This window comes from Phocoena sinus, chromosome 19 (assembly GCF_008692025.1).
Source record: "Phocoena sinus isolate mPhoSin1 chromosome 19, mPhoSin1.pri, whole genome shotgun sequence".
NCBI lineage: Eukaryota > Metazoa > Chordata > Mammalia > Artiodactyla > Phocoenidae > Phocoena > Phocoena sinus.
In genome coordinates, this window is record NC_045781.1 from 9030244 (window position 1) to 9091554 (window position 61311).

At 50.6% G+C, this 61311-nt stretch overlaps 2 protein-coding genes across 2 annotated transcripts; both read left to right on the top strand.

The window, feature by feature from the left end:
* The first annotated feature begins 288 nt into the window (after positions 1-288).
* On the top strand, positions 289-26599 carry NOVA2 (NOVA alternative splicing regulator 2). Its single transcript, XM_032614718.1, has 4 exons — positions 289-1001; positions 9748-9891; positions 15087-15253; positions 25159-26599. Exons 1-4 carry the CDS (start codon positions 725-727, stop codon positions 26239-26241), a joined length of 1671 nt encoding a protein of 556 aa, XP_032470609.1. The 5' UTR covers positions 289-724; the 3' UTR covers positions 26242-26599.
* A 31193-nt stretch (positions 26600-57792) lies between these two features.
* On the top strand, positions 57793-58565 carry NANOS2 (nanos C2HC-type zinc finger 2). The gene has a single exon (XM_032614720.1). The coding sequence runs from the start codon at positions 58095-58097 to the stop codon at positions 58509-58511; it is 417 nt and encodes a 138-aa protein (XP_032470611.1). The 5' UTR covers positions 57793-58094; the 3' UTR covers positions 58512-58565.
* Positions 58566-61311: the final 2746 nt, after the last annotated feature.

Genomic DNA, 61311 nt, shown 5'->3' on the forward strand with positions numbered 1-61311 from the left:
TGCTTACTTAGAACCGGACCTGGCACATGGTAAGTACTTGTTCAATAAGCGCTCATTACAGGCGAGGGGTGGGGAAACTGTGGAGGAGCCCAGGGTCCTTATTGCAGCCTGGGAGAGCCTGGTCCCTCGCGTAGCTGCGGGGAGGGGCGTAGTCAATTCTGGGGGCGTGGTCCAGGATTCAAGGACAGGCCAATGGGGCGTCGAAGGGCGTGGCCCTGACCTGCATGGGCGTGACCTTGCGCGGGTGGGAGGGGCCAGGCCGCTGTGGGAGCCTCCGGGAAGAAGATGCTCGGGCCAGCAGCCACCGCCAGCCCAGCCACCGCTGCCGCCCGCGCTCGCCACCCCCCGGGTCCCCACTAGCGGCCGCCTCCGCCTCCCATCTCCGGCCCCCCGCCCCGGGCAGGGTCTGGGGGGCTAGGCCCTCTGCCCCGGGGAGCAAAGAAGGGGGTCCCGTCCCCCACAGTGGCGCGGCCAGTCCCCCGGCCTCCGTAATCTTGAGAGAGACCCCACCCCTCAGTTCTCTCTGGGCCCTATCCGAGACCCCTTTTTCCTTCCCGTCCCGCTCACATCCGCTCTCCAGGCTCTGTCAGCCCCCCAGAAGCAGCTCCCTCCCTCCTCCTCTCTCCGGGGTTCCCCCTCCCCCATCCCTCCGCCACCGCCCCCTCCCCCTCCCACATCCCCTTCCCTCCCCCTCCCTCTCCCCCGTCCCCCCGCCCCCCCCACCATGAGGATGATGGCCGCCGGCGCGGTGCACGGCCTCTTCACGGCCTCCGCGGCCCCGCAGCCGCCGCCGCCCCCGCCGCCGCCGCCGCCGCAACCCCAGCCTCCCCAGCAGCCGTCGCCGCCGCCACAGCAGCCGCCGCCGCCGCCGCCGCAGCCGCCGCAGCAGCAGCAGCCGCCGCCCCAGGCCCCCCCCATGGAGCCCGAGGCCCCGGATTCCCGCAAAAGGCCCCTCGAAACGCCCCCCGAGGTGGTCTGCACCAAGCGCAGCAACACGGGAGGTGAGAAAGGGCTGCGGCTCCGGGTGGGGGAGCGGGCAGGGGGCCGCGCCTTTCTCCAGCCTCCTCCCCCCCAAATGGCAGGTGCAAGGGCTCTGGGGAGGGGAAGGGCGCCCCTCCCTAGACTGGGGAACGGAGAGGGGAATTGGGGAGGGAACCGGACCCCTTCCCCCTCTCGCCGCGGCCCTGGGCTGGGAGCTTTGTCTGCGTTGAGAGGACTTGTGGGGGAGGGGGTGGTAAGTGTCCTTGGGGGCGCGCAAAGGATGGGGGGCGTGGGTGCCTCCGATCGGGTGTCTCTGTGTCCTTGAGGGGTGTGTGATGTGACCCTTTCGGGGCAGGGGTGTTCCCGGGCTGGCGTGTCCTGGCGGGGAGAGGGGAAGGAGCTGAGGAGGCCTGTGGACCCGGAGCTTCCCAGCCTCCCTCCCTGGGGATGTCCTGAGCAAGGGTTGTCCCGGAGGGAGGCATGTGTGGGCCATGGGCGGGATTTTGCGTGGGGACAAGCTAGGTGGGTGTGTTGGGTGACATGGAGGAAAGGGTGGGTGTGTAAAGCTCAGTGAGAGAATGTGTGGCTGGGACAGGTGTGTGTGTGTGTTCGTGTGTGCGTGTGAGCCCTGTAAGGCCTGGATGTGTGACATTAGGGATCATGGATATGACAGGAAGGAGGGTGTGTGTGTGTGTGTGTGTGTGTGTGTGTGTGTAAGAGATGAGAGGGTGAGAGGGGCTGGGCTCCGTGTTTGAGACCCCCTTAGGGGTATATGTGACAAGTGCGTGCATGTCACTCCAGAGGGGACTGTGGCAGAGTGTGACACATGAGTGAGAGGGTGTGTGTGACATGCAAGGAGGTGTGTGTGGGCTGCCGAATGGGCCGGCTCTGGGTGTGAGCCATGAGAGGCTGTGTGGATCAGAGGATGGCAGTTCAGTGTGTGTGACACAGGCGTGTCCCGGGTGGGGTGGGACCAGGAGAAGCTGGTGTGGGTATATGACAAGAAAAGAGTGTGGGCGTGACTCCAGAGAGGCTGTGGCTGGGTGTGACACACGGAGGTGTGCAATGGTGACATCAGAGGGGGTGTGTGCAACAAGGGAAGGTGGGTGTATAACAGGGGAGAGACTGGGGCTCTGTGGTGAAATTCATGAGGGTGTGTAACAAGGAAAGGGAAGGATGGGGACCCATGTGACAGGGTGCAGGAACGTGTGCATGTGACACCCAGGGGGTGGGAAAAGGGAAGGTGTGTGTGTGACACCCAAGTGTGTGTATATGTGTAACAAGGGGCTGTGTGTGAAATGGTTGGTGTGGGGATGATTCTGTGTGTGTGTGTGTGTGTTTGTGTGATGGCTGCATGTTTGACAACACAGAAGGGGTGTGTGTGTAAGAAAAGAGGGACCCTCACTGTGTGTGTGTGAAGAGGTATGTGTACCAGAGAATAAAAGCCAAGCTGGGAACTCTAGGTGTATGTCTACCCGTGAGGTAGGGTTTGTCAGGGGACTCAGAGCCCAGCCCATTAGCTCCCTGGAAGGAGGGAGACCCCAGAACAGACAAGCCCTTCCCAGCGGTCACCTTGGCCAAAATCTCCGCTTCCTCTGGCCTTTTCCTCCGGATGGGAAAGGGATGGCCTCGGGCATTGTAGTGGGTGGGGTGGGGACCTCCCACCTCCTCTCCTTGGATGAACAGGAGCCATCTCTTCCTCCCGTCCCAGCCCCCTGCCACCCCTGGCCAGGTGCGATAGGAAATGGGGAACCCCTGGCTGCCTGTGAGGGTGTCCAGCAGAAATTGGAGGAAAGGGAAGTTGGGGGAGGGGTGGGAGGGAGTTTCCTGTCCTTCTTCCTGCTCCCCCACCCCCAGCACACACATGAATGTGTCCCTGCCACATCCTTGCCTCCTTCCTGCCTCACTGCCATTCCCAGCCCTAGGAAGGGTCGGGTACCCAGGCGGTCCCTGAACCCAGCCTGGAGGTCCAGCCCCACCCCTGCTGGGGGGGAGGGGAGGAGGGCTCATCCTCTTAAAGTGGCTGAGATGCTCAAAATCTGAGCACTCAGAGCACAGCAGCACCACCTAACTGTGATGCTGCCAGGAGGGTCAGGTCCAAGTGTTTGGCACCTACTACGAGTCAGGCTCTGAGATACGGGTTAATTTCCCAGTACAACCCTGGGGGAGATGATTTGAGCTGCTTTTTCAGATGAGGAAAACTGAGGCTTAGCGAAATGAAGCCACTAGCCCGAACTCACACAGCTCATAGTGGGGAAGCTGGGATCTCTCCAGCCCTGGGCTGCCTGGCTCCAGAGCTCGTGTGCTCAGCCATTGTGCATCCTGCCTCCTTCAGCTGTGGGGAAACTAGGGTGAGCCCTTAGGGACCCTCTCCTCCAGACTCTTCCCAGGGGAAACTGAGGCCCAGAGATGTGAAAGGACAGTCCTCCATTTGCAGAAACCCTCAGGGCCAGGGCTGGGCAACTGTCCAGGACTTTCATCCCAAAACTGACGGCTCCTTCCAATAATATTTTCATGTCTGTGGGACACTGGGTCAACCTCACGCCTTTTCTGAGCTTCAGCGTCACCATCTGCCAAATGGGGAAATAACAATAGTTACAGATGACAGCAGCTACCAGTATTCTTGCTTACTGCCTTACGTGCAATATTTCATTTAATTCTCCCAACATTCTATGATGTGATACTAATAATAATAAATAAATAATAATAATAAATTATAACAGTGGCTGACAGTTATGGTGCCACAGTGCACCAAAAGTATTAGGGAAAACACTGGGCACAGACCAATCGTTTAATAATCCTTACAATCTGATTATGTTACCCATCTTACAGGTGACACACTGAGGCACAGAGAGGTTAATTAACTTGCCCAAGGTCAGTCAGCTAATAAGAGGCACTCAGGAGGCTGGCTCCATAGCATGGGTAGACTCTATAGCGAACCCCATTTTCAGGCAAGCAAACCAAGGCTCAGAGGGGTAAGGGACTTCCTAGGGTGTCACAGCAAGTCGTGCCAGCCTCGGCAGATTGGCTCCTACCCATGGGGCCAGCCTAGGGGCTGATAGAGGAGATGGTGGCTGTTAAAACTGGCTTCTGGGCACTGTAACGGGCAGGCAGACACCGTTGGGAAGGAGACGAGGCACTAAGGACAGGAGGGCTTGAATGAAGAGGTTGGATGGAAACTCCAGTTGGGAACTTAGTGGAGAAACAAATAATCCCAGTCTGGTGGCACTGTAACAGAGTGTCTCCCTTGAGTACAGATGATACCTCTTTTTCTTTCTTTGGCCACACTGTGTGGCTTGCGGGATCTTAGTTCCCTGACCAGTGAAAGCGCTCAGACCTAACCACTGGACCGCCAGGGAATTCCTACAGATGATAACTCTTAAGGTGCTACTAGAATGGCCCCCATACTCCTGACTGTATTCCCACCTCTGTCAGCCCCATATATACAGAAACAGCAACTCCCCACTGCACACACACACACCTCACACCCCAAATGTAGCTTACAGCAGCCAGGCCTTGCTCCCAAGATCCTCTATCGTTAACACAAAGTCAGTATCACCAAGGTTAAGAGCCCTAGAATGAGAGCTTCCAGGGTTCATCTCATCACTGTCATGTGCTTGGTGTGGGACCCTCGGTTGAGTTCTTTCACTGCTCTGAACCTCAGTGTTTTCATCTGGAAAATGGGTACTGTAAGATGCACCTCTACCTCTCCAGGCTGTTGGGTGGGTTCAGTGAGATTGTATGTGAAGCACACGGCATCAGGCCTGGCAGATAGTCAGCACTCAATAAACAATAGCTATTATTATTATTATCATCATCATTATTATTGCTACTGAGAATGTCACATTCCTGATTTACCATCCAGTGGTGATTCGCCCCAAGGAAATCATACCCCATCCACCTCTCTCTCACTTGGAGATAATGTCACAACTCAAAGACAGTTGTGTTACATTTCTCACATGGACAGGCAACACCGTCATTCACAGAAAGGTGTCACCCAGCCAACATCCCATCCCTCCACAGGGGTCCCACTCCCAACCACACCCCTGCCATCTTGCCTTTCGCCAGCGACATCCTCACGCACATCCCACCCCAGCCTCCTCATACCTCCACAGGACACACCGATGCTTCCACCCCCGACCCCCAGACAAGAGCAGGAACCACGAGTACAACACCCCAACTTTGGTTCCCCCTGAAATACACTGTCACCAAAACAACACCTCTGCCGCATCCAATTCTGCCCTGTCTCCCAGATCGGAGCCACCTTTCGGGATCAACTCTCTGTATAAAGTGCCACTCTTCCCATAGCACCCCAAATCTTCTGGGTAGGTTAACATTATTTGTGGAGGTAGGGGAATATTGGTTACTTTTTGGAAACTTTTATAAGCATTCCTGAGGAGGGTGGGCACAAAAGGGAAGGGGGGACCAGAGACTCAGAATGACTAGAAAGTGGAAAGGCAGCTTGATCCCAAGGTGGAAATATTGAAATCACAGCAGAGGGGAACCCGGAGCACTGAAGTTGGCATCTTCATTTGCTGTCCTGTGTAGAGGGAGCTGCCTGGACCCCAAAGGAAAAGTGAAGGGAAGGGTGGGTGGGTGGAAAGTTCTGGCATCTAGATTTTGCTTTGGTAGAAGGAAGTACTTTTTCACAGGCAGAGCCTTGGTTTTTCAAACAGGGTGGGATGTGTGAGGTCTGGGGACTCCGGGTTTAGCTGAGGTGAGGTCACGTGTCTGCCCTTTGCTACAAGGCAGGCTGGCAGATAAAGGCCTGGCTTCTTCCTGGGGGAGGTGGGCTTCCCACGGTGGGAGATGCAAAAGATTCTGAAGAAAACCAGAGCAGACTGTGGGCTACTATGGGGACTCCTGGGACTTAGAATCCTGAGCTTCTACAGGCGACAGGAGGACTCTGGCCTCTGAGGAGGGGCCTCCAAACTTCCACTAGTCTGATATAAGGACTGCCAAACGCCCACAAGGTGGTTTAAGGGGGTCCACGGACAAACTTTTTTGGAGGATCATTTTTAGTTTATATCAGTGTGCTTTGGGAGAAAAAAATATAACCAGCCCTTCAAACTCGGACTATTAGCAATGATTTTTTAAATGTCCTCTTTAAATAGATGCATTTACATTTTAAGAGGGAGTGGACTTAAAGGGCATGGACTGTCTGTCTTGTTCCCTGCTATGTCCCCAGGATCTAAAACAAGGCCTGGCACGTAGCAGATGCTCAGGAAGGATTTGTTGGAACGAGGGAGGGAAGAGGGAGAGAAGAAGCAAGGAAATAATAGTACAGAGGGATACAACAAGGGCCAAATTCGGGAAGAGAGTTACAGAGATGCTGGGAGGGTGAGTGGAAGCAGAGCCTCGTTTCTATCAGTGAGAAGACATTCCTCCTCCAAAAAGCAGGGAGAAGCCTGGGGAAAGGTGATGAAGGAAGTGGGGTCTCCCCTCCTCCTATTTCCTAACAAAACCCCAAACCTTGGAGGCTCATTTCCCCATTTACCAGTAAGTCTCTCTGGCATAGAGCACTTACTGTGTACCAGACACTGTGATAAGAATTTTACCTGTGTTCGTGAAAATAGGTAATATTAATAACGATGATGATGATATCTGACATTTCTCAAGTGGTCTGTGTGCCTGAGACCCTCCTAAGTACTTTACAGTTTAGCATTTCATTAATGATAATAACTCCAGGAACTAGCGCTCTTCTGTCCCCATTTTACAGATGAGAAAACAGAGGCCCAAAGAGGTGAGGAGACTCGCCCAAGGCCACACAACCCATCAGTGACAAAAGTTGCACTCAGTCTAGGGCTGTTTCTGCCATTTCATTCGGAGATTCTCAGACAAAACCTGAGGAAATGTGAAGGAGGGGAGTGGGGGGCGTCCCCAGTTTTCTTCAGAGCAGACGATTACCTTCCATCTTCAAGAGGGAAGCTGGGGAAGTGGCTCTGGCTGGAGAAAAGATGGGGAATGAAATCAAAGAAGGAAAGAGGATGGAGTTCTAGTGAGAACACCTTCCCATCTTTCTGAACTTTGCAAAGGTGGAGAACTAGCCCCCCAACTCTGTCAGGTTGAGGGGCAGGGCTGGCAAGGGGCCACCTCTGTGAGCCCAAGGAAGGAAGTAATTTGGGGGGGGAGGGTGTCAGGATGATTGATGGAAGGGCACCCTGGGGGGCTAATTACCTAATAGGCTTAGTGGTCTGCTTAGGCAAGTTTAAGAGGATTGCCTTGGGCTAAAGGAAACCCCTTAATTCTGGATCCCTCCCCATGCCTGCAAAGCCACATCCCGCCCTCATACCTCCATCTTCACACATCAGGGAACCCAGAACTTTCAATCTTAAGGGACCAGGTGGAGATGGGCATGACTCCCAGACCCCCAGTCCTGCCCCCACTTTTATTTTAAATTTTAAAATTTTTGGCCGCACGGTGTGGCATGCGGGATCTTAGTTCCCCCACCAGGGATCAAACCCGCGGCCCCTGCAGTGGAAGTGCAGAGTCTTAGCCACTGGACCGCCAGGGAAGTCCCACCCTGCCCCCACTTTCAACAGAGCAGTTTCTCTTTTATCTGCTCTAGATGTTGGAGTTTCACGGGAGACATTGAAAATAGGTTTCCTTTGCTTAAAAAAAAAAGTTGAAAAACCAGTGGGGGATGATGGCCTAAGACCTTAAGCTTTGGAAGCAAAATGGCCTGGCTCGTCCCTTCCTTTTCCCAGTGTTTATTGCATGCCTACCAAGCACTGGGCGCTGCATGAGTCCATGGACACAAGGGCGAGCTTCAGTGATGTGGCCCACACTGGCTGACTGTGGTACATCGTTCCGAAGGCATGAGACAGAGGGATCCTTCCCCTCCTCAGGGTTCCAGTCCAAGAAGGGACATTTGAGGGGGGACCTGAAGGACAAGAGGGATTCACTGAGGGAGGGGAGTTCCAGGCAAAGAGAATGTGCAAAGGCCCTGAGGTGGGAAGGAGGAGGGAAGTTTGAGGAACAAAAAGGAAAATGTGTCTAGTGCACCTGGAGGAAGATGAGGGTTTGCAGCTGGAAATGTGGACGGGGGCCAAATCACAAAGTAACTTAGACTCAGAAAGTTCCCGAATGGGGGCGACAGTTTGGTTAGAAGGTGGGAAAGGTTAGGCACTTGCCTTGAGACTGCTTTAACAAAGGGCTTTACACGTGACCAAGAAAACTGGGCCATAACAAAGAATGACCAAAGCCCCATAAAGGGTCCTGGTGCCACTTCACCACCTCTAGGTCTTTGAGTCTGTCCTGGAGCACATTGGTCTTTAGCCAACAGCAGGGGAAAGTGTTAAGCATGGGTGGGCGAAAAATGAATCAGAGTTGCATTTGAATCTCAGCCCAGCAACTGTCTTGGTGCCCTTGGGCCGGTACCTTCACTGCTCTGTGCCGCTTTGTGCCTCAGTTTCTCCTTATGTAAAAATGGAGCTCATTCTACCCACCTCAGTGGACAGTTGTGAGGAATGGATGAGATCAAGCTGGCAAAGCACTCAGCAGAGCACTGGCTCAGTAGTGAGTGTTAGAACCTCTCCGGAGTCCAGCCCTCCTCTCCCCCCCCCTTCGCTGCTTCCACCAGTCAGACCACCGTCACTTCCTGCCTGGACCATTGCAGTTGCCTCGTGCTCTTCCACCCATGCTTGTCGCAGTCTGCTCACCTCATGAGCATCAGAGGGACCTTCTTTTTTTTTTTTTTTTTTTTTTTTTTTAGAGGGACCTTCTTAAAATCTAAGACAGATCACATCCCTCCTCTGCTCAGAGCCTTCCCGTAGCTCTCATCTCACTTGGAATAAAAACCACCTTGGTCCGCAAGCCTGAACACTCCACCGCTACCTCCAACCCTCTCGGCCCTCATTTCTTCTAACTCTCCTCCTCTCTCACTCAGCCCCAGCAACACTGGCCACGTCTCTCTCACTCAAACAACGCAGGCATAACCCCATCCCAGGGCGTTTGCACTTGCTCTTCCTCCACATAGCCCCATAGTTCTGTTTCCTCCTCGACTGTCTGGAAACAGTGTATCATAATGGTTCAGAGCATGGACTCTGGAGCCAGGTGGGGTTCAGATCTCAGCCCTGCCACCTACTAGCTATGTGAACGGGAGCAATTTCTTCACCTTTGTTTACTTATCTGGAGAATGGGGTTTTTTTTTAAGTACCTCCCTCAGCCTCAATGTGAAAATGAAAAAATCTCGTATTTGTAAATTACTTGGAACAGAGTCTAGCGCATACTGGGTGCTATAGAAATGTTTGATGAACAAAGAATGCCGCATTCTTGGGGAAGGCTTTCCTGGCCATCGGATCTGACAGTGTAGCACCTAGACTCCCCTTCCTCTTTCCTGCCTCTTTTTGTTTTCTTAGTACTTACCACCATCCGACAACGTAAAACATACTGTCTCTCTCCCCCCTCTAGAAGAGTGTAGCTGTGTGAGCTCTTGGCTGAATCACCAAAACTCTTTTGGCCTTATTTGCCTTATTTGCGAAATCAGGGAGCTTTGTCTGTTTTCTTCATGGCTGTTTCACTAGAACGGTGCCAAGCACGTAGCAGGTGCTCAGGAATTATTTGCGGAATGAATGAATAAATGAGCGAATGAAGATCATGGCGTGTTTTATTTTCCTACTGCTATTCTCTTGGTCATTGCTTCTCTGTGTTACCGTGATCCCAGTGGTTTCCTAGCCCAGCCCATGCCAGTGCCTCCCTGGAGGTACCGTCCAAAGGTGAAGAGCCTTCTCCCCTGACTCCCGTCCCCTCTGTGTGCCCCTGCAGAGGAAGGCGAATACTTCCTGAAGGTGCTGATCCCCAGCTACGCGGCGGGCTCCATCATTGGCAAGGGCGGGCAGACCATCGTGCAGCTGCAGAAGGAGACGGGAGCTACCATCAAGCTCTCCAAGTCCAAAGACTTCTATCCGGGTGAGCCCCAGCCCAGCCCTCTTCCTCCGGCCTCCCATCCCTCCCACCTGGGCCCTCTAGGAGGGGGAAGGGCTGCCCTAGGGGCAGTGAGAGTGGTAGGGGGCCTCCCCTCCCCCTAAGGGGACAGAGCTGCCCTCGGCCCCAGGGGCCAGGCCTGAGCAGATGGGGGTGGGGGCAGGGCAAGACAATGGGGCTGCTGCATATTCATGAGCTCATTTGCATGATGTGCTGGCAGATGTGCCCCTTCCCACACACCTGCCCCTTTGGGTCAGTTGGAGGAGCTGGTGGTGGGGGCCAAGGAGGCAGGTGTTAGGGTGTCCCTCAGGGCTTGGGGGGCCAGCCATGCATGTTACATAGACTCTTTCCCTTTGGATTTCTCTGTCACCCCATCTTGCCCCAATCTGAGTCGCTCTGGTTTTCCATCTGTGTCATTCTTTATGTGTCTCTCATTCTGTTTCTGACTTTCCCATCTCTTGTTCCCTTAGGCTCCGTTCCCATCGGCTTCTCTCTGTCTCCTCCTGCTCTGCTTTCTGCTCTGTCTCTCTGGTTCCGTTTGGACATCCCCCATCTCTGTTCTCTTAGCCTCCCAGCCAGTCTGTCTGTCTTGGCTTTTTCCTCTTCCTCCCCTCTTCTTCCCTCCCCTTTCTGTCTTCCCATCTCTCTCCGCATATTTTCCTTTTCCCCCACTTCTCTTATTCTCACATTTTTCTCTGTCTTCCTCTCCCAACTCTCTCTGTTCAGTCACCCATTCACCCAGTAGTTGGTAGCGCCTCTCAATGGGGTCATTCTTTGCCGGCATTGCCCCTCATTTCTTTCTGCCCCTGCTTGCCCATCTCTCCCTTTATGTTTCTCTTTTTCTCCTAAGTCTCAGCTCCCTCGTGTTTTTTTTTCTTCCCCTCTCTCCAAGACCAGCCCCTTTTCTGCCTCTCCTCCAGCTCTATCTCCCTTCCTTCAATCATAAATTTTTCCAGGCCCCTCCACTCTCTATAATCTCCCTCAATATCTCTCACCCCTTCATATATCCCTCCCAAGACCTATGCCTGAGTTTTGACATCTAGGAATCCAGGGAAGGCCCCCTGAACTGCATCTCTGGTCCAGCACTGGTTCTAGTTCATCCTTAATCCCCTTGGATTTTTTAGGTCAAACACCAGAGCTGGAGCCGAGGGTCAGGACAAATTCATATTCTCTCTCTCTCTCTCTCTCTCTCTCTCTCTCTCTCTCTCTCTCTCTCTCTCTCTCTCTGTGTCTCTTTCTCTCTCTCTCCTCCCTCCACCCCCCTGCCTCCCATCTAACTAAGCAGCTTTGGCAAGAGGTTTAGAGAACAGTCCAGGGAACCTGGCACAACCCCCTTTTCTCTTCCTCCCTGGCCCAGTTTTCCTCCTCACTCCCCTAGCCCACAAGATACGGATGAGACCTCTGCTTGGGACTTTCATCCAAGGACACTTGGTTCCTTGCCCCTGGATCACATTCTGTGACATAACACATGTCATTCCCTCTCAACTCAGTGACACATCCCACTGGCCAGGCAGCCTAGAACCCCAGAGGATGGGACAGTCATTGCCTCTCTCCTGGGCCGAACACTGTTCAAACAAGCAACGTGAGCCAGCGTCTCTCCCCAGCCCCTGGATGTGCAGCCAGCCCCGCTCCCCACCCCCAAATTGGAACTTCCAGATCATACAGCATATACTAGCTCCTGGCTCAGAGATGCGGGACACAGCTCCCTACATCCTGGTCCTGTCCCTAGGACTTCCCAGGACCCACAGGAACGTAAAGAAATGGAGATGCTACTGCTCAAGCATGTGTTCCTCTGCTTCTGGCTGATACCTTTCATTCATTCATTCAACATATATTCTCTGAGCATCTTCTCTATGCCAGCACCATACCGGACCGAGATGGGGACACAAGCAGTGACTGAGGCACCCCAGCCTAGCCCTCCCGGATCTCACATCCCAGTGGGGGAGATAAACCGAACACCACTGATGACCTAGAGTGGTCAGAGCTGGGACAGGGAAACCCAGAGGATGGAGGGAGCCCAGACAGGGCACCCGACCCAGCCTGAGGAGATCAGGAAGGGCTTCCTGGAGGAGGAGGCCAGAATAATAAGAGTGAGCTAGGTAAGCAGCAGTGAAGGGTGCTCCAGGGAGATGAAAGAGCATGTTCAAAGGCTGGGGGTGGGGGTTAGTTTGTTCAGTGTGGCTGGTGAAAGGACAGGTAAAAACTGATAACAGAGAAATTGAAAGGGTCCTCTGGGCCTAGTTGGTTCTGTCTCTCTCTCTCACACACACACTGATGTGTCTACTCCATGAAACAAAAACCTACCTGGCCTTTACTCAAAGGGAGGGGTAGAACACACAAAGGGTGTCCCCTCCTTGATACAGAAACCCCAAGCCCCAGATTCAATCCTTCCCGGTCATACATGGAGAAACTTAGACCCAGAAGAGGCAGGTACCTGCCCAAAGCCACACAGTCTTCTGTGTAGCTCACCAGACATTCTAGTGATTCTAAAACTCCTCCTGATTTTGAGGAGCCGCCTGAAGCCCTGGACCCTAGCCCCAGAAGAAAAACGGACACATACACTTTTCAAATTTTTTTACTGATTTATAACATCTCTGCAGCCAAGTGCAAAATCTTAAGTGACTACTTAATAAATTCATACATATTCTTTTTTACCATCAAAAATACAAAAGTAGAATTGCAATCATTGTATGCCTCTCCCCACCACACACACACACACACACACACTCCACCCACCCCACATTTAGCACAGGATGGCTCAGTGGTTAAAAGCCCAGACTCTGAAGCCAGACACCTGGGTTCAAAACCCTGATCTTTCACTACTGGCTGAGTGAACTTGGACAAATCCCAGACCTCTGTGCCTTAGTGTCCTTAGCAGTAAATGAAGAATAATAATATTGCCTGCCTCATGTATTAAAGTGAACAAATACATATAAAGTGCTTAGAACGATGCCTGGTGATTGGTGTTATGTAAGCACCAGCTGTTACTAGTAGATATTCTTTCAGGGTTAAACTGAGTCCCCCAAAGCCCCTGTGGACCCTGGTTAAGAGCTACAAGTCTGTGAGATCACAGACTCCCTGAGCTGGAAGGAAGCCTCCCAGAGATGGAGAGCTGAGCCACTTCAGTCAGGCTCTCCCTGGGGCCACCCCACCCCCTAGTTCCCACCCTGACCCACACCCTTTCCTATTTACACCCAGACGGAGGCAGCCTGCACGCTGACTCACGCTTGGCTCAGACCAAGCCATTGTTCTGGGGTGGAGGGGAGTACGAGCGAGGAACAGCGACCCAGAGGAGATGGGGGATGTCAACTACCCCGGTGACCCAAGACAGTGACACTCAGACACATGGCGAGACTCGCTTGCCGGGCTGAGAGATGGCAAGCAAGGGGTCAGGGTGGTAACACTAGCATGCCACACTGGAATGCCCACAGGACACCAGACACTCACCCCCAAGTGTCCCAGACACACAGGCACACGGAGCCTGGAGCACACTCAGGACCTTTTACAGACCCAGGGAGTTAACTGGTCCAGCAGAGAGATTCCCACCCAGGAAGAGACAGACACACACCCCACACACCTAATACGTCCAAATCAGCCAGGCGCTCACAGCTTCACCACGGCCAGGCTTGGTGGAGTCGTCTTTGTCTGGCTGTAATTCAGACACTCAGACACACACACAAATACATCAGTCCTCCAAACAGTCTTACATACTGACCCCTGGGTCCTCCTGTTGGTCTCTTTCTCTTCCTCATGTTCACACACATCAGTCACAGAGTCTTGCCTGTTTCCTCTACATGCACCCTTACACATATATGTGCATTCCACATACCACTCATCCAAGTAGTCTTTTGAACACCTAGGGGTGTCTGGATATCTCTTTCCCTTACACACACACACACACACACACACACACACACAGAGTCATACAATCTCCAAGTGCTATACATTCATCGTACAGCCTCAATGCCACTTCCTGGGATTCTTTGTTTCTTACTCTCAAACCCTTGGGCACACCCAGCTCAAGTCTCACAAATAGTGTACATAACCTTGAACGTCACAGCGACACCCGAAGTCTTTCCCCCCACACAAGAGTACACACAAACGTCTTTACTGGAATCACTATGTCACAGAGTCTTTTTATATCTCTGTCTCTCCTGCTCTTTCTTTTACACACACACATGCACACACACACACGTAAAGATAATTGAGCCAGTCCTGTCCAAGTATACACATGCACACACACACCACTCACCCAAACAGCCTCACAGATGTACTCACACTGGTCAGTCAGTGTTACCCAGAGTCTCTCTCCCATACACATATATCCCAGCATCACCCAGAATTAGTGTCTCCTCTCCCTGATGCCCACCCCCAATACACATAGTAAGGATGCCCAGGTCAGAACCACAGCCAATATCTGGAGAATCGCCAGCAAAGGCACCCACCTCACCCTGCTTTCTCCATCCCCCTGTCTCCACTCTTCCATGAGTTGCCTTTGCCCCACTCTGCTCTCCCCTCTTCACAGCCTTGCCCTCCCCCACCCCTCAGCCCTCCATCTGGTGGGTCCAGGCAGGCACTCAGGCCTCTCTGCTGTCTCCCCCATCCCCCAGCCCTTCCCCATCCTCTCCAAAAGCCCAGAGGCCGTTGCTGCAGGCTTTCAGGGGTTGCCATGGCAACGGGGCCTCATCCCTAGTCCCCCTGGGGGTGGGCTGAGGACCCAGCCAGCCACACCGATAAGGGGGTTCCAGTTACTGTGGCAACCGTTGCAGGCCTGAGCTCTCGGCTTCTAGAAGGTGGGGAGGGGGGAGTGAGTGAATGGTTGCCAAAGCAACCGAGAGAGCCGGCAAGGACTGGGAAGAGGCAGCTGAGCCCCGTCTCCCTTGCCCAGGGCTGCTGTGGGCATAGCAAAGTACTTAAGCATCATTCTTCCATCCCCTGGGGTTGTTTTAAGGGAGGGAGAGGAAGTGCAGATAATAAAACAGGGATTCCTCTCATTCTCCCAGCTACCCATCATGGTCTGGGAGCCCATGCCAGCTTGTCCAGGCTTATCAAGTGACCTGGGGCCAGTGAGGTCCACTCTCTGGACCTCAGTGTTCTCCGTCCATTAAATGGGGCCTGCCTCTCAGGAATGCTCCCCTTCCTGTCTGATGAGTGTGCCCTCTCTCTTCTTTGCTCAACAGGAACCACAGAGCGAGTATGCCTGGTACAGGGCACAGCAGAGGCCTTGAATGCTGTGCACAGCTTTATTGCCGAGAAGGTCCGAGAAATCCCGCAAGCGATGACCAAGCCCGAGGTGGTCAATATCCTTCAACCCCAAACCACAATGAATCCTGACAGAGCCAAGCAGGTTAGCAGGGGCAGAGGCTGAGTCTCTGTAAAGCTGGTGGGGTTTGAGAGAAAACACTTCTTCCACGTCACTGGATTGCGATGGGGGTTCAATGGGATAATGGCTATAAAACATTTACCAGTCAGATAGGTGGTAGTGGTTAGTATTATTGTTAGAGAGTCAGCCTAAGGACTCCAGACCTCTTAGAGTGATTTGATTCAGAGAGAGAGTGAAGGTCTGGGAGAATCTGACCCAGACCCCCTTACTTATTCCTCCTTCCTAGGATTCTCCAGATCCTCTTCTCTCTTCCACATCTTCCCATTGTCTCTCAAAACCACCTGCTTCCCACTTCCTGTTCTCACCGGAAGTAACCTCAGCGACACCCCCATCCATAGGCAGAAAATTTTAGAAGCAGCCTCCGGTACTCCCTCTCTCCATTAATGACTGAATAGGAGTAGCCACCATTTTGGAGAGAAGATGTTCCACTGGGCGGGGGCGGATCCCTCTCCTACACAGCCCTCTCAAGGAGGGATGGAAGGAGAAGGGCAGAGCCTCTCTGTTGCCTCAGTTACCTGGAAGCCGTGGTGTAGGGGAGTGGCAAGGAGCTGACCGATCGTTTCCTGGGCCTCTCCCGTTGCCAAGACCACCATGCACACCGGGCAGGTGGGCTTGCTGCAAAGCCCCTGGCAGCACGGTCCTGACTGCATAGAGGGCCAAGGAGGAGGAGAGCACGGGGTTGGCTGCAGTAAACTCCCCGTTTTCTCTCCCCTTCTCCGCTCCCGTATACATGTGCACACGATGACCCGGGCAGGCGGACAGGCCACTTGTGAGGGTTCCTTAAAGTCTGCCTAAAAAGCAAAGACGAGAGAGGGCCTCGGTAAAAGGAAGCTGGAATTCCCGGGAATTCTTTTTGCCCTGAGGTGGGGGAGACCACGGGTCTAAGTTTCTCTGAGCTCATGGGGAAACAGTGGGCAGAAAGCTCTGGAAGAATGTTTCGGAGCGGAGCGTTCCCCGCAAAGACTGCGGGCTTGGGGCTTGGAACGCGGCTGCTGTCCTTGGTGCTGAAGCATCTCTGCTCCTCGCGCCCTGCCAGGCCTCTCCCAAATCCCTTTCCACCAGCAGGCCACAGCTTACCCACAGTTTACAGGGAGGCGAGGATATTACCTCTTCCCTCCGCCTTGGTCGTGGCCACTAGGGGCTCAGGGTTCATCAAGAGTTTGTACATGTTGCAGGGGAAATGGGGTCAGCACCATCTGTGCCTGAGCCTCCCTCTCCACCACCTAAGCCACGGGAAGTCTGAAATAGCGGAGTCGAAAGGTTACAGAACCAGGACTTCTTCTTCTGCCTTATTACTCCGGGGCTCCAAAGAATGAGAGAGATAATGGCTGAAGGCTCAGGCTCTGGAATCAGATGTTGAGTTGAATTTTCCTCTGATGCTTCTTACCTGTGTGACCTTGAGCAGGTGACTTGATTTCTCCATGTAAAATGAGATTTATTACGGTACCCACTTAAGGGTGGTGGCTAGTGTTCATTAACATTTGAAAAGCACTTATCATGCATGCCTAATGCATAGAAAGTTCTCAAAACATGTTCACCGTTGTCGTTATTATGGGATTTTTGAGTCAGGAGGCAGGTCTATTCCCTTTCTGCCTTGGACTTGCTGTGTTGCTCTGTGTCTTTTTCCCTTCTGTATGCCTCAGTTTCCCTTTCTTTACAGTGGGGAAGCTGGGCCGAGCCAGGGATTATAAATGGAAATGCCTCCAGGATTCGGAAAGGGAACATAAAGGATTGAGGACCTTGGACTCAACATAGAGATATCATGCCATCCCTAAAGGGGGCAGCTGCTATTCACCTTCACTTGATTCTTGCCATTTGGGAATGGGGACAGAGTATTACATCTTCCCCATTTTTCCAGAGAAGTCAAAAATATTTTAAATCAACTGATTTTTCAAGGTTGGCTCAGTTTTGAAAACACTGTGTGGCTGTGGGCCGGCTATGGGCTGAGCGTCACCAGTTTGCCACCTCTGGGCTAGACGGGCGATTCTCAGCCCTGGCTGGTATCTGAGTCATCTGGGTAGCTTAAAACACAGATTCCTGAGTCGTGGCCTGGAGCCGCTGAATCAGAGTTTCTGGGGAGAAGGCGTGGGGATCTGAACATGGACTCTGGCCTGGGATCAGATCCTGACTCTACTGGTCACTATCTGTGTGACCTTAGGCAAGTTACTTAACCTCTCTGTGCCTCCGTTTCCCAATCTATAAAGTGTGATAATAACAGTACCTACCTTGTAGGGTTGTTGCTAAAATTCAGTTAGTTACTATATGGAAGTATTTTAAAAAGTGCCTGGCACGTGGTAAGCACTGTTAGCGGCCGCTGCTGTTATTGTTGTTGTTATTTATTATTATTTTTAAATCTCCAGACTTGCAAACCTCTGAGGCAGATGGTCTCTGAGGTCTTTCTGGCTCTAAGACACCTACAATTCTATGGCTCTGTGATTCCAAGATTCTAGGCCTGTATTATTCTAACAGTCTACTGTTCTAACATCCAAGATTCCATAGAACTGCCTGTGCAGATCTAAGATGCTGTGGTCTTGCAATCTGGGCCTATCATGAAGGCAGCTACTGTTTTCTGAGGGCTTCCCATGTGCCAGGCACTAAGGGATCATTTTAGTCATTGAATATTCTCAATAATTGTATAGAGTAGCTGTGGTTATGTCAATGTCAGAGATGAGGAAACGGAAGCACAGAGAGGTGAAGGCATTTGCTTTCACCGTTTCTTGGCGAACACAGTTCCTTGGATGAAAAGGTTCCATCCTTACCCCATTGCTCTGAAATGCTGTATCACATACTACATACCTCTTTACCCTTAGGCCTGGTTTTGTACATTTTTCTGTTCTATCCCCTTGACTTGTCAGACTTCTTTTTCTCCAATGATTTCTTTAAAATAACAGCTGTATTGAGATATAATTCACATACTGTAAAGTTCACCATTTTACAGTGTGTAATTCAGTGGTTTCAGTATATTCACAAGTTTGTGCATTGATCACCGCTATGTAATTCTAAAACATTTTTACCACCCCAAAAAAAGCCCCATAGCCATTAACAGTGATTTTCCATTCCCCCAGTGCCTCTGCCCCAGCCCCTTCCCACCATTAAGCTACTTTTAGTGTCTATGGATTTCCCTATTCTGAATAGTTTATATAGATTGAATGATATTTCTGTGGCATTTTGAGTCTGGCTTCTTTCCCTTAGCATAATGTCTTCAAGATTCATCCATACTGGGAATTCCCTGGCGGTCCAATGGTTAGGACTCCACACTTTCACTGCCAAGGGCACGGGCTCAGTCCCTGGTCAGGGAACTTAGATCCCCACAAGCCGCATGATGTGGCCAAAAAAAAAATTAAAAAAAAGATTCATCCATACTGTAGCATATAACAAAACTTCATTCCTTTTTATGGCCAAATAATATTTCACTGTATGGATATACCACATTTTGTCTATTCATCAATTGATAGAAATTTGGGGTGTTTCTACTTTTTAGCTATTATGAATAATTTTGCTAATGAACATATGTGTGGATGTATGTTTTCAGTTCTCTTGGATATATACCTAGGGTGGAATTTGTAGGTCATATGATAAATCTACGTTTAACTTTTTGAAGAACCGCCAGACTGTTTTCCAAAGTGGCTGTACCACAGATGTGGGATTTAAATCCAGGTCCACCCACGGGGATAACAATGACAACAACCATTTCATGTGTACCTGCTATGGGCACATATTAATTGCCTGCTCTCATGGCATCCAGTGCTTGGCACATAGTAGGTGCTCAGCAAATGTTGCTTGTTTGAATGAATGGGTGATGACATGCCCATGGGGACCAAGCAGAAACATGACTGAGGGGAGGTAGTCTGGTGTAACCTGGCAGAAATAGGCACTATATGTCATCTGGAGGGCAGCCATACTCAGTTCTGGCTAATTGTGGCCATGCTTGAATTTCAAGCTCATCATTTCATGCATGATCTCTATTAGACCTCACAGTAATCCTATGGAAGAGGTGTGAATGTCCCCATTTTATGGAAGAGAAAACTGAGTTTCCAAAAGATTAGGTCCCTTGCCCAGAATCAGTGGTGGATCCAGGATCTGAACCCGAGCAGGTGCCTCCAGAGTCCAGGGCAGCTTTTCAGGGATTTGTGTGCAACGGGCTACAGACTGGTGGTCTGACTGCCACACAGTGGTTCTTAGACGTTTTGAAGTGGTTACCAACATTTAAAAACTAGGCCACTTCACATTTTACAAGTCAGAATTGCCAGTTAATCTGTAAAACTCATATCAGGCTGAATTTGAATATCACACACACACAGAGACCACCACCACCGCCAGGTGAGATGCACCTGGCTGCCTACACCCAGTCCCATTCCTGCTTGGTCCTTTGGGCATTTCATCATCCATTCTTTCATCCAGCCATTCATTCACCCACTCTTGGCTGAGTATGTGCCAGGCATTCCTCTAGGCACTGAGAACCCAGCAGTAAACAATACAGACACAAATCTCTACCCTTGTGGATCTTAAAATTCTTCCTGGAGAATCAGAAAATAAGTAAATAAATAAAATGTATAGGATGTCAGAGAGTGAAAAGTATTATGAAGAAAAGACAGAGAAAAAGGAAAGGAAGTATTGGGGCCTTTTTTTCTCTTAACTTTTTTTTTTTTTTTTTTTGCGGTACGCGGGCCTCTCACTGTTGTGGCTTCTCCCGCTGAGGAGCACAGGCTCCGGACGCGGAGGCTCAGCGGCCATGGCTCACGGGCCCAGCCGCTCCGCGGCATGTGGGATCTTCCCGAACCCGTGTCCCCTGCATCGGCAAGCAGACTCTTAACCACTGCGCCAGCAGGGAGGCCCCCTCTCTTAACTTTTTATTTGGAAAATGTTTAAAGAACGTTACAATGAACTCCCTATACACTGCACTTAGATTCACCAATTGTTAACACATGTTTTATCTCTACACACACACACACACACACACACACACACGTTGTTTTTTTGGGTTTTTTTTGTTGATCTATTTGAAAATAAGTTGTAGATCTCATGACTCTTCACCTCTAAATACTTCAGTGTATATCTCCCAAGAACAAGGACAGTCTCCTATGTTATTATATTACTATTATCACACCTATAAAAATTAACACTGAATTCATATTATTTAATAAAAAGTCCATATTCAGATTATCCCAAAATATCTTTTATATCTATAAAGTATTTTTATTAAAGATCCAGTTAATGTTCATGCGTTGCATTTGGTTGTTATACCTCCTTAATCTCTTTTAATCTAGCATAGCCTAGGATATAGTTTTGAAGGTAGAGCCAACAGAATTGCTGATTGGATGCTGAGTGTAAGGGAAAGAGAGGACTTCTAAGGGTTGGGACTGAGTAGTGGAAGGATGCATTTCCATGTGCTGAAATGAGGAACACCATGGCAGAAACACATTTGAGGAGGAAGATGAGATTTTAAGTCTGAGGTGTCCACTCAGCATCATGCTAGAGATGTGAGGTTAGCAGTTACGAGTCTGGAGGTATCCATGCTGGAGATGTAAAATAAACACAGACAAGCTTTGGTAATCAGGTGGTCAGGGAAGGCCCTTCTGGGGAGGTGCATTTGTGCAATGAATGAAGAGAGGGGCGAGCCGTCTTTTCTGGGGAAAAGCATTCCAGGTGAGGGAACAGCAGGTGCAAAGTCCCTGAGTCTGGGCAGAGCTTGGCAAGTTGGAGGAACAGCAGGGAGTCTGGTGTGTCTGCAGTGGACTCAGCAAGAGGGAGGGAAGAGTGAAGTCAGAGAGATCAACAGGGAACAGAGCATGTCAGAGCAGTGGTTCTCAGCCCTGTTTGCCTGTTTGAAGGGAGCCAATGTCCCCCTTCTCCTACAAATATTTTCCTATGCCCACTTTACTCTCTGAAATTATATATATAATATGTCTATTTGTATAAATAAAAAACATATCTGGGGCTTCCTTGGTGGCACAGTAGTTAAGAATCCGCCTGCCAGTGCAGGGGACACGGGTTTGATCCCTGGTCCGGGAAGATCCCACATGCCGTGGTGCAACTAAGCCCGTGTGCCACAACTACTGAGCCTACGCTCTAGAGCTCGTAAGCCACAACTGCTGAAGCCCGCGTACCACAACTACTGAAGCCCACGTGCCTAGAGCCTGTGCTCCACAACAAGAGAAGCCACCGCAATGAGAAGCCCGTGCATCGCAAGGAAGCGTAGAGAAAGCCCGCGTGCAGCAACGAAGACCCAACGCAGACATAAATAAATAAATAAAAATAATTTTTTTTTTTTTTTTTTTTTTTTTTGCGGTACGCGGGCCTCTCACTGTTGTGGCCTCTCCCATTGTGGAGCACAGGCTCCAGACGCGCAGGCTCAGCAGCCGTGGCTCACGAGCCCAGCTGCTCCGCGGCATGTGGGATCTTCCCGGACCGGGGCACGAACCCGTGTCCCCTGCATTGGCAGGCGGACTCTCAACCACTGCGCCACCAGGGAAGCCCAAAATAAACTTATTTTTTAAAAAATCTATAAGATTTTTAAAAATTTATTTACATTTATTTATTTATTTTTGGCTGCGTTGGGTCTTCGTTGCTGCGCAGGCTTTCTCTAGTTGCGGCGAGTGGGGGCTTCTCATTGGGGAGCACGGGCTCTAGGTGCATGGGCTTCAGTAGTTGTGGCACGCGGGCTCAGTAGTTGTGGCACACGGGCTCAGTAGTTGTGGCACGCAGGCTCAGTAGTTGTGGCTCACGGGCTCTAGAGCGTAAGCTCAGTAGTTGTGGCGCACGGGCTTAGTTGCTCCGTGGCATGTGGGATCGTCCCGGACCAGGGTTCGAACCTGTTGTCCCCTGCATTGGCAGGCGGATTCTTAACCCCTGCACCACCAGGGAAGCCCTATAAGATTTTTAACAGTTTTATTGAGATATAATTCACATAAATACATTTGACCCATTTAAAGTGTGCAGTTCAACGGCTTTATTATATTCAGAGTCCGGCATCCATCACCGCAATCAGTTTTAGAACATTTCATTTCCTCAAAAGGAAACTTTGATCCCCTTAGCTCTCACCCCTCAATCCTCCCAGCTCTCCCCACCCCAGCCCTCAGCCACCACTAATCTACTTTGTCTCTATAGATTTGACTATTCTGAACATTCACAGAAGTGGAATTATACAATGTGTGGTCTGTTGTGCCTTACTTGGTTCTTGCAGCATAATATTTTCTAGGCTCATCCATGTTGTAGCATGCCTCAGTCCTTCATTTCATTTAAATTCATTACCAGATAATATTCCATTGTACGGATGTACATTTTCTATAGCCCGTAAGACTTTCAAATAAAGGAGAGATGAAAGGAAGGTTATTTGTTATAAAATAAGGTGAATTTTAATATGTAAATACTCAGCCAGGGCCCCAGTAGAAATAAATAATGAAACAGCTGCTCACGCCTAACGTGGCCTGAGTGAGACAGAGCGTAGTATTGGAGACTTAAATGATACAGGCATTACTCCTATGTCATGGTTTTCTTTTTTTTAATTGAAGTATAGTTGATTTACAGTGTTGTGTTAATTTCTGCTGTACAGCAAAGTGATTCAGTCATACATATGTATACATTCCCTTTTATATTCTTTTCCATTATGGTTTATGACAGGATATTGAATATAGTTCCCTGTGCTCTACAGGAGGACCTTTTCGTTTATCCATTCTATATATAATAGCTTGCATGATGTCATGGTTTTCTAAAATGGTGAACGACTCTTGGTAAAATTCAGAACAAAATAAAGTACAATCTTCCCTTGATTTACCAATAGTTACATCCCTGGAAATTTCAGTAGATCTTAAAACCGTGCAAAAGAAAAAACTACTTGGTACTTAACATGTATCATGGGGCTCAGTTCTGGCTGCGAGATTTATAAACAGACTTCTCACCAACATGAATGTCCAGGGGGACATTCAAAAGTCGCACAGGACCTGGGACTGTTCTTCATTGTGAGGAACTGACTCACATTATGGGGTGCAAACATCCCTGACCCTGCCCACTGCATGCCCGCATCTGTCCCCAGTTATTGCAGACAACCAAAACCGCTCCCACAATTTTCCTAACACCCCCAGGATCTGGCTTGGGGGTGGAAAGGAGAGGCAGAGATGAAAGCTTCAGAGGGTAGAATCCACAGGTCTAAGGGGACGTGAGAAGGATTGAGAAGGAGGAATTTGTGTGTAAAAATGCACTTGGAGATGTGAAAGGAGATGTTTGGTTTTGAAATATCCCCACTGGACTCAGGATTGATACGGGGGCTTCCCTGGTGGCGCAGTGGTTAAGAATCCGCCTGCCAATGCAGGGGACATGGGTTCGAGCCCTGGTCCGGGAAGATCCCACATGCCACGGAACAGCTAAGCCCGTGAACCACAACTGCTGAGCCTGCACTCTACAGTCTGCATGCCACAACTACTGCGCCCACGTGCCACAACTACTGAAGCCCGCGCACCTAGAGCCCGTGCTCCGCAACAAGAGAAGTCACGGCAATGAGAAGCCCACGCACCGCAACGAAGAGTAGCCCCCGCTCACCGCAACTAAAAGAAAGCCCGCGCACAGCGACAAGGACCCAAAGCAGCCAAAAATAAAAAATAAATAAATTATTAAAAAATGATCCGATTTGTAGCTGCAAAGGATGGGCTGCTCTACAACTGAGAAGGGGGACCCTCATATGTAAGTGACCAATTTTCTCCATCTTCTCTGATGTAAGCTTTTTTTATCATCATTTTGCAGATAAGACAACTATATTAGATTGCTAGAGCTGTCAAAACAAAGTACCACGAACTGGGTGGCTTAAACAACAGAAACTCATTGTCTCACAATTCTGGAGGCTAGAAATCTGAACTCAAGGCATCGGCAGTGCTGGTTTCTTCTGAGGCCTCTGTCCTTGGCTTGTAGATAGCCATTGTCTCTCTGTCTTTTTTTTTGCGGGGCAGGGGGCCCGCGCCACACAGCTTGCAAGATCTCAGTTCCCTGACCAGCGATTGAACCTGGGCCACGGCAGTGAAAGCCTGGAATCCTAACCACTAGGCCACCAGGGAGCTCCCCCTCTCTGTCTTCACATGGTCCTCCCCCTGTGTGTGTCTGTGTCCTAATCTCCTCTTCTTATAAGGACACCAACCATATTGGATTAGGGTCCACCCTAATGACCTCACTTAACCTTAAATGCCTCTTTAAAGACCCTATCTCCATATACAATCATATTCTGAGGTATTAGGGGTTATGACTTCAACATGTGAATTGGGGTGGGAGGGGACAGCAATTCAGCTCATAACAACAATGAAGAGCTTAAGCAAAGTGACCATGTCATAGGGTGGAAAGCACAATGGAGCAGGAATCCACGAGGCTGGATTTCAGTTCCTTCGCTGTCTGGGTGACCTTGGGGCAAGTCCCTTCACCTCTTAGGCCTCAGGTGACTCATCTGCAAAGTGAGACTAATGATACCTTTTCTGGGGCTGGGAATCGGAGTGCTTAGTGACGTAGAAGGACATGGGCACCATTGCAAGATTGGAGAGAGGTCCTGGAGGGCTCCCACTGGGTTAGTCTTTCAGCTTCTAGGTGCCGGATGGAGGGGAGGTCCCAGATGGAAGGGAGGTCCCAGGGGTCCCAGGAACAGGGTGGCTGAGAGGCTACTAAGGAGAGATGGAGTACTAGCTCCTTTTTTTTTTACCAATGAATATGGAAATATTTCAATATTTCTGACCAGTAGAATCATACTGGTGCATATCAAGGGGGCGTGCTGGGCCTGATTTTGGACATCTGAGAGCAGGGGTGGGAAATGACTTGAGATGGCCAGTCTTAGACTAACGTTGCCTTTCAGTGTCCGATTACCCCCCTAAAGACCCTCCCTCTGGCTCCCCACGCAGGCCAAGCTGATCGTCCCCAACAGCACGGCGGGCCTGATCATCGGCAAGGGGGGCGCGACAGTGAAAGCCGTGATGGAACAGTCGGGTGCTTGGGTGCAGCTGTCCCAGAAGCCGGAGGGCATCAACCTGCAGGAGCGCGTGGTGACGGTCAGCGGCGAACCGGAGCAGGTGCACAAGGCCGTGAGCGCCATCGTGCAGAAGGTACAGGAAGATCCCCAGAGCAGCAGCTGCCTGAATATCAGCTACGCCAACGTGGCTGGCCCTGTGGCCAACTCCAACCCCACCGGCTCGCCATACGCCAGCCCCGCGGATGTGCTGCCCGCCGCTGCCGCCGCCTCGGCCGCTGCCGCCTCTGGCCTGCTGGGCCCGGCGGGGTTGGCGGGCGTGGGAGCCTTTCCTGCCGCCCTGCCTGCCTTCTCGGGCACCGACCTGCTGGCCATCAGCACGGCGCTTAACACGCTGGCCAGTTACGGCTACAACACCAACTCCCTCGGCCTGGGCCTCAACTCGGCCGCAGCCTCTGGGGTCCTGGCCGCTGTGGCCGCCGGCGCCAACCCTGCCGCCGCCGCCGCCGCCAATCTCCTGGCATCCTACGCCGGGGAAGCAGGGGCCGGGCCAGCGGGCGGAGCTGCTCCACCCCCACCCCCGCCACCTGGAGCCCTGGGGTCCTTCGCCTTGGCCGCGGCCGCCAACGGCTACCTCGGGGCCGGGGCGGGCGGCGGGGCGGGCGGAGGGGGTGGCCCGCTGGTGGCCGCGGCAGCCGCAGCGGGGGCGGCTGGGGGCTTCCTGACGGCGGAGAAGTTGGCGGCTGAGAGCGCCAAGGAGCTGGTGGAGATTGCGGTGCCTGAGAACCTGGTGGGAGCCATCCTGGGCAAGGGGGGCAAGACGTTGGTGGAGTACCAGGAGCTGACAGGCGCCCGCATCCAGATCTCCAAGAAGGGAGAGTTCCTGCCAGGCACGCGGAACCGGCGGGTCACCATCACCGGCAGCCCCGCGGCCACGCAAGCCGCTCAATACCTCATCAGCCAGCGGGTCACCTACGAGCAGGGAGTGAGGGCCTCAAACCCCCAGAAAGTGGGATGAGGCCTGTGGTGTGTGCTCCCACCCGGCTCCCTGTCCCTCCTTTTCCTCCCCCTCCCCCTCCTTCTCCCCCCTCCCCCTCCCCTGCCCCCCAACTCCTGACCTCAGCTCGGTAGAGTCCTGCTCCTCTTGGGATGGGGCTGGGGTAGGCCTGACTGCACCCCCCCTTTCTGGTAGTCATAGGCAGGATTGAGTGATGGCTGGGGATGGGGCCCAGAAGCTCCCTCCCCAGCCCTGAACTGACCCCTTCTTCCTTCCTCCCTATGCTTGACTGGGCCTGACCCTCCTCTCCCAGGGCCCAGGTCTGTGTGATATCTGTATATATTGCATTTTGTTGATTTTAATAGAAAACAAAGCGTTATTTTCTCTTTCTTTCCCTCCTTTTTTTCCCCTCCTTTGATAAGGATTTCCCCCCCTGCCCCTTTATAAGTTTTTGTTTCCATATGGGAGGAGGGGAGGGAGCCTCTGGGTCACCTAGAAAGAGGGGCTGCCCCAAAACAACACCCTGCCTCTCCTGCTTTCAGCTCCGGATCTGAGGGACCTGATGGGAGCAGAGGTAGCAGAGGAGTCTGAGTTGAAGTGGGGCATTTGGAGCAGGGACCTCAGAGTTCCCAGATTTTCTCAGCTACTCTCCCCTCACTGAAGTTGCCCCTCCTAGGTGGGACTTTTCACTTTTTTGTTGTCAGGTTGTATGGGGGGAGGGGTGCGGTGCTGCTGGGAATGAGGCCGGCTCTGGGATTGGGCCAGTCTGGTGGGCAAGGCTCTGGCACAAGGCTGGAACAACTTCCTATGGCATCTCCTATGGTTTTTCCTTGAGTAATGGGCATGAAGTTCCCTGCCGTGCTGTCACTGAGTCAAGTACTTTCTGGGGTGCTTCTGGCACTCCCTATGATGTCACAGGAAGTAGTTCCCTGGAGGTCACTTCCTGTGATGATAGGAGAGACAGGTACTTCCTGTGATGTCTCAATGAGCCTTCCTGGAAGGTTACTTCATGATATCATGGGGACGTGTACTTCCTGTGGTGTCTCCAGGTTACTTCCTATGATGTCACCAGGGTAAGGCATGCACTTCCCGTATCAGGCCATGGCCAGTCACTGATCCTCCTTCTCTACCCACACCCCTCTTTGGTGGGTCTTGACCTGGTGGTCTTCCTAGGAGGAGAATAAGGGGTGGGAGTTGGATCTAATCTGGAGGACTCTAAGGAAGATGACCCATTATTGTCAGGGTCATCTCCATGCAGATGTACCAAGTCTGAACTCACCTGGCAGGGAGGGGGTGGGAGATGGAGCTGGTGAAAACTGTTAAAGACCCTCATTCCCACCCCTGCCTTTTGTGTGCATGCTTGTGTCTGTGTGGCTTTGTTTCATTAAGTCTGGTGGGCCAAATGTATGGTGGCTCTGTCAGGCCACGGTGGCCCAGGTGTATTCAGTGAGCCATGGTAGGGTCCCTTGAGCCGGAATGCTTCGTGTAGTCTAATGCATTAGTTGACTTGTGGTTTCCAGCAAGCTGGAGTACTTTGGTGGTATCTGATGGATTGGAATGTTTTGGTGCTCTCACCAGGCTCTGAGGATCTAGAATGTTCTAATGGAGTTTGCCAAGCCAGGCAGCCCTGAGAGTTGGTTTGAGAGTGGCTCCCTGGGCACTGCGGCTGTGATCATCTCTAAGGCCTTGCTGGCAGGCTGAGATGTCGGGGCCTGACAACCCCATGGACTTAGGATAGCTGAGACCCACTTCTACCCCCATCCATCTCCCCCTCCCCCATGGAGACCACCTCCACTTCCTCCAACCCAAGGCAGGGCCTCCCAGTGCCCTGGTTCCATCATCAGCATCTCTGGGGGAGGGGCACCCCATGCCCACCCTCTCCCCCAATTGTCCCCCTCCTAGGTCTTCCAGACCCTTCTCTTCTCCATGGCTTTGGGGGAATCCAGCCTCCTCGTCTCTCTCCCAGCAAAGGAGGGGAGAAAAGCCAGAAACAATTCCCACCCCTAAAGCCTGGGAGACCCCTGCCCCTTGCGAGAGAGCCACCCCCAAATCAAAATGTGAAAATCCCTAGAAAGCAATAGCCTTCAAGGTACCTTGCACTGAATTTCCCACCCCAGCCCTTCCACCTGATGGGAGGCTGTAGCTTGGGCACTAGGGTGACTTTTTCCCTGCCCTCTTCATCTCCAGGGTGGGGGGCAGGCCCCATTTCCCCATCCCTCACCTCCCATCGCTGCTGCCCTCACCCCTAATCTCCAGACTGAACCCAGATGGAGATTTGAGTGCCAAAACAATTCTTGATGTAACTTTGTACATATCTTCTGCAGTTGGGGGCTCTTGGGGCTGGAGGTGGAGGTGGCCCTATGGGCCACTGCTCCCCTCCACCTCTCAAAAGACCTTACAGTATTTCACAACATCTCCACCCACATGTGGGTACTGCAGTATCTAGCTGGACTATCCCCACCTACAACTCCCCGAGCCGCCATAAGGAGGGGAAGGAGCCAGGGAGAGGTGAAGTAAGGTCTGGGAGTGGGGAGGTGGGATTTGAAAGCACTTGTTTGCATATCATTTGCATCCTCAGCTGCCTTCCGGCTTGTCAGATGCTTTCTGTAGACCTATTTCTGGGTCCCAGTCAGTGGGGTCCAGTACTCTTCTCACACAGACACGTCTCTGGAGGCTGGGCCTCCTGAAAAGTGTTCCCTTGGTGTATCTGTGTGACAGCCCCCTCCCTATTCACATTTTTCGGGGACCCCCTACCCCGCCAGCCAGGGCTATCTGAAAGGTAGTTTGCTAGCTCAGTGAGCTAGTTCACTCACTATGTTGGTGAGTGGAGAGCCACACACCTTTCCCCATTTTACCTTATGAAATTCACTCTGTGGTCTTCCCCATCCCTTGAAAGTCCCTTCTGCAATCTGACCTCAATCTTCTGTGCCGCAGTTTGTCCAGAGGGGACGCAGATGTGGGGTCAGGGATGGGGATCATTGGAAAATCCATCACCTCTTTTTCTCTCCCCCTCTTCCCTGTTAGCCCGTCAGATCTCAGAGACTCTGAGTGGCCTCCCTGCACCCTACTCTTCAGCACCCAGTAGGTGCTTAATAAGTGTTTGCTGCATTGAATTGTCTTCTTGTTCTTTCCCATTTGCCCTCCAACTCCCACCCCCCCCCCCCCCCTGCCACCAGCATTTTCCTCTCTCTCTGGCTCCCTATGACTTTCACTTTCTCTCCCTGTGGCTTCCGTTGTTACCTGTCCTGTCTCTATCTTCGTCTATGTCTGTCTTTTCCCTTTCCTCAACTCTCAATCCTCTCCCTTCTTCCATTGCCCCATTAATTAAAAAAGAAAAGTGCCAAACTTCCTTGGAACTGAGCCGCTCTGGCGGGGAGGGAACCTCAGACAGAGGGGAGGAAATGGGACCATCTTCCTTTGAAGAGGCCCCTAAGAGGCATTGAAAACGTCTGTGGACACTTAGCTCAATTGCGTCCCCCTTCCTCACCCCTCCCGCCCCCGAGTTTTTCTTAGAATCTTTGTAAGAAAAAAAAAAAGAGAAAAAAACTCTCCTTCAGCTAACCCCTAATCTTTTGGATTCCCCCCAATTTCCACCAGCCGGGGAGAACCCCACTTGCCTCCTTCAGGCAAATCTGTAGAAATTGGGGAGGGGGAGACAAGCTCCACCCCTCCTCTGCTGTCCTGAGGGACAGTGCCAACTGGATTCGAGAGAAGGACCTCAAAGCACTTATGAGAAGAAGGGGTTCAATGTGCCAAATTCACCTTCATCCCCTGTCCCAGGGGGCTCTGAGCCAACCTGCCCCAGCCACCTTCTTCCGCCCTCTCCCAGCCATCTCTACATGGGCAAGGAGGCTTCACTGCAATAATTATTAAGGGATCAGAAGGCAAAGATCGTGCCATCTTTATCTGCCCTAATGCCTGCCCTGGCCTTGTAGGTGGGAAGTATGGGTATCCCAAATGGAGTTTGGTTAAGAGTCGACTTAATAGATGGTTGCGGACCTATACTTGGAAGAATACGGTACCACTCTTCTCTGAGTGGTATACCTTCTCCCCTTCTTAACCGGCAAATCACTCAACATCCCCTTGTTCCGTTTCTCCTGCCTATTCCTCCATCCCCCACCCTCTTTATTTTGTTTCTGATTGGTCACCTACTGTTTGGAAAGTGAGAGGATTCCCCTGCGTTGAGTATTGCTCTGTCAAGACCAGGATTAGACGTTGTGATAGACTGAGAGGTGGAAAAAGTATTGAGTATAAGAGTGGCGATGAGGATGGCATTTGGGGCTTCCAGGCTGCTGATTGGGTGCACACCTATCACCACAGCCAGGCAGGCCTTCGCTGTTGGCCACGCACCTGCCCCCCTGCCGTCTGGAACCCCAAGGCCGGCTGTCGCGAAAGCCTGAACTTGATGTCACGATGGGGAGAACGGGATCGCGATGCCCACGTTGGGGCACTGCGGGCCAGGGGCGCTGGTTTTACGGCTCTCGTGGAGTCGCGACACCCAGCCCGGCTATCGCGATCCCTCTCCACTGCAGTCAGCCGCCTGGACGCCGTAGTGGAGGAGGTTTCTTTCCGTGGCTCCGCTGCAGGTGTGTGTATGGTCTCTGTGCCCTCCGCCCGTTGCGTGGGGGATTGCCGGGTGGCAGGGAGGGAGATGGGGAAAGTCTCGTTGATGGCGATGGGGGTGGTGAAGGCTGCTGCTTTTTAAACCCTTCTCAGCCAGTCCAGGACGCTCTTGTCTCCCAGAGATAATTGGGTGGGACCGCCTAATCCCCCTCCCCTCCCCGCTTCTCCTCTCCTCCCCCACCCCCAAAACCACCAACCTCTCATCTTCTAAGTGACTCCATCACCACCGGCCACCGGGACCTGCGGCTTCATTGCTCCAGCCCGCCCCACTCGACCGTCAGACTCGCTCATCGAACTCTTTCTGATTAACCCTTTCTGTGTTCATCCCACGGAAAACTGTGTGTCCGGCGTGGGGGAGGGGGGAGGCGAGGGGCAATAGCTACCTTTCCTCCATCGCCTCCCACCGCCCATGCCTCCCCACCCGCACCCCATCCCATGCCCCACCCCCATCCCTCACCCCGAGGGTCCTCCCCGGCCTGGGGATAGAGACCCTTTATAAATATCTATGCTGTTTGGCTTTGTCCCTTTCAAAGGCAGGGTCAGGGGTGTGGCCTCCTCCAAGTGGAGAGCTCACTCTGGCCCCACTCCTTTCTGTGCCCCCCCACTCCCCACCCCTTCATTGTAAATAGTCACTTTTGTACTGGTTTGAGCCAGGGGACGTGGGGAGTCATTTTTTTTTTTTCTTTGTGTTGGCATCTCAGGCCACTGGAGGCATGGCCCACATCCCAGCTTGATTTGGGAGAATCCCAAGATGTGTCCCCTCACCTGCCCCCAATGCTGAGGATTTCAAGATATCAGTATTACTCCTAAAGGGATGGGGTGCACAGATCCCCTGGCAGGGAGGTGGGAGATGTGTGAAAAGGTGCAGCCTGAAAGGATGACTCAGTTTTTCCCATCTGTGAAATGGGTTCGTCCTCCAGGTTCCCTCAGGAGCCTCAGTGAGATAATGGTGGAGTCAGAGGAGTTAGAATCTCTTTCCGCTTTCTGTTTGGGACAGATAGGGTAGGAGAAGAATGGGGGTGGTGGGTAGGACTGTCTTTGGAGAGCTGATTGCTAAATCCTTATTAGGACCTCAAGCTAGCTTCTCCAGGGCTTGTTCTCTCTCTTGGAAAATGGAGGGAACTGGAGGACCTCTAAGGCTCCTCGGGTACCCCCAGTCCTTAGATTCAAAGCCTGAAGCCCAGGGCTGGCCCCCTGCCTGCTGCCCCTCTCCCACATTCCACTTCTTGGCCCCAGACCATCTGCCATGTGGCCATGCCTCCAGTGCCTCCATTCAACCCCCTCTAACTGATTCCTTCCATCCTCTGCGACCAGAGACGCCGCCCACCTCCCCCCCACCACCTCCAGAAGCTCCTGGCTGGGGCCCACTGCCCTCTCCTCTCCCCTCCCCCCATTGCCATGCCTGGGCCATGCCCACCTCCCCACCCCACCCCTGGTGTCCGTCGTGTGACCTAGTGCGCCATGTATTAGCTTCCATGGCCCCCCCCCCGGCCCCCACCACACCCCTTCCCCCACCCCCTCTCCCTCGGCGACTTCACCTTTTTTTGCCGCGATAAACGCCATCTCAGCATCTGTGTCTAATGTTGTCTTTTTTGCTTGACATCACACTCCTTCTTAACCCATCCCCTTCCCTCTCCCTCCTCCCCCCACCTCCACCCTCACCCTGAATTCTTTCCCCCTTTCCCCCAGGGCTCTGGGCATCTAAGGGAGGAGGGTGGGGGGACCCCTGAGGATGGGCCCCGGAGGGGGGAGGGGGAGGGGCGGATTGTTCTCCCTGGACTGGGTGAGCACCCAGAGCAAGTGTCTGAGGGGAGCCAGGGATCCAGGTTGAGCTCCCAGGGCCTAAGTGTCCGACCAGGAGGATTGACAGACACCACCACCGCCACACACATGCAACACCACAATCCCGGGACGCACATCCCCACACAGCATTGCAAACGCACAACCCCAAGTAGAGTCAGGAGAGCCCAGGGTTAAGGTTTTGGAGTCAGGTGAGTTTAGATCCCAGTGCTGCTAGGTAACCGTGGGACTTTGAGCCTCTGAGCCTCCATTGAACTTTTTTTTTTTAACGTTACTTCTGTAGTTTATGCTAGGATTCAACATATCGTTAGCTTTAAAAAAATTATTGAGCACCTACTATGAGTAAGGCACTGTTCGAGGTGCTGGAGAGAAGGCAATTAGCAAAACAGACTCAAACGTCTGTGCCTTCATACAGCAGAGATTCTACTGGAATCTGGAGATTCTTCTTTAGCACAGAACCTGGCACAAGGGACTAAAAACAATTCAAAGTTTGCAAACCATTGGCCAGCAGACAGGTCTGCTGCACATATCACCTCGTTTGGCCTGAAGAGCGTTACGTGTGAATTTGGTGCCAGCATTTAAACCTTGGGAGACTTCGCCTCCCAAGAAATCAGTGTGGCCTCTCTGAGTGGCGATTGTCACCTAGCCATAATGGGCTGGAGCAGAGCAGTCACTCCATCATCCAGGGAAAGGCAGCCTCAGTCCCTCCCTGACCTGCACTGCTGATTTGTGTCCTGTGCCTGGCCCCTGGATGCATTTGTGTTTGCAACCCCTGTGGTAAATGTTTAATGCTAACATCCTTATATCTTGGAGGTGTCAGAGATGCAGCTGGGCAGGCGATGATGTGCCACGCAGGAGGAAGGATGAAGTTTGAGGCGGAGAGACAAAAAGAGACGGTTGTGGGAGTGGGGGGGGCCAGAGGCTGTGGTTCCGGTGTGACCAGGGCACCTCGCTTCCTCTCTCTGGGTCTCAGTCTCCACATCTGGAAAACGCCCGACCAAGCTATACTTACCTTCTGAAATATTCCAGAAGGATTCCGAAAGCAAATCGCTCCATCAGTACCTGACACGGGGGAGATGCTCAGCACATGGTGGCCACTTGGAGCGTCCCCTCCAGCTGAAAAATAACAATAAAAATGATTCTAAAGAAGGACAGAAACCAAGAGAGGGGATGGGAGGAAAAAGGAGATTGAGGCTAGGACAAAGTAAGAGACAGCGATGGGGATGAAGAGAAGGGAAGACATGGAGAGGAGTCCTCAACTGCTTGGGGTGTGTTTTTTCATTCATTCACTCATTCATTCATTCATTCAACAGACATCTGTTGAGCACCTACTATGTTCTCAGGCCTGGGGACATGGCAACGACCGTGACAAGTCACCGCTCTCAGGCATACAGCCTGAGCACCATAACGCCAACTCTTAGCACATAGTAGATGCTCAAAAGTGTCCCATCCCTTATGCCACAGGTACCTCTGGTCCTGGCCTGTGACCTTCCGGGATTGCCTGATATTCAGAAATATCACCAAGCCAGGCCCATTTTCAGGAAAAGTAAAAGAATTTTCCATCAGGAACCTGGGAACTTTGAAGGGTTTGGGGGATCGGAGTCGAGGAGGTGGAATTAGGTCTCAATTCAGCTGTGTGACTTGGAGAAACTCTCATGACCTCTCTGGTCCAGGAGATGGAAAGGAAAGGAGATGAAGTCAGGATGCAGGTGAGTAACTGGGGACTCCTCACTTCCACAAGGCTTCAGACCTTCTCATCTGGTAAGGGAAGGGGAGAAAGGAGGGAAGGGGTGGGGGGCCTCGATGAGAAGAGAGATGAAGAAAGACGACGGGGGAGTTGCCTGGAGGAGAGAGACGGCCCTAGAGACAGGGCTGGGGTGGGAGGATGGAGGGAGGAGGGGACCTGAGTGGGGATACGGGGGGTCTCGGGGTGGCTCTGAGAGGCCATGGCGAGGTCATTAAGAGTGAACAGAGGGCTTCCCTGGTGGCGCAGTGGTTGAGAGTCCGCCCGCCGATGCGGGGGACGCGGGTTCGTGCCCCGGTCTGGGAGGATCCCACGTGCCGCGGAGCGGCTGGGCCCGTGAGCCATGGTGGCTGAGCCTGCGCGTCCGGGGCCTGTGCTCCGCAATGGGAGAGGCCACAGCCGTGAGAGGCCCACGTACCGCAAAAAAAAAAAAAAAGAGTGAACAGAGAAGGCAGAGGTGGACTGGCAGAGAGGGAAAACAAGCACAAACCGGAAACGGAAATGAGGCAGAAACAGGACAGAGATGGAGATAGGGTTGTCAGACTTAGCAAATAAAAATACGCGTATGTCCAGTGAGATTTGAATTTCAAATTTTAAAAAAGATTAGTTTTCTTAAGCATTAAGTATACCTCATGCCATATTGGGGCCATCCTTCTACTAAAATATTAGTCGTTGCGGGCTTCCCTGGTGGCGCAGTGGTTGAGAGTCCGCCTGCCGATGCAGGGGACACGGGTTCGTGCCCCGGTCCGGGAAGATCCCACATGCCACGGAGCGGCTGGGCCCGTGAGCCATGGCCGCTGAGCCGGCGCGTCAGGAGCCTGTGCTCTGCACGGGAGAGGCCATAACAGTGAAAGGCCCGCAAAGTTCAAGTGTCACTGGGCATCCTGTATTTTATCTGGCAACCCTAGAGGGCGAAGAACAAAGAGATCTGAATGGCCACAACGAAGCCAGAGCTAGTCAGAGGAGCCAGGTCATCCAGGTCCACTATCTGGAATCCTAAATCCGGCATGCCTAGCTCACTGCCTCTCTCTGCCCCTGGGTCTCCCCCTCTCTCTGCCTCACTCTCCCCAGCTCTCTGCCTCTAAGGCCCCCTCTCTGTTTCACAAAGCCTCCCTCTCTTCAAACCCTCTCTCTGATCCCTCCACTCCTCTTAGTTCCTCAGCCTTCCACTCCCCTCAGGAATCTGCCTCAGACATCAAAAGTGGTTAAGTCACCGTCGTCACCACTTCCCAAGTCATCAAGGGGGCTGGTCTTTGGCGGTAAGACCTGAGGGACAAGTGACAAGAGAGGTGGGGGCTGCATTCGGGGCCACTGCTCCTTCCTCGGGCAGGGTTGTTGAAGTTGGGGCTGCGTCTAGGCTTTGGGAAAAGAGATTCTGTCAGAAGAATGCTCCATCAGTGGGCGGGGCCTTGGGGATTCTGGCAAGTCAGGGACCTCCCTCTCCAGCATCCCGTCCATCCTCCTGCCTCCAACTTGCGTGCCTTCCGGAGAAGTTTAGTCGCTAAAGGGTCGTCTCTACCACCACTCCCACTCCAGCATTCTGGGGATATCTCTGTGTCACTTTCTGGCCCCCTGTCCTTGCCTCTCCTTACGCTCCTCTCTGCCTCAGTTTACCTTCAGTATTTCTCTGGGTGTCTGTCTCACTCAGCATATCTTCCTCCTTTCCATCGTTTTTTTGTTTTGTTTTGTTTTGTTGTTTTTTAATCTCATCCCATCGTATCCCTGCAAGGCCTGTCTCTCTCCTAGTTTCTGCTGGAGGCTGAGGTCTCTGTGTGCCTCTCTGACTTTCCCCCTGTCTCTGTACCCAAGTAGCAAAAAGAATCCACTCTGGGGACTTCCCTGGCGGTCCAGTGGTTAGGACTCTGCGCTTCCACTGCAGGAGGCACGGGTTCTATTGCTGGTCTAGGAGCTAAGATCCCGCGAGCTGCACAACGCGGCCAACAAAAACAACAACAAAAAGAATCCGCTCGGGCCAGTGTAAGCAGAAAGGGACTTTTTAAGGGACCCTGAGCCTGGTAGAAGAGACAGCTTCCAGGGCACTTCCAAATCCAGAATGGGCCACGCAGGAGCTACTGCTCCCCTCCGCGATCAGGAAGCCGGCCACTGGCCCCACAACCGTACCAGCTCGCTGAGATCTGCACTGGCAGGGCCTCGGCCTCGCGGCTGCCTCTCTCCCCATTTACTTTGGTTGGAAATTCAAGCTTCCCGCGGAGGCATCTGATTGGTGGAACCTAAACCTCCGTCCCGAATCCCACCACATGGCATTCTGGGAAATGTAGTTTTTAGCGTGCCAGCCTCTTCAGTCCCGGGAAAGTGCGGTAGGAGAGTGGAATAGAGAGACACTAAGTGGAAAAGATGTTGAGGGGGCCCATTGACTCCCCATTATTGCACGCAGTCTGTCCATCTCTCTTCCTATGTGCATGTGTTTCTCACATTCAGTCTTTCTATTTGTCTCTGTTTGTTGTTGCTGTTTTTGCCTCGTTTTCACCGTCCGGTTTTATTTCAGCCCTTTCTCTGTCTCTTTCTTCATCGCTGGTTTCCCTGCCTCACCCTCACCTCTTTCCCCAGTTCCAGCTCCAGTATTTAAGGGAGTTTCTCTCTTGGCCCACATCCCATTGTAAGCTGAAATGGAGGCCCAGAGCTATAGGGAAGGAAGATATGGGTGCCCCTCGGTTCAGCGGTTCAACGGACAAGCCAGGAAGACGACCCAAGCTATGGAATTTCTCAACTGCTCTCCCTGCAGGTGGGAACATCCAGCCCCCACAGGTGGCAATGTGAACTGAAAAAGTTTGGTGAGTTCCCAGCCAGAGCTAGAGTGGCCACAGGGTTTTGGGAACAGAGCCCAGCCCTCATTCGGCCAGATGTAACTGACAACTCAACCTGCTCTTCCGGAAACTGTGGCGACCTCAACCCTCTCCCCTCTTCACTGTTCTTCTTCTTACCCAGTGATCTTAGAACTTCGGGGAAATGGAGCTGCATCCTTCTCAGGAGGTACACAGTCACTTCAAAAACATTTATTAAGCACCTGCTATGTTCCAGGCATTGTTCTAGACATTGGGCAACAAAAGACACAACAAATTTCTCTATCCTGAGGGGCTTACACCCTACTGGGGGAAACTGACAATAAGCAGGATAAATAAATTATACAGTACACTAGATGATAATACATGTCATGAAGAAAAATGAGACCGAGACAGGAAATAGAAAGTGCTGGAAGGGAGGGACACTGCAATTTTCAATACGGTGAATGTAAAGGCTTTATGGAAGACGTGACATGTGAGTAAAGACCTGAAGGAGAGGTGGGAGTGGGCATGTAGATATCTGGGGAAAGAGCATTCCAGGCAGAGGGAACGGCAAGTGCAAAGGCCCTGGGGTGGGATGTATCAATACCTGGAATACGTGTGTGATAGCAGGGAGGCAAGAGTGGCTGGGACAGAGTGAGCAAGGGGAGGGTGGGAGGAAACAAGGTCAGAGGGGAGACAAAGGGGAACATAATATTTAAGGTCTTGGGGGCCACTGTGAGACTTTGACTCCTAGTGAGAAGGAAGCCACAGGAAGGTTCTGACCAGAGGGATGTGAGCTGACTCAGGTTTTAACAGGATCCCTCTGGCCATCATGTGGGAAACAGTCTGTAGGGGATGGGGGCTAGGAGAGTGAAATAACAGGAGGAGCCCAGTGAGAAGGTGACTGCAGTAGTCCAAGTAGAAGATGATGGTGGCTGGACCAGATAGTGGCTCTGGAGATGGAGACGAATAGTTGGATACTGATAGAATTTGAAAGTAGCACTGACAACATTTGCTGGTAGCCTGGATGTGAGAAGTGAGAGAAAAAGAAGTCAGGGATGACTCTAAGTCACATAAAGCTCTTAGGACTGGAGTTTGGTTCCAATTAGGATTAGAAATTAAGAATCAGGCTAAGGCTGAGATTAAGGATCAGTAGCAATCATTATCGGTGGAGTTTGGTTTGAGGTTGAAAACAGGGTTAAGATTCTGGCAAAGATGACAAGCAGCCCTGGTGTATGGGTTATGACCATGATTGGGGTTAGGATTAAGTATGTAGGGTAAGGGTAAAGATGAAGTATAGAGCTAAGACACTGGTTATAGCAAGAATCACAGTCAAAGCTAGGATTATGGCTAAGATTAGGGCTGGGTTTGGATCTAGGACTGAACTGGGGTTAAAGAGAAACTCAGAGACAGACAGAAGTGATCAGAGAGCCGAGAGAATGGCGGGGGAGAACTCAGAGAGACTAGGGGACAGAGACCTAGAGAGAGTAGGGGACAAAGATCCAGGGAGAGGGAGGACAGAAACAAAGAAGGGGAAATGGAGATCTAGAGAGTTGGGAAACAGAGACCAAGACGGAAGCCTAGAGACTAGAGAGGAGTGGACAGAGAACCAGAGAGAAGGGGACAGAGACCTTGAGAGGGAGTGAGTAGAGAACCAGAGACAGGAGGAGACTGAGATCCAGAGAAAGAGAACAAAGATGGGGGTGGGGGCAAAGAATCAGAGGTGGGGGGGGAGATGGGGGAGAAAATAGGTACCCAGAAGGGTAGAGGATAGAGACCCAGAGAGAAAGAACCAAAGACAGAGAAATTCAGGGAGGAGTGGCGAGAGGTGGAGCCCAGAAGTCCCCTCCTCACCGTCACCTAAGCCAGCTTCTCTTCCCTTTTTACGTACTGAGGTGTGACCCTCCCCGCCAACACACACACACACACACACACACACACACACACACACACACACACACACTGGGCGGTTCTGAGTAATATCTATATGTAGTTCATTTGTTGATTTTAATAGATGAATTGTCATTTTCTCTTTCTTTTCCTTTTTTTCTTTTTAAGTTTTGTATCTTAGAGGCAAGGAAAGTGGGCCTCTCCAATCCTGACCACTCCTCTTTAAAAAAAAAACCAAAAAACCTTAACCCTTTCCTCTCTTGCTATGGATCTCAGAGATTGGGTAGAACTTTGAGGATGAATGTAGCAGACAAGTGTCCTTTGGTGAGGGATATCTGCACATCCCCACATGCCTGCAGCTCTTTTCTCCCCACCGGAAGGTTGATCCCCGAGATGTTTTTGAAAGATCACTTACGGACAAGGGGGTGGGGGTGGGCAGATGCTTGTGAGTCGCATGACCTTCAAGACCTCTGCCTACACCCCTCCAAGGCCCCGAGATTCATGTAGCTCTAGGATAGCATGTACCTCTCCCACTCCCCACAGCAGCGCCTTTCCAGGGGCAAATAAAGTCTCCAGAACCCACACTCATCCAAAATAGTGATTACTCAAGGTCTAGGGCATTGAGGGGACTGCGGGGGGCTTCAGGCACCTAGAACCTAGTGGGCAGGGGACGGTGATAGACCGGGCGGGGAGGAGGCATGGTGTTCTGTGGGTGGATTTGGGCGGACCCAGACCTGGAATTGACAGGGAAGCGTGGCTTAAGGACTTTATGTCTGGGATTGGAGGAGCGATTGGAGGCGTGGTCAAAGGGCTGTGGGCGTGGTTAGGAAACGCGGGACTTCGGGGCAAGGGAGGTAGCTGACTTCTTTAGCTCTGGGATTGGAGGGTTGGGGAGGGGGCGTGATTCCGGACCAGTGTCCGGTTCGTACTAGGGTCGGAGAGTGGATGCGGAGAATTAATCCTGTAACTAGTCCTGGAGTGGAAGATCCAGAAAGTATCGATGTGGCACTTCCAACCTCTCAGAAATACACAGGATGGCAAACATAATAACATCCAATGGACAGGAAATGAAGCTTAGGGAGTATCACCCAGCACACACTGCAGAATGACACACTGAATCAAATAGGCTGCCCTTGATGAACCACAGGCTGGGCCCTATGCCTGACACCTGACAAGCACCATCTCCTTGAATCATCACGAGGCCATGTGAAGCAGAAATTGTGATTATCTCCATTTTACAGAAAAGGAGGCACAGAGACACTAAGTAACTTGCCCAAAGTCGCCCAGCTAGTGAGACATGAATTTGGAGTTGAAGCCATGCAACCTCTTTCCCAAGCCAATGGTTTGACGTACTAAGACTCAAATACTCCCACGGACCCCAGGGGCAAAGTCAAGGTAAAAGCAAAGGATGCACACGATGCATGCCCTGACTGCATGATCCTCCCTCTGCGCCCACGTTGCCAACTGTGGGACCCCAACAAGCCACCCCCGCCCCAAGCCTGGGGTCCTCACCTAACCCAACAGTGACAACCTCTGCTTTGCCCAGTTTTCCTGGCAGAGCTGGAGTCAAATAACCGACCAGAGTTTTTGACTGGGCTTGAGACCCCTGGGAAGACCCTGGTTGGATTTTAGGGCATCCTTGACCCCTGAGATGGAGTTAACTTGGAGGGAGTCCTGGCCCAATGGCTAAAACCAGAGACTCCAGGTTTGTCACCCTTCCTTTGTCACTGACTACCTATGTGATCATAGGAGAGGCAGTTATCCTCTCTGGTTCTCATTTTCCCAACCGGAAAATGAGGATCACCAAGCACCTTCCCAAGACCTTCCTCTCTGGGTTGTTGTGAACACTGAGTTACCTGCTTATAAAGCACTCAGAACAAAGCGTGGCACACACTAAATGCTCTGTAGATGCTAGTTATTATAACTAGCTGTGAGTCTCCATTTACCTGTGTGAGGGGGACGGCGTAGACCAAACCACACAGTCTGCACCTCAGTGTTCCGTGAACCCCCTGAAATCGCACACAGAATTGCACGTGTTTCCATACAGCTTTTCTCAGATTCCCCAATGGTGAGAGAAGCAGAGAGAAAGAGACAAAGACACGCCCCATTCTAAGCAAGGGTGAAAGGGACCTCAGATCACATCACTCTCTGCTTACAACCCCCATCCCCACCCCAGTGGCTTCCCATGTGAAGTCCTTGCTACCCACGTGGTCTTCAACGTCCCACCCCGCCAGCCAGCCCACCAGCCTGATCTAGAGGGGACCCGGCCTCAGCCTCACTTGCTCTCCTTGACCCCCACCCCCGTCCCACCCCCAGCCCTCTCTCTGCTCATCAAATACACCATATTTTGTGTAGTCTCAGGGACCTATTATATTTGCTTTTCCCCTTTTTTCTGACTCAAAAGCACGGGCATGTTGACACTCCTAACATCTTACCTAAAATAGCCACACACCTCACCTCACCCCACCCCAGAGTCTCTTTAACAAATACTCAGTTTTACAGTCTTTATAGCACTTAATGTTATTCATTCATTCATTCATTTCAACATGTTTTTATTGAGCGTATGTGCCAGGTGCTGTTCTAGGCACAGATGCAGCAGTAAACAAGACAAATCCCCTGGCTTCACCCAGTTCACATTCGGAACCTCCTAACGATTGGTTTATTTGCTGGTCTGTTGTTTTCCGCCGTCCAGCCCACCCCCAGCTAAAAGGTTGCTTGGTGAGAAGGAGGGGCATTTCTGTCTCCTCTCTAATGGTAGGCACTTTTTTAAATGTTAAAATGTATCCTAAACAGGATCTTCACATAATCTTGAAGTGTTATCCCAGCAATCGCTTGGTAATTACAAAGGGGAGAGGGAGTACACAGCGGTGAGGTCTGGTACACACCACCTAAAGCAAGGCACAGAACTCAGTATTGCCCATGACAGGCATTCTGATGTCCTGTGCCCCCCATGTGACATCCATCCTGGCACAGAAGGACGGGACAGCACCTATGCACTATGATCGCCCCAAATGCCTGCATCTAATCATGAGGAAGTATCAGGTAAACCCAAATTGAAGGACATTCTACCAAACACCTGGCTTTCTTGAAAAAAAAAAAAAATCAGTATCACCAAAGAAAAAAAGGTAGGGGATTGTTGTCGATTAAAAGAGACTGAAGAGGGGCTTCCCTGGTGGTGCAGTGTTTAAGAATCCACCTGTCAATGCAGGGGGGGCCAGATTCGAGCCTTGGTTCGGGGAGATCCCCACATGCTGCGGAGCAACTAAGCCCGTGCGCCACAACTACTGAAGCCTCCGCGCCTAGAGCCTGGCAATGAGTAGCCACGGCAATGAGTAGTCCCCGCTCACCGCAGCTAGAGAAAGCCCGCAAGAAGCAACGAAGACCCAACGCAGCCAAAGATAAATAAATAATTACATAATTAAAAATTTTTTAAAAAAGACTGAAGAGATATAACTAAATGCAGCACGGATCCTACACTAGATCCTGGATTTAAAGGGGAAAAAAAACACTGCTATATTATTGGAAGGTTGGAATGATTAGGCAATTTTGAACATGTATATTTGATGATAGTAGTCTGTCTATGTGAAGTTCCCTGAACTGAATCATTGCGCTGTGGTTGTTTAAGAGAATGCAACTCTTGTTAGGGGGTGTGCGCAAGCTGAAGCGTGTACAGGAGTGTCATGATGTCTGGAACTATCTCTCAAAAAAAAAAAATCAACCGAAAAAAATATATATATAATTACATTATATTATATATAATATTATATGTAAAACGTATTACATATAAACTTTACAAACACACACTTGTGAGAGAGAGGAAGCAAGTGTTAAAAACTGATGCCTCGAGGAATTCCCTGGCAGTCCAGTGGTTAGGACTCTGCACTCTCACTGCCGAGGGCCTGGGTTCAGTCCCTGGTCCCAGAATTAAGATCCCACGAGCCGCGCGGTGTGACCAAAAAAAAAAAAGTTTAAAAAAAATCGATGCCTCAGTTCATACTGTATGGGGTTTCATTATACTAGGTTGCAACTCTTCTGTGAGTTTGAAATTTTTCAAATTAAAAAGTTGAGGGAGGGAGAATGAATCAAGGACACTTACTCCGTAAAGGTAGGCTACTGTTGTGCTTCAGGGCATCTGTATGCAAAGCTGTAGGTGGGGGGGGTGGGTTTTCCTGGGAGGGTGGGGTGGCCATAGCTTTCAGCAGACTCTCAGTGAAGCCTAAGACCCAGGAAGGTACCACAGAAAGCAGACAGGAGACTCTCCATATATGGAGGGTATCTCACTGAGGAGTACAGACTTTTAATTTATTTTTATTTTTTTTGCGGTACGCGGGCCTCTCACTGTTGTGGCCTCTCCCGTTGCGGAGCACAGGCTCCGGACGCGCAGGCTCAGCGGCCATGGCTCACGGGCCCAGCCGCTCCGCGGCATGTGGGATCTTCCCGGACCGGGGCACGATCCTGTGTCCCCTGCATCGGCAGGTGGACTCTCAACCACTGCGCCACCAGGGAAGCCCAGGAGTACAGACTTTTGACACGGTGGTCAACAGGATCCCCTGAGGGTGTCCACAAATATTTTGGGTGTCCATGAATACTTCAGGGAAGCAGATCCACAGATTGCAAGAAAATTCTGCACTTACAAATGCTATACCAACTCCTGGTCCATACAAGTACTGCCCCAAGTGGGGGCGTGCAAGATGGCCCAGCAGGAGGCTAGAAGGAAATATTAGAACCTGTTTCTACTGTTGATTTTTACCTGGTTCTTTTTCATTTTAACTGGATTTTTCAGGTGGTGTAAATTTATAATGTACATTGAAACATCAGTCCAGGAAGAAATATATATTATATATATATATATATATATATAAAGTTTGTAAATAAACCTACCTAGTGGTACCTTCATGAAAAAATTTCACTGAAATTTGCAGCCAAAAAACAACAAAATAAAAAATGAATAAAAGAATGGCCATGTGTCAACAAGAGTGGAAGCTGTGTGATGGGTAGTTGAGGGTGGATGTATTAATCTGCTCAGGTGGCCATAACAAAACACCATAGACTGGGTGGCTTAAAAAACAGAAATAAATTTTCTCACAATCTGGAGGCTAGAAGTCCAAGATCAGGGTTCCAGCTGATTTAGTTTCTTTCACATGGCCTTTCCTCTGTGCTGGTGGAGAGAGAGGTCGGTTTAGTGTCTCTTCCTCTTATGTGGACATCAAATCCATCAGATGAGGCCCCACTCTTATGAGCTCATTTAACCCTAATCATCTCTGCAAAGGCCCCATCTCCAAACACCACCCCATTGGCGGGCGTAGGGGTGGGAGGGGTGGAGCTGGGGTGGACACAATTCAGTCCATAACAGTGTGTGTTTGAAATTTTCCGTAATAAAAAGTTCTTAAGGAGAACTCTCAATGTGCGTCAGAATCACCCAGAGTGCTCGTTAAAAATGCAGATTTTTTTTTATAATTTATCTGATGGCCTTTTATTTTTCTATTATTAGAAAAGTGCTATGAGTTCACTGTACACATTTCAATCAAACTGAAATATAGATCCTGGGACAGACAAGTTCACTAAGAATTCCATTTCTAGACTACCACCATTTGAAGTTACATTGAAGATGGGAATATTTTAAGACTCATCCTCAGAAACATCTGCTTCTCTGGTGTGTGACACAGAAGGCTGTATTTTTTTTTCTGGTGTGGGACACAGAAGGCTGTATTTTTTTTTTTTTTTTTTTTTTTTTTTTTTTTTTTTTTTTTGCGGTACACGGGCCTCTCACTGTTGTGGCCCCTCCCGCCGCGGGGCACAGGCTCCGGACGCGCAGGCTCAGCGGCCATGACTCACGGGCCCAGCCGCTCTGCGGCATGTGGGATCTTCCCGGACCGGAGCAGGAACCCGTGTCCCCTGCATCGGCAGGTGGACTCTCAACCACTGCGCCACCAGGGAAGCCCGAAGGCTGTATTTTTAACAAGGTCCCAAGCTCCTTCTTACGGTCCGTGGACCACCATCATCGTACTCCACTCCGAGTCTTGGAGAAACAGTGCCAAGGATTGAGGTCCAGGAATTAGGATGCAACCCAGTCCCGCTGAGAGCAGGAGGTTGGCAGACTCTGGGGGAAGGGGTCCCAGGCTTGCTTCATGGAAACCTCCACTCTGTTACACCAAACACATCTCAGCCCTCCTAACATTTCATCCACAAATATTCCGGGATGTGTCTTTTAAAAATAAGAGTTTTGGGGGGTTTTTTTGGCTGCACCATGTGGGACGTGAGATCTTAGTTCCCCAACCAGGGATCAACCAGGGAGCCACCAGGGATCGAACCCGAGTCCCCTGCATTGGAAGCATGGAGTCTTAACCACTGGACTGCCAGGGAAGTCCCATAAAATAATGGTTTTTTAAAACAACAAGGTCCTCCTGTATAGCACAGGGAACTATATTCAATGTCCTGCGATAAACCTAATGGAAAAGAAGATGAGAAAGAATGTATATATATATTATATATATATATATATATAACTGAATCACTTTGCTTTACAGTAGAAGTTAACACAACATTGTAAATCAACTATATACTTCAATAAAATAAATTTTCTTAAAAATTTAAAAATAAAAATAAGGGCTTTTAAAAACATTGCTATAATACAATGATCACACCTGAAACTTTTTTAGAATAATTCTACTCTCACTTGATAAAACTAATATGATACCTGGTGTGTTTGAACATAGGGAGGTCTTTTAACTCTTATAGTGAAGAGTTTGGGGTTGAATCCATGGTGGAAAACTAAACCAACAACATAAATGACAATTATCCCATCTCATGAAAACAACAAATATTATCTCAGAAAAGAAGTATAATCATAGCATACTCTAAGGTTCAGCTGAGGGCAGGATTTTACTTAGCCATCATAATATAGACGTGAATATTGATCTCATGATCAATTGGGAGGTGATTCTGCAGTGAGGAAGGGGAGAGGAAGTGTATTTGTGAAGTGTGTATGAAGAAACCTCAATCTTTACCTTCCATAGTGGAAGTCAATTGATAATGTGAAATAGAAAAGTAAGAAGTAGCAAATTATTTATTTTTATTTCATATCGGAATATAGTTGATTTACAGTGTTGTGTTTGTTTCAGGTGTAAAGCAAAGTGATTTAGTTATACATATTCATATGTCTATTCCTTTTCAGATTCTTTTCCCATATAGGTTATTACAGAATATTGAGTATAGTTCCTTGTGCTATAGAGTAGATCCTTGTTGATTATCTATTTTAGATACAGTAGTGTGTCTATGTTAATCCCAACCTCCTAATTTATCCCTCCCCCCAACCTTTTCCCTTTGGTAACCATAAATTTGTTTTCTTAGTCTGTGAGTCACTTTCTGTTTTGTAAATAAGTTCATTTCTTTAGATTCCACATATAAGTGATACCATATGACATTTGTCTTTCTCTGTCTTATTTCACTTAACATGATAATCTCTAGGTCCATCCATGTTGCTGCAAATGGCATCATTTCATTTTTTATGGCTGAGTAATATTCCATTGTACATATGTACCACATCTTCTTTATCCATTCGTCTGTTGATGGACATTTAGGCTGCTTCCATGTCTTGACTATTGTAAATAGTGCTGCAGTGGACTTCAGGGTGCATGTATTTCGAATTATGGTTTTCTCCAGATACAGGCCCAGGAGTGGGATTGCTGAATCATAGTGTAGTTGTATTTTTAGTTTTTTAAGGAACCTCCATACTGTTCTCCATAGAAGTAGCAATTTAAACATGTTACCTAGAATCCTGAGGGTAAAATACCCAGAGAAACACCTACAAGAGTTCAAAGTGATTTGATAAAAATTAAAATTAAATTAAACAAATAATTGACACAAAATATATTAAGGGTCCTTAAGGTGAAGTGTCCATAGGGCCTCTCAGAAGGCTGGGGGTCCGAGCCATGGCCTTGTGTTTGTGTAGGCTTTGTTCAAAGAAGAAGGGTGCTGGACTCTGGAAAGTGAAGGGCCCTCTGAGATGAGATAATGGGAGAGGGGGTGGGCAGGGCCATTAGGATTTATAAAGTGCCTGGCATGTGTGCAGGGGGCTGTCATCCCCACAAGAAAGCTCAGAATGCCCCCACCTGCCACCTGGGAGGCCAGAGACTGGTATTCCGGCAGAAACAGGGCACATTCAAATTGGGTCATTTGAGGAGTTTGAGAAAGGAGCTGTTTACAAAGGTGTGGGCAAGGTATAGGGACATCCCAAAGCATGGTGCAGTGCCCTGGGCCAGGTAAAGGTGGGCACCCCAGGCTGACAGCTGTGAGGGGAGGGAGGGAAGAGGACCCAGATCTGGACAGAGAGAAGGTTTTGGGAAGGGCATGAACTCTGTGAGGTAGTGATGCCTTGACCTCTCTCTAGTCTCAGTTCCTCCCATCTCTTGGGATGGGGTGGGGGTCGAGCATTGGCTGAATCCTGTCGATGTAATCTGTACGGGTCAGCATCCCGGACAGAAACAGCTGGGAAGAGACGGGCAAAAGTGGATCTGGGGGCTTCCCTGGTGGCGCAGTGGTTGAGAGTCCACCTGCCGATGCAGGGGACACGGGTTCGTGCCCCGGTCCGGGAAGATCCCACATGCGGCGGAGCGGTTGGGCCCGTGAGCCATGGCCACTGAGCCTGCGCGTCCGGAGCCTGTGCTCCGCAACGGGAGAGGCCACAACTGTGAGAGAGGCCCGCGTACCGTAAAAAGAAAAAAAAAAGTGGATCTGGAGGGACAAACAGGAACTTCCCACAGCAGGGAACTGAGGGACAGAAACTTATCAGTATATCAAATTTCCATAGGTAATTAAAAGGGAGAACAGTGATAGCTAGAATGTTGGCTCCTTGGAACCTCTTCCCAGCTGACCCCCCATCTCCTCCCAGCCCCTCCTCAGGCGTTCCTCCCCACCATCCGTACTCCACCTTCTAAAATACTTCCCTCAGGGATGCCTGGAAATAGCAAAGGACCAGAGAATACAAATGACTCATCCACAGAAAAGAAGATAGCTCAGAACACCAGTAGAATCTCTAAGAAAGCTTTTAACCTGGAGAAGTTACAGCCTGGCCATCTTTTTTTTTTAATTGAAATATAGTTGACATACAGTATTGTGTTCGTTTCAGGTGTACTACATCATGATTTGACATTTGCGTACATTATGAAATGATCACCATGTAAGTCTAGTAACCATTGGTCCCCATATAAAGTTATTACAATATCATTGACCACGTTCCTTATGCTGTATATTACATCCCCATGACTTATTTATTATATAACTGGAAGTTTGTACCTCTTAATCTCCTTCACCCGTTTTGCCGCCACTCACCCCCTGGGCTGGCCATCTTCTTAAAGGGAATATGTTTGGATAATTGGAAAGTTTAACGTAGTTTTTTCTGCATTGGGTAATGGCTGGCTGATTTATTCACAGCACGCTTCCCACTGAACACAATGGAAATGCTGGAAATTTGTTTTTAATCTCAAAAACACTATGGAGAAAGAGTTTGACACTTTCTTATAACACTAAACAGGCCATTACCACGTGACCCGGCAATCGCACTACAGGAATTACCCAAAGAAATGAAAATAAATGTTCACACATAAAATTGGTACATGAATATTCACAAGAGCTTTATTCAAAGAGCCCCAAACTGAAAACAATCCAGAGATTTTTCAATAAGTGAATGGTTAAATCGACTATGGTACACCCAAACCATGGACCACAACTCAGCAATAAAAAGAATGAAGTGTTGGCATGTACAACAACTTGGGTGAATTTCCAGAGAATTCTGCTGCATGAAAAAAAGCCAATGCCAAAAGGTTAAGTGCAGTATTATTCTATTTCTGTAACATTCTTGAAATGACAAATATCATAGAAATGGAGAATAGAACATGTTTCCAGGGTATAAGGAGAGCGTAGGAGCCAGGAAGGAAATGAGTGTGTCTATAAAAGGATAACACAAGTGATGCTTGGTGTGATGGAAATGTTCTGTGTCTTGACTGTGATGGTACGTAAACAAACCTACATCTTACAAAATTGCATACAAGTAAACACACACACACACGAGTTCACAGGGCAAAAGCTAAACAAGGGGCTTCCCTGGTGGCGCAGTGGTGGAGAGTCCGCCTGCCGATGCAGGGGACACGGGTTCGTGCCCCGGTCCGGGAAGATCCCACATGCCGCAGAGCAGCTGGGCCCGTGAGCCACGGCCGCTGAGCCTGCGCGTCTGGAGCCTGTGCTCTGCAACGGGAGAGGCCACAGCAGGGAGAGGCCCACGTACCGCAAAAAAAAAAAAAAAGAGTATACAGGATCTCTATGCTCTCTTATGACTGGATGTGACTCTACAGTGGTCTCAAAATGAAAATTTTAATTTTTCAAAAAACATTGATGAGATGAAAACACAGAGGGGATAAAAGCCTGCAGAGTTTCCAATATAAACAGAGAGGCAAGCATATGATCCAGCAATCCCACTCCTGGGCATATATCCAGAGAAAACCATAATTCAAAAAGATACCTGCACCCCTATGTTCATAGCAGCACTATTTACAATAGCCAAGACATGGAAACAACCTAAATGTCCATCAACAGACATTTAGGTTCTTTCCATATCATGGGTATGTAATATCAATGTAACATCATGTTAACCTGGATCACCTGGTTCAGGTGATGTCTGCCAAGTCACTCCACTCTAAAGTTGCTATTTTGGGGGACTTCCCTAGTGGCACAGTGGTTAAGACTCCGTGCTCCCAATGCAGGGGGCCCAGGTCCGATCCCTGGTCAGGGAACTGGATCCCACGTGCGTGCTGCAAATAAGAGTTCACATGCCACAACTAAGGAGCCTGCATGCGGCAACTAAGACCCGGCGCAACCAAATAAATAAATAAAATAAATATTTTAAAAATAATAATAAAAGATAAAGTTACTATTTTTCCTCTTTCCACACTCTATTCTTGGAAGTAAGTCTTCAAAAAGAAACTGAAATAATAGTCTGACTTAACAAAAAAATATATATTTTTTAATATAAAGCTTTACCAAAAACCTAGAATGCTGAAAAGCTGTGTTGCAATCACCACTAGAGTTCCCATATACCTCCTCTCCTCCAGCTTCCCCCATTTCCATCCTGGTCTATTTAATTTTGCTCTGTCTGGAAGTTCTGGGTGGTTGCAGTGAATGACGAAGTGGTTCAAAACAAGGCTGGAGAAAAACTGGGCAACTACTCCTCAGAGTAAGACAGTTAGTGTTGTATAAGAGACAGAGCCCTTGGCTGGGACAGGCCCCCATCCCTGCCCTCCCCCATTCTGCTCTAGTTTTGGTCTCATTCATTTGTCCCCCCCAAATATCCCTTTGTGCCCAGCCCCTGTATAGGACAGTGCTGGGGACACAGCTGTGATCAAGACACTCCTGGCCGTGCTCTCATGGGGCTTCCAGTCCTGTGGAGAAGACAGACCTGTCCCCAGACAGACACGACTCAGAGTGGGCAGAGCTGGGATGCGGGAAGTACTGGGAGCTGCAGGAGCCCAGAGGGGTCATCTGACCCAGCGGGAGGTCTGGGAGGGCTTCTTGGGAGAGGGAATGTTGGAGCTAAGATTTGAAGGAGCAGTCGGTGCTATCGGGTAGAAATGTTTCAAGCAGAGAGAGTAGTATATGCAATGGCCCAGAATGGAGAGGAAGCCTAGAGTGTTTTCTAAAGCTCACAGGACTTCCCTGGCAGTCCAGTGGTTGACTCCTTGCTTCCACTGCAGAGAGCGCGCCTTCGATCCCTCGTCGGGGACCTAAGATTCTGTAGCACAGCCAAAACAAAAAGAGCTCAGATATAACCATGGCGTGTGAACCTTCCTCGGCTCCCAGTGGCCTTATTAGCACAAAGTCCAAAGTCCTCAGGTTGGTATTCATGCATTCATTCGACAAACGTTTGCCTACTCTGTGCTCTCTGATGGTTGAGTGGGAGTTACCAGGCCTTATACTTGGGGACACATCGCTGACTACTGAGAAAGCCCAGCCCTTGGTACATCAGAACCACAGGGGTGTGTGTGTGTGTGTGTGTGTGTGTGTGTGTGCGCGCGTGTGTGTGTGCGCGCGCGCGCACGCATCCTCCAGGAGGGGATATGTGAGACTGTTCCAGAGCAGCGATGATAGAGTCACACAGACAGACTTGGGCTCTCCTTGGACTCTGCCATCCTGGAACATGGATCTTCCATCTCTGAGCCTCAGTTTTTTCCGCTGCAAAATGGGCTTAATAGTAGAACCACTGCACAGAGTTTTATTCAAACGCACGTGTAATCCTAGAGCCCAACCTTCCTCAGAAGCCACTGTTAGATCTTGAATCAAATCATGTCATTCCTGTGCTCAGAACCCTCCCATGGCTCCCCCCTCACTCAGAGCACAAGCCCAAGTCCTTGCAGTAGCCCGTGGGGTCCTGTATTACCTCTCACCTACTCCCACTCTTCCTCTCAATCTACCCAAGCCACGATGTTCATTGAACACAGCAGTCACGCTCTGACCTCAGGGTCTTTGCACTGGCTGTTCCTTCAGTCTGGGACACTCTTCCCCCGTATATCTACAAGGCCTCCCTCTCTTACCACCTTTAAGACTCTTCTCAAATGTCACCTTCTCCAAGAGGGCTTCCCTGACCACTCTTTTTTGTTTTTTTTTGTTTTTTTTTGCGGTACTCGGGCCTCTCACTATTGTGGCCTCTCCCGTTGCGGAGCACAGGCTCCAAACGCGCAGGCCCAGCGGCCATGGCTCACGGGCCCAGCCGCTCCGCAGCATGTGGGATCTTCCCGGACTGGGGCACGAACCCGTGTCCCCTGCATCGGCAGGCGGACTCTCAAGCACTGCGCCACCAGGGAAGCCCTCTTTTTTGTTTTTTAATTTTTGGCTGCAGCACGCAGCATGCAAGACCTTAGCTCCCCAGCCAAGGATGCAATCTGCATCCCCTGCTGTGGAAGCTCAGAGTCTTAACCACTGGACTGCCAGGGAAGTCCCCCCTGATCACTTTTATCTCCCTACCCCCTTTATTTTTTCTCTATAGCACACAGCCTTACCTGAGATATATTTCACTTTTCTCTCTTGTTATCTATATAAAATTTCCGCTCTGTAAAGGCAGGGACTTTTGTATCTTTTGTTCATTGCTGTATCTTTGGCACCTAGAACAGGGCCAGACACATGTTAGGTATTGTGTAAATATTTGCTGAACGAATGAGCAAATATTCCTCTACTGGGGCCTGCACACTCTCCTTCCCCCTGCCTAGCACTCGTCAATGAATCTTTAGCGAGGGAATAAAACTAAAAATAATGGCTAAAGCTCACTGCGTACCTGTTCTAATGCCTTCACCTGTGTTCTCAGCTGCCATCTTCAAAACAGCCCCAGAGCAGGGGGTCTTCAATGATCTCCCTTCTTGTGAAATGGAGGAAACAGAAGCCCAGAGAGGTGACATCACTTGCTAAAAGCCACATCTCCGTAAGTGGCAGTGCCGAGATCTGACCCAGGCCCTCTGGCCACAGCAGCCACACACCCAACCACGTTATTTTCATTTTCTGCCCCTTGCTTCCATCTCTCTCTGCTGGAACCTCTGTCCCTTTCCATCCCTGGGAGTGTGAGTGTGTCCCTCTTCTCTCTCTGCAGACCTGGATTTGAGTCTAGGCTAATGGGATGACATCAATGAGAAATGTCACCTCCCTGGGCCTCAGTTTCCTGCTCTGGAAAATGGGGATATTATAACACTACTTGACAGGGTTGTTGCAAGGGTTTCATGAGATCTCACAGGCCAGCACCCAATAAACAGAAACCATGAGGACGATGACCATGACCTCCTTGGTCTCCGGGTGTCTCATTTTCCCCTGGTCTTCATCTCCCCTGTCTTTGTCTCTGCACCAGTGTGTCCCTCCGTCCCTTTGGGAGTCTCTCCCCCTCTTTCTCAGGGTTTCTCTCCTCCTGACTCCCCCTAGCTCCTCCCCACCCCTCTCTGGACCCTAAATGAGCTGTTTCTGGCAGACATGAGGCCGAGAGGGAAATTCACAAGTAAACAGGGCAGCTGTGGAGTCTGTGCAGCAGGGAGTGGTGTGGCCTTGCCGTGGGGGTGGAGGATATGATCAAGTAAACACCAGGCTGATGAATTTCTCATCAATATCATCTTTGACTTTCCCTCAGTACACAGCAGCAACCCTGCAGAAGAAGGCTTGCTTGAGAAGGGATGCCCTTCAGTTACTGATCCAATAAAACACCACAGGATGGGGGGTGAGCGTGGCGGTGGGGGGAGGGTAGTCATGGCTCCAGTAACAGAGTCCTAAAAGAAAACAATTGGGGAAAAAATAAATAATAAAGAAAAAATACAGGGAATTCCCTGGCAGTCCAGTGGTTAGGACTCAGTGCTTCCACTGCAGGGGGCACGGGTTCCATCCCTGGTTGAGGAGCTAAGATCCTGCATGCCCTGAGTTGCAGCCAAAAAAAAAATTCACAAGCAAGAGAATCTGAGAGTCTCCAAACAATAGGTGCGATTGTTAAGGGGATTCTCACACTTCCAGCAGATGCCACAGCTGCAGCGACCAGCACTGACTGGGTCCCGGGGTCCCGCCCTGCTGTACACAGGGGACGCATGCATCTTGAGCTGGCTGTCTCGGCTGTGACTTTATGGAAAGCACTTAGCGCAGAGGCCTCCCACACCCGTCCTGGTTCCTCCTTCCAGGAGCCTTATTCTTCCACATGGGAGAGAGCCTGGCCTCTTCTGCCTTGGAGTATGTCCATCAGTGACCGACAGGTCCTCCCTGTGAAAACTGTCACTCCAATCCCCCCTATCCTTCCTGGCTTCTCACCTCATTCTGTCTCTACGCCTAGGAAGTCCCTGGCTCCCTTGCCTTCAGAGCCCTGGGTTCGAGCTCCAGCCTACCACTCGCTGTCTGTATAACCTCGGACAAGACCCTCGGCCTTTCTGAGCCTCCCATTGCTTATCTGTAAAATGGGGCGATTGCTAACCCAACTTCACAAGGTCTGGGGGGGAAGCAAGGAAAGCCCCTGAGCATGGTGCCAGCCCAAAGGAGATGCTCAGTAAATAAGTGCCCTTAAGATTATTGCCTTAAAAAAAAAAAAGATTATTGCCTTAATTGTGTCTCAATTTTCATGACTAACATTGAATAATCATACCCCACAGCCAAAATGTGCTATCCGCAAACACAATTGCAGTCCGTGCCCTGGGGCACGCACCGGCCTCATCCCCTCTTGACAGATGAAAAAACTGGGGTTAGGAGAGGTTAAATAATAAGCCCACAGCCACTCAGTGAGCAGGTGGTAGAGCCTGGCTTGAACTCAGAGCTTATCACTGAACGTTTACCCACGATGCTGCCCACCCCCTAAACTGGGGGGGGGAGTTGTGCTCAAGTCGCCCCACTGCCCAACCCGATGATCCCAACTTAATAACACAAAGGTCTGATTTACATCTTCAGGGAGATGGACAAGCTGAAAACCTCACAGCCTACCCTATGACCACTGGTGTGTTTTCATTAATAGGTTTCCAGAAGGTACTCAGTGTGCCTGTGAATCCGGGGACCTTGGCAAGGAACCATGACTTTAAGAGACTGAAACTTGGATCCTTCCAAGGATCCTTCCTTGTATCCTCCTTGAGGCCTCATTTCCACCTCTGTAAAATAAGAAAGTGAGGTGAGCTGGACCAGGTGATCTGGAAGATGCTGTGTATGCATTCATTTATTAGTTCATTCTCTTGATGAGTGTTTATTGAACAGTGTAGGGCAATGGTTAAAGACAAAGACCGAACTCAGGTACACCCAGTTTGGAATCCCAGTTCTGCTGCCTGCCAGCTGTGTGACCACAGACAAGTCACCTAACCTCTCTGAACATCAGTTGCTGCCTTTGCAAATCAGGAATAATACTGGTACTTAACTCGAGAAAGCAATGAGGGGAATTCCCTGGTGGTCCAATGGTTAGGACTCTGCACTTTCACCGCAGGGACCAGGGTTCGATCCTTTCTTGGGGAACTAAGATTCCCGCAAGCCGTGCAGCGAGGCCATAAATAAATAAATAAAAGCAATGAGGGTTAAATGACAGGAGACACATAAATGTGGGAACAGCCTTAGCCCTGCCCTTACAGTCCAGAGGGAGAAACAGACCCACCCCCAGTCAGTGATGACCCAGAGTGGGCAGGGCTGGGATGGGGTCGCCGAGAGAAGGCTGACCAGCCTGAGGGCCGGGAGGGCTTCCTGGAGGAGGAGACGTTAGAGCTGAGCAGTGAAGAACATTGTAAGCACTCAAGACACAGGAATCACCCATGTGAATGATGTATTAATAGTCTGTGGACATTCTTCCTGCTAACATCTCCTGTTCTGCTTGCCTGGCCCTGTGCTGGCTGATGCTGGGGACACATCAGTGACCGAGACAGCCCTGACCCTGACCTCCTTGGGCTCACAGATTACTGGTGAGGACAGACATCAAACAAGTCATTATCCAAATCATTACTTCAAAAGGAAATTACAGAAAGCTAGACGATCACACCGCAAGAAGACCTTTCCTCTGACATTCACAAATTCCTCCCTTTGTCATCTCCCAACCTTGAGCCCATCCACAGAGAGAATACATTCACTCTACAAGCATGTATTAAGCTCTTTCTGAAGGCAAGACACAGTGTCCGCCAAAAGGGAGTCCTCAACAGACTTTGTTCAGACTTTGCTCCCTGACTAGACGGAAACAATGTGAGCTGATGGGCACAGGCTCACTGCCTCTATTCAATCAACAGCAACCAGAGGAGCTTAAAACACATTTCTCATTCGTACCCCCCTTGCTTATACCCTTCAGTGGCTTCCTATTGCTCTGAAGGCAAAGACCAATGGGCTGATCTTGGCCTATATCACGGGTTCTTAAGCGGGTGAGGCCTGACACCCACTTTATCTAACATTTTAAGATGCCCCTTTAGTAGTCTGAAATTAAACTCAGAGGTAGTAGAGCCCACCAACACACAAATTTTATTTTCTGAAATTAATATCATGTCCTAACTGAACTACAAAGGAAAAATAAAAAGGCAACAACTTATAATCAACTAATCACCTATTTTGGTGTAGAAAGGATGCTCAGGCATGGCCACTCTAAAAAGCATCTCATCAGGCAGATACCAGCATCTCCCTGTCGACTCACCATGAATGAGATAGGAATAAACTGTGTGTTGTTTGGACAATCGCCACAATCAGCATTGCCTGGGGTGATGTGGCTTCTAGAAAGAGTGAGCAACTCTGGATCAAGTTCCCAACAAAATCAAGAATAGGCAGGCTGTGATGGACACAGTCTTTGCATTTCAGGAGAGGTCAGTGTATCTTAAAATATTGCAAAAACACTTAGTGTTTATACGTAAAGCATAGCTGAGCTCTAGACTCAGACCATCATAAGCGGGTTTTTCTACCCACGTGGGTGTCCGGTGGGACACTGGAAAGTTAAGTGTGTCCGGGACAGATCTTGGTCATATGGATGGTTGAGACATCTGGCATCCCTGGTCCCTGTCTGTTACATCTCATCACACGTCATCACACCTCCAATCACTGTGGCAAACCCAAAACACCCCCATCATTTCTAAAACATCTCCTGAGGGAGGTCACAGTCTGATGGCATACACCCCCTGCACACGGGGCTGGCCTCATCTTGGGACCCTCACTCCGTTCTGGCTACCCCTACCCCCTAGCTGTCCCCAGGCTTCAGGCTTCCATAGCTTGTGTTCCTTTTCCTGGAAGATTGTCCTGTGTGGTCTCAGCTTCCAGGCCACCTCTCCCAGACCAGCCTATGTAATCAGCTCTTTATGATCTACTGTTTTCTCATTTGGTGACTGTTTCCCCACTGGACTGGTTGTTCATGAAACAGGTACAAGATAGCTGTGGTCACTGCTGAGTTTCCAGAGCCCAATGCAAGGGGCCTCAATGATTATGTTGAGTGGTCAAGGGGACCAACTGGGGACCACAGGTGGAGGAAGAAATCCTGGAGTTGGCATGGGCAGGAGGCAAGGCCTTTCCTGGGTCCGGAAGGTCAGGAAGGATCTGGGACAATGTACCAGGCCAAGGGGGAAGGGTGGGCATTCCAAGGGATTCTGTGCCATGCCGTGGTCCTCTGCTGCTTCTCAGATCAATCCCCAGTGTCTCTGGGGCCAGACCCGGGTGCAAATCCCAATTCTGCCATTTCCCTGCTGTGTGGCCTTGAGTACTTTCCTTAACCTCTCTGAGCGTAACATCCTTCTTTATAAGATGAAAATGATGGTGCCCACCTCCTTGAGTGATTATGGGGTTCAAAGAGATCATTTTTATAAAACATTGAATACCGTAGTGTGCACTCAATGGATATTTGGTGAATAAGTGGCTCTTAGTTCCAGATGTGATGAAAAATGAGGTTTTAATCCAAAAGAGGTAGGAAAGCATTTGCTTTGGAGTCACATGGCCCTGGGTTAGAGCCTCAGCTCTGCCACTTGCGTGTTATATGACTCCGGGCCACTGAGTTTTCCTCTCTGAGCTTTAGGGACTTGTCTCTAAAATGGGATCATAACTGTGTCACCCACATGGAGTTGTTGTGAAAATTAGATCAGATCATGAAGGTAACTGTGCAGCACAACGTCTGGCTCACAGTAAGGGGCTGTTGTTATGATTAGGAATGGCTCTGGAGTATATGGAGGCAGCAGACTCCCAGCCTTGGAGTAAAGGAAGATGGGGGTTAGGGGAATTTTCAGATATGGAGCTTTACTGAATGGATAGGGAAACTGAGGCCCAGGGAGAAGGGTCTTTCCAGAGGTCACAGAGCACCTTGCAGGCCAAGCAAGGACCAGCAACAAGGGAAACGACCCCCTTCCGGATCTCCATGGGGAATTAAAGTCAGAAGGGATCAAGGGTAAGGGGTGGGCCCTTTAAATCCTAAGCTCCACCTTTCCTTAGAAGGGTCTTTGGGGAGTATAAAAGGGGGTGCAATTCCTCTCTGCTCCAGAAAACCATCTGCTCCTCCTGTCCCCGGGCCCCCAGCCCACCTCTCTCCAGCTGCCCACCACCTCCACCTGGATGCCATGCAGCAGCCTACCTTCGACATGTGGAAGGACTACTTCAACCTGAGCCAGGTGGTGCTGGCACTGATCCAGAGTCGGGGGCAAGGGCCGGAGGCCCAAGCGACCGGGGAGCCGGGACCTGGGCCCCAGCTGGGGCAGGATCAGGGACAGGGAGGGCAGGGGGCCAGCGGGGGCCTGGCCACCCTGTGCAACTTTTGCAAACACAATGGGGAATCTCGCCACGTGTACTCCTCACACCAGCTGAAGACACCAGAGGGCGTGGTGGTGTGTCCCATCCTGCGGCACTATGTGTGTCCCCTGTGCGGGGCCACGGGGGACCAGGCCCACACACTCAAGTACTGCCCGCTAAACGGAGGCCAGCAGTCTCTCTATCGCCGCAGCGGGCGCAATTCCGCCGGCCGCAAGGTCAAGCGCTGAGGGCCATCAAGTGCCCACCCCCTGCACCCCCCAGCCCTCCCGGTTCAATCCTCCCAAGTCCCTGGACTCCCCCGGACTCCCCCAGCCCTGTGGAATGTCTGACCCCCAGAACTCCATCCCTGCTGAATCCTGAAACAACGGAGGCTATGGGGAGCCCGGCCAGCCCTGCCCTTTGGAACTCTCCGCCCCTGGGGTTCTGTCCTGGCAGTGTCTGTGGATTCTTGGTGCAGCAGGACCCCTGCCCCTTGGACCACACAACCCTGTGGCTCCTTCTGGGTCACGGTTCATGGATCTTTAGTTCTTCTGGGACACTAGCCCTGCCCCCTTTGACTTCTCAGCCCTCAGGGTTCCATTCCTTGCAGAATTCTTGGACTCTTGGACCTACAGGAGCCCACTGTGCTCTCTTAGAGCAACCCTCAGAATTTGGAGAGCTGTGAACAGGCTGGCTTGGACCTTCCAGCCCAAGAACTTCAAGATGGGATTCTGACTTGAACCAGCCTTCTCCGTCTGCTCCAGCCACCAGCAGACCCACCGTTTCATCGTGGACGGCGCCAGATGGGTCCTTCCCTGCTCTCAGCAGCCTATCCATCAGGAGCTTGGGGAAGGACGGGGCACGCCTGAGGGGCACCATGTCTTCGCAGGCTTATCTGGGGCTGGAGAGCCTTGGAGTGAGCCGATACTCTTGAACTCCCCCTGGTTGTTCTTCCCATTGTTCACTCCGTTTCACGGCACTGGTGCCCGACACGGCAAATCACCGATGGGTCCTTTCCCCAGCGAGAGAGCGTCTCTCCACCATCTCCCAACTGCCCCCAAGTCACCATAGTTTGTAAAGTTCCTTTTTTTTTTTCCTCCCGTTTTTTCATCCTCCAACAGTTAAGTCAACGAAGCTCCCACAGGAAAGAGGTGTGGATACCCGGATGGGAATGGCAACCGCCTAGATTTTATTTTAGGGGCAAAGAGAAGCCCCAGTCAGATTTTAAGTTGTTCGGTTTTTGGCTCAGGGCCGGGCGCGGGTGTTGAGCTCTAGTAAATAAAAAGTGTTTCTGGTTGTCTTTGAAATCGCTATGTCTATTTCCTGCGAGGCTGGGGGAGGGAGAGTGGGGGGATCCTAATTTGGCCCAAAACGTGGGAAGCAGGAGGCAGAGCAGGAAGGAGACCTGGATCCCTCCCACGCATGTGACCCCCTTACATCCTCTGACACAGGTCACCTATGGACTGGTCCCCCAAGTCCCAGCCTCCGCCTTGACCCCAGATTCTCTTTCCCTGTCCTTCCCAGGGCTGTGTCCAGGGTCGTCTCCCAGCCTGCTAGAGCCCAGGTCTTCCAGGACCGACTTTATGGTTGTCCTTAAACTTTAGGCTCCCAGATTCCATTAGAGAGGTGACAAAAAGTATGGTCCCCACCTCGGGGAAACGCAGATATGCACGAAATGTTGCATATAAAATCAGGGCTTCTTTTATTCCATTGTTCCACACATATTTACTGAGCTCCTACTTTGTGCCAGGCACTGCTCTGGGTATTGGCAGGTACAACGATGAGCAAAGCAGACAAGACTCCTGCCCTCGGGGAGCTGACATTCTAGTGGGGATGGGGGTGCCGTGACCATCAAGCGATAAATATATAATATGTCAGGTGGGTGATAAGTGCTGTGAAGGAAAAGGAATCAGAGTAAAGGGATGGAGAGTGAAGGAGAGGCTGTTTTACGTGGGGGTGTGGTCAGGGGAGGTCTTTCTGTGGAGGTGACGCTTGAGCAGAGTCCAAATAAATTGAGGAAACCAGGAGGGCATTCCAGGCAGAGATGGCAGTGAGTTCAAAGGCCCTAAGGTGGGATGGAATCTGGTGTGTTTGCAGAACAAGCAGGAGGCCGGCTGAGTAAGAGATAAGATCAGAGAGGCGAAAGGGCAGGCAGGGAGTTCAGAATCTTGCGGACGTTGGTGAGAATTTGACCTCCATTGTGCATTTTCAGACTCTGAAATCTGTGAGAGTGAGAGGGCTCCACTCTCACATAGAGTAGTCACAGAGAAAAAAACAGAGACTCCCATTAAGGACCTCCGCTCACAGGTCCTTTGCCAAAAACGCAGCTCTGCCCTTAACAGAGATCCCCAAGGCCCCCCAAACAGTAGCCCAAAGGGACGCCCTAAGCCCGGAGCTGTGGTGTACGCATGCGACAGGTTGAGCCCTGGAGAAAGTGGGGGGCTGCATCGGGCAGGAAGCTGATGGCCTCTCACATGTGATGACGGAGGAGAGCTTAATAGTTTAGTAAAGGGACGGACTCTGGTAAACCATGTGCAGCAGTTATGGAAAGCAACAAGGGGTGGTACACTCAGGACTGGGGTGGGAGGGAGAATTACGACGGGGGACGGGGTGCATTTTACACTGGAGAAGTGAGGGGGAAGATGCTGAGGTCAGTCTGGGGTAGAGGATATGAAGTGCCTGGGGACATCCAAGGTGAAAGCGTCCAGGAGGCTGCCGGACACCTGATCTGGGGCTCTGAGGAGAAGACAGAGAATTAGCGATCAAGTTTTGTTTTTGTTTTTTTTTTTTGGTTTGTTTTTGTTTTAATTTTTTTTGTTTTTGTTTTTTAAGGAATTAGTTTTTTAGTGAATTTTCATTTATTTAGCAGATAATTAAGTGGCAGCATAGCTCTGACAAGAGCTGAGGACACTAAAGGAGCTGCAGTAATCATGTACCCTGACCTTGATCTCCTCCAGCACCTGCAGAGCTCCACACACCCCTGCCGATGGCTCCCTACTTGCAGGCTCCTGCAGAGGTCCAGGCCAGATTTAGACCCAACTCCCGCCT

Bases quoted from the DNA above. Each gene is read 5' to 3' on its own strand.
- NANOS2 (XM_032614720.1), top strand. From the start codon at position 58,095: ATGCAGCAGCCTACCTTCGACATGTGGAAGGACTACTTCAACCTGAGC.
- NOVA2 (XM_032614718.1), top strand. From the start codon at position 725: ATGAGGATGATGGCCGCCGGCGCGGTGCACGGCCTCTTCACGGCCTCC. The intron at 1,002-9,747 runs GTGAGAAAGGGC...GTGCCCCTGCAG, and splicing joins CAAGCGCAGCAACACGGGAG to AGGAAGGCGAATACTTCCTG. The intron at 15,254-25,158 runs GTTAGCAGGGGC...CTCCCCACGCAG, and splicing joins ATCCTGACAGAGCCAAGCAG to GCCAAGCTGATCGTCCCCAA.